This window comes from Pinus tabuliformis, chromosome 4_2 (genome assembly GCF_031772625.1).
Source record: "Pinus tabuliformis cultivar Carrire ecotype Pingquan chromosome 4_2, CPIR1, whole genome shotgun sequence".
In the NCBI taxonomy this organism is placed as follows: domain Eukaryota; kingdom Viridiplantae; phylum Streptophyta; class Pinopsida; order Pinales; family Pinaceae; genus Pinus; species Pinus tabuliformis.
This window is the reverse complement of record NC_142304.1, coordinates 1121701643-1121773731: the sequence shown is the minus strand read 5'-3', so window position 1 is coordinate 1121773731 and position 72089 is coordinate 1121701643. Positions and strand designations below refer to the sequence as shown.

Genomic DNA, 72089 nt, shown 5'->3' with positions numbered 1-72089 from the left:
CATCTGCGCTGAATGTCAATTGCTCCACTCTGTACCTGCGCTGAATGTCAAAAGCAATGAAGGCTACCTGCGCTGGGCGAGTTTGGCCAAGTGGCACAGTCATTCCTCAATGTGTCAAATGCCCAGGAAGCTTCCAAAATGACACTTGGATCAGGGAATTCGCCTTGTGATGAGTAAGAGGGTCTAGATCTCCAAGTGGAAGCAAGAACCTCCAAGTGGACTCAAGAACTGAAGAATAACTGAAGTGGGAGAGGATACTAGTCAGCTCCATGCCAAGCTCAAGCTGACTCATCCTTTCTCCAAAACTCCTATATATAGAGCTCTCTCATGAGGTCTAAGGGGGCTGGAATCTTGTGAATGTAAGGAAGTGCTGTTGGTTTGAGTATAGAACTATTGGTTGATTTGCTTGAAGGAGGTGAAGAGGAGATTTCTTTCTACTGGGAGGTGTTACTGGATTGGGCCTCTTATGGTTGTAACACTCTCAGAACTTTACTTCTTCCATTAATAAAGCATTTGAGGTTCTTCTATATGCATGTGTCTCGATGGCGTATTGATACTTGTATATTTGATTTATTCTAATCCTTGAATCAATTATGAATGTATGCTTCTTGTAGTTTCCCTCTCTTGTTATTTTGCAGGATCTTGGTGTAGCTGGGCCAGTGAAAGAGCAAGGAGTTGGGAGCAAGCAACAAAGAGGGAAGATTGGATCAATCATTAGCGGAAGATAACGGTTAGTGGATCTCTTTCTCCTCTCTCTTACATCCTATAAAGAAGTAATCTTGAATAGCTTTGCATTCGGTTGTTGCTGAGGTACTATCACCCTTAGAGTGGGATAGGGTCATTCCGTATTGGATACTTTTCCCAACAACAAATTGGCGACTCCACTGGGGATCGTATCTTTTTGGTTGTTTGTGTTTTTGCTATTCATTTCATAAACACAGGGAGTACCGAATCGAACTGCATTTGGATCTTTCAAATGCAAAGTAGAGGGTAGCTACTCTAGCTCAGTTTCTGGGCAAGTTTATGATTTGAAGAGCTGATCCACAAGGACTCTAATAAGCTCTTAGTGATAGATTTTCATCCTCCTTTTCATCCCTTAGTGTGTACTTGACTGGTAGCTTCTGATTTGGCCAAAAACTGTGAATTTTTGAGAAATCTGTGACCCGGAAACCAAGAGAAACGAAAGTTTCGTTCTTCAATGCAGGCTGTGTGAAGGTTGTCTGCATTTCAGCACAGTTCCCGAAGGGGCTACCTGCGCTGAAGGTCAAACGGACAGTGTACCACCTGCGCTGAACTAGTCTTGCCTTGTGCTACTGGGGTTTCCTGCTGTTTCTTGCCCTGTTTTCACTCTTGTTTTTGCAGCCTGTTACCAGTCAATGTACCTATCTGAAACCAACTTTCCTTGCCACTATTCCGCCTCGGTTGTATAAAGAAACTGTATTTGTTCTTTGTGTATTTCTTGTATCATTTGCAGTTTCCCATAACGAAAATGAACTAGTCTTGCTGTGGCCTCTTAGATCTAGACCTGTGATAAAGCGTCGTTTCGATCTTAAGAGTTAGTTTATTTGCTGTTCATAGCTGATTGAGCTTTTGCTTTCGTCATATGGTTTGAATTTACATATTTCTAGTGTCGAAACGAGTAAATCTTAAGGTGTCTTTTGATTTTGGACAAGCTTGTTTGCTTTCACTTGAAATTGAATTCAAAGTTATACAACAGCTTTCTTTTTTTGTCGCACAAACATTAAGAAAGAGAAAAGAAATACCTGCATTGTGCATGTGCATTATGACGGTTTGCATGTTGATTTAGGGGTAAGTGCATTAGTGTGTGCTCTATGATATGTGTGAAAAGATGTTGTCTTTCTTTTCCCTCAGTAGTTAAGATTTTCAAAGTTGAAAGATTGAAAAGCTTGCTTATCATCTTAGACTGCATTTAGGAGTGTTATCATACATCTCGTGGTGATCCATAAAGGCAAACTGCTAAACAAGATCAACCTTAAAATAAATTGAATTTACATAACAATGCATTGAAACATAACGCAAACACATAGAGGTCTAAGCTAGAGATGTGTTCCGGCGTCATTAAACGTGATATCTTAGCGTTGAGTGGTTGGGTGATTCCTCCACGGTGAAGCGATAAGTATCAATACGGACTTGTGCTCCCACGTACCGTCGCGTATATATTGGGAGATCCCTATAGGAACAAAGCCTTTATCCATAGGAAACCGTGTCGGCCGCCCTACTGATCGCAATGCAGTGAAGACAACATTCACGAAGATCGACCACTCGTACCGTAAAATGTATTCTGTGGTTTTGCGAAAAGTTTGGCACACCCTCTGCCTAGATCTCCAGAGCAGTTTCTTTTGGCCTTTTTCAAACTCTATAACTGAAAAAGTCCATCCGAGCATTTGTCACTTCGGGCTCGTTAAAACATCGAAGGAGACTAGAGTCATCTTTAGCTTTTTCTCGACTCTTAAAAAGTGAAAAAGCAAGTTGTGTCTAAAGCGTCGTTATAAAATTTATTTTAAACGGAACATAATCACCTCCTATTCCTGCGTTGATCTTTAGGTTGAGAACATGGAACGCCCCAACCAAGGAATTCCACATGATGGAAATCCTAGTCCTTTCTCCTCTTGGGGAGAAGTTGGTGCACCCCACATGGCCACATTGTCGCTTCCAGGACTGACAATTGGCCTGCCAATTTGGCTATTCTCAACCAATGTAGTTCAGAACACCATGGTTCCTGAACAGTCGAGTCAACAGTTAGATCAGTCTAGAGCTGCCCACCAACCTTCTACTTCCTATAACTCTTCCTCCAATCCTTCATCTTCGCAAGGTAGAGCCGGCAAAAGCCAAGCTCCCATGGAGAAGAAGGAGAAGAAGAAAAGAGAGAAGAAGAAGAAGGAGCCTAAGGCGACTGGAGGCAAGCAAAAGACATCTGACAAAAATCCACACACAGCACAGACCGGGCCTAAATCGCCATGTGTCATATGTAAAGGAGACCATTTCCATAGAGATTGTCCCTGTATTCCCCGGATACTAAGGGACTGGTCCCCTCGGTTGCACAATTCGGGAGCATCAACCTCTGATAGCCATGTTGAATGCTTACCGTCAACCAACGAAAGTGAAGGTTCAAGACAAAGAGGGGGAGCAAGATCCCCCTGCAAACTGTGTAAAGGCGATCACGCCATCCACCGTTGTCCCTTCATAGACGAAGTGAAGAGAGTTTTGGAAGATCGCCCGGTTTCACCGTTGAGACTTCCTCCTGGATACAAAAAACTCGTGCCAAGTCCTTCGTTGGTTGAAAATACAGCTGGCCCACTCAAGTGGTCAGCTGAAGCGTCTGTCATTGAAAATGAACCTACTGAATCTAGACTAGACGAAAGTCTAAAGGTCGATACGGCAGTTGACCCGGTTCTTCCTTCAGAGGTTTCATCCTCAAATGACACCGTCACTGAAGATTCATCTTCAAATGACACCCTCACTGAAGAGAATAAGGATGACACCATCCAGATTCTTTTCATCAACACCGACTCTGATGAGCATCAGGGAAATGTGCCCATTCCTTTATCGCAGGAAGGAACATCGTCAGGGTCATATCCGGCCGTATATTTGGTCCCACCACCAAGCAACCTGGTTGTATCCTTTGATTGGAACCAACTAGGCAGACCCCGGTTACCAGCCAGTATACCATTCAGAATCATAGTCCAAATCTACAGAATGGTAATGGCTGGAACTATCATTGATGAAGGGGCATCTGTGAGTATCCTTTCCTCTATTGCTTGGAAAGCACTGGGTTCCCCGGAGCTTTTGCCTGAGATAAGAAATCTCTCGGGTTTTGATAAAGGAACCAGTCGACCATTAGGGATCCTCCCCAATGTGCCTGTTACATTGAAAGGGAAGACCATTCAAATGAATGTGATGGTTGTTCAAGGACCCTTGGATTATAACCTACTCGTTGGACGAGACTATATATATTGCATGGGAGCTATAGTCTCCTCACTCTTTAGAGTAATGTGTTTTCCACACGAAGGAAGAATGGTCAAGCTCGTAGACCAACTTTCATTTCTGGGATCACGCATTGCAAATAGTCACATACCAACCCTCAATGGTCTATTCACCCAAGAAATGTCTCCACCCCCAGTCCTCCTTCTCGATGAGTGTGAGTGATTCGGAAAGATGGGACTGGAACCCAGGGGGCATGCATCCTGGTCTACTTCGGGCAGAGGAAACCTTGGGTATAAGGTAGAATTTCCGCGAAAGAATATGACTAGTCTGTACCCCGTCCGTGGATGGAAGAGGGGTTGTTCTAGAACAGGATTCTTTTGATAAGGTTACTTGTTTGACAAAGGTCATTCACCATTGTCTACTTCGGTAGACAGTGCCGAGGAAATGTTTTCGTTTGATGGTGTTAACAAAACAATCTTTGGGTAACCAGAAAGAGGCAAGCCTCCCTCAATAACACCAATGTTTTATCTTTGAGTAGTGTTCTTCTCTTGTCGCAAGTAGCCATTCTCTTGCGATCTTGCAAAAAGCTGTCAAAAGTTGGGCCGACGGGAAGACAAGTACCGCGTAAGACCCGTTAAGAATAATGAGAAGACAAGTATCGTTAACATTAGACTAGCAAGACGACAAGTAACTGTGAACACCCAAAGAAAAGCAGAAGTGGGGGAGAGGAGGGGCAGCCTTGAAATTGTATTTTATACCTGGGGGCATGCAAACCTTTTGGAGTGCAAGCTAGGAGCGGTTATTTATCTGTTTTTTGGATTAGCCGTTTCCGAACTTGCATAAAGAAAGGATGAGAGGGAGCATAGCTTATGTGAGGTGCGAGCTCTATAAAAAATGGAATCTTGCAGGAGACATTCTTATCTTATGACTGGTATATCGAGCAGTTTTACCGCGGAATTTATGCTCGTTAAAAAATAGAAAAGCGAGATCCGAGCAGTTTTAGCACATAGTTCATGCTCGTTAAAAAATAAACATAAGATCGAGCAGTTTTACCGTGGAATCTATGCTCGTTAAAAAATAGAAAAGCGTGAGCAAGAGTTTCCTCCAGAGTTTAAGCTCATTAAAAAATGAACCTATTCCGGTAAATAACCATTGTGATCGTAAATTTATTAGCCATAAAAAGCCTTGGTCGTGTTTGCACCTGCCACCTCCATTCCATTTGGCCGATCGTTCACCCCCATATGATTGTTTACCCATTTTGAGGAACAGCTGCGAAGAGTGATTTCACTTAGCCATCCTTGTGACACTGCCGTGATTGGAAAAATTCCAACCTATACCTGGAATCTGCTGCTATCCCTGTTTATCACTCGTTCCTCAAAAGACGAGTCTTCTTTGAGCTCTTTTCTCCTGACTCGTAAAATATGAAAAGTTTGCCGAGTTTTGGCCTTCCAGCTCGTTAAAGTGACTGGAAGAGCTATCGCTCCTCTAGATTTCAATCTTTTTGGACATGAGGGATTATTACACAAAAAGGTCGAGCGCTTGTTTTATTCGGCTCGTTAAAGTTATCGAAAACTCATCCCTTCTGTATTGTTTTATACTTTTTCGGACTTAAGGGATTAGATGACGAAAAAGGAATTTTGGAGTTAACTTTCTGTACCTTTTCAGACTCTCTAAAAATGAAAAGGAACGAGTTTTCCTTGTCGTTAGACTCGTTAAAATGATTAAATAGCGACAAACTTGTCTTTAGACGAGAACGAGTTTCCCTATCGCTAGGCTCGTTAAAACATAGCGATGGGCTTGCCCGAAGGGCAGGTTATAGAACAAGCATATGTTATCCTCCTCAAGCTTGACAAAAATAAAGAGGTACTGGTCAGAAATGACTGGGGAAAAATTGGGAGAACCTCAAAGCCTTAATGGTAGCAAGTCGCTCTTGAACATGACACTTTTCCTCCGTATCACATCGGGTTGGGTTGTTTCATTCACCGGTCTCATCACCATGGTCCTCGCCAAACCATCCACATTTGGGGTAATGCTACCGATCCATCGCATCAGTGTCATTATATGTTCAAGAGATGTTGTTTAGAAAGAGTCAACCGTGTCCCATCCACTACCATACATTATCCTTCATCCACCCATGATCGCCACCCTGAATCATATTTCACAGATTGTTTTCACCTCCACTAAAATCATTAGCTCCGTTCCGTGTCACTGATGTGGGATTCATTAAGGCCCTCCTTTGACGGATCGCTTCTTGTCGACTTCAGCTCATTATCCAAGAAGTTGATCTAGGAACACCCCCTTCAGTACTTTGAAGCTTGCATGCCTCAATGGCAAGTTTCTCACTTCCGGCGACAGGTATACATCAATGACCTTCGACCAGAAGATTTTGCGTGGTGTTCGACGCCAAGTCCTTTATTCACACCACGTGAATTGTACTGCAGTACCTTGGGGGTCATTATCATTATCGGTGATTCCTCTCGCGCTTGTTAACGGTTTACATTATTGACCGGTAATCAAGCGATGTCTTTCCATGTTCGACTTCAGCGCAATTCTCACATGGATCGACTTGTACTTAGAGTGAAGATCGAACGAGTTTGAAGACCCCGGATCTAGTTTCATCCATCCGGGCTGCGATATATATTTAGGAGACATAAAGACATTTGATATGTACATCATTACAGCAGATGATCATCCTACTCAAAGGATGATAATTTCAGCAGAGAATTATCAGTCTACCATCAGACGATCGTATGTTATATGTACCAAAATGAATTTATAAAGCTGAGCATGGGAATGACCGCCTCAGCTAGATCACGAAAGCAGAATGAAAAATAATGTTTTGTATTGTATTTTATTACAGATCACCTCTCAGCGATTGCATGAACTTCGGATCCTCCTGATAAATCATTTCACCCGATAAACGACATCATACTTTAGGGGGCAACTGTTATAGACATTTTTGTGCCTTACAGCATGAAGCATGAAATGTCAATAATCTGAGGGATCCAAAGTCCCTAAACATGTTGTTCCTGCCCCTAGAGGAACAAGGTCAGCAAATCACAGCACTAAATATCAGTTCTCCACCTGAAAACACTCAAAAACAAGCTAATTCTGGATCATGTCAACTGCTCCACTGAGCATCTGCGCTGAATGTCAACTGCTCCACTCTGTACCTACGCTGAATGTCAAAAGCAATGAAGGCTACCTGCGCTGGGCGAGTTTGGCCAAGTGGCACAGTCATTCCTCAATGTGTCAAATGCCCAGGAAGCTTCCAAAATGACACTTGGATCAGGGAATTCGCCTTGTGATGAGTAAGAGGGTCTAGATCTCCAAGTGGAAGCAAGAACCTCCAAGTGGACTCAAGAACTGAAGAATAACTGAAGTGGGAGAGGACACTAGTCAGCTCCATGCCAAGCTCAAGCTGACTCATCCTTTCTCCAAAACTCCTATATATAGAGCTCTCTCATGAGGTCTAAGGGGGCTGGAATCTTGTGAATGTAAGGAAGTGTTGTTGGTTTGAGTATAGAACTATTGGGTGATTTGCTTGAAGGAGGTGAAGAGGAGATTTCTTTCTGCTGGGAGGTGTTGCTGGATTGGGCCTCTTATGGTTGTAACACTCTCAGAACTTTACTTCTTCCATTAATAAAGCATTTGAGTTTCTTTTATATGCATGTGTCTCGATGGCGTATTGATACTTGTATATTTGATTTATTCTAATCCTTGAATCAATTATGAATGTATGCTTCTTGTAGTTTCCCTCTCTTGTTATTTTGCAGGATCTTGGTGTAGCTGGGCCAATGAAAGAGTAAGGAGTTGGGAGCAAGCAACAAAGAGGGAAGATTGGATGAATCATTAGCGGAAGATAACGGTTAGTGGATCTCTTTCTCCTCTCTCTTACATCCTATAAAGAAGTAATCTTGAATAGCTTTGCATTCGGTTGTTGCTGAGGTACTATCACCCTTAGAGTGGGATAGGGTCATTCTGTATTGGATACTTTTCCCAACAACACCTACATAAAATCGTATCGACACCACGACGATAAAGTGTATCACCAATGATTAGATAATCTTTGGCTTGGTATCGAGTATGTCGTTGTTCAGAGCGAGAGGTATTAGGCCGAAAATATATGGTCTAGAGATAGATCACTATATCTCCATACCATGGATCACTTGACGAGATAAGAAATAGAGACTCATCCAAGATTGATGCTTCTGATGTTAAATCATTGAAGGATGTGGGAAGATCGCATAGTAACTCGGCAAAGACAAGAGATTTCTTTGTTTTAGATTTGATGAATTCGAAATCAAACTCGTACAAGATAACTATCCATTTATAATATTTTCCCCTCATCAATTGACATGACAAAATGTATGTCATAGGGTTCCAATCCGATATAATGGTAGTTCTGTGGAGGAGGATGTAATGACGAAATTTCTGCACAGCTTGAACAGTTGCCAAGGCTAATTTTTTGACATATGAATACTTACTTTATGTACTGTTGAGATTGTTACTCAGATAATAAATAGGATGTTAAATTCCACTTTCTTCTTGGACTAAAACCATACCAATGGTTGTATTTGTAGTGGTGAGATATAGGTAAAATTCTTTTTGATAGTTTGGGGCATACATTAATGATGCTCTAATCAGGTAATATTTGAGAGAATCAAAAGAATCTTGTGCAACTTGTTCCCAATGGAAGGGTACCCCTTTCTTCAATAGATGCATAAAACCTTTATCCAATTCAGCATAGTTTGGAATGAAACTCCTCAAAAAAAAATTCTTCCCTTGAAGTCTCTATATCTGTAACAATTTTGAAGGTGGAGGCAAGTCAAGGATTGCCTGAACCTTAATGGGATCAAGTCGAATTATGTCTTTTGAAACTATGAATCCAAGCAATTGACCAGACCCAACACAAAAGACACATTTATGTGGATTGAGTCTTATCTTGTAGTGTTGACACCGTAAGAATATTTCTCTCAAATGTTGCGGGTGATCAGTCTGTTTTCATTAATGAGCAGGAAAATCATGAAGATGAGGTTGAACAATGTGCTTGATGTCATGGAAGGCATAATTCATCGCCCTCTAAAATGAAGCCCCTGCATTCTTCAAACCAAAGGTAAATTTCAATAGGAAAATGTGCCCCATGGACAAATAAAAGTAGTTTTCGATTAGTCCTGTGGGTGGATATTGATTTGATTGTAGCCAGAAAATCCATCCATGAATGAAAAGATTTCACATCCAGCACATTCGTCAATAATCTGGTTGATAAAAGGTGTAGGATAATTTTCTTTTGGACATGCTTGGTTTACATCCCTATAATCGATGCACACTCAAATTTTCCCTTGTTTTTTCATCACTAGAACAATATTAGATACCCAATAAGTAAGAGTATAGGGAAAATGAAGCCAGCACAAAAAAGTTTTTCAACATTTGCTTTAATGGCAACGGCTTTCATAGGATGAACAGGTTGAAGTCGTTGTCATACTAGTTTGACATCAAGGTACATTTTAATCTCATGTTCAACAATACTTGAGTCAATGCCTGACATCTCCTCATAAGACCATGAAAACATATCTCTAAATTCACAAAATAGAGCACAGTAATTATCAAGTTCCAATGGAGAACAAGATTTGCCGACATGCATGTTTTATGCTTGGTCAAAATGTTTATAGAAATTTTTTCTTCTATGTTTGACAAATTACGCTAAGAATCTACAATATTTACAGAATTTGACAAGAAATCAACGATCGATGGGTGATTTAGTTCATTTGAATAATCTTCAATGTCATCTGGAAGGTGGGAATGATGATGATAATTATCCCACAATGCCTCTCCTATCATCATTGATTTTACAATTCCTTCATCCATAGAATGTAAATGTGAAAAAGGATCCAAAGAGGTACCATCTTCTAATGATCTATCTACCCATACAATTGTTGAGTGTGGATTAGGGTTTGTCACACAAGCCCGAAAGATTGATTGCTATGATGATTCAATGGGGCTTAACGACAACACCTCACTATGACCATCAATTTCAAAGTGGTTGGAAATCCTCGTAAAATCAGATGATGTAGAAGAAATCATGTTGCAAGTCTCTACTCTTGCCACTTCCACCAAACCAGATGGTGACGGGAGGGTGAAAGTGCCCATTAGGGAAGGATCTTTAAGGAGACCTACTCCAACACTTTGAAGTGACAGTGGGGGTCCATGTATCAACGAAATGCTTCCTATAGCCTGTGAACTATTGGCAAAGAAGGCCAGCTGATCAATGACTGTGATTCCGCCCTTGAAAGGGAATGTAGTTGTACGAAAGTACGTGGAAACAAAAGTAGCCATAGCATATACCCAAGGCCTTCCTAGTAAAATTTTGTGATTGAGGAGTTTGTGTTGGGTGTGGAGCCTGATTATCTTCTATAGTACCGGCATTTTGGACCCCAGTTCAAAATGGGGCGGCAACGCCGCCCGTAAAATGATCGCTGCTGTGGGGGGTCCAGGGGGAGGCGGCAGCGACTTTATGGAGCCCCCCCCTGGCGGGGGATTTCAGGGGCAGCGCCCCCGAAGCTAAAAACAGCTGTAAAATTGCCTTGTAAAAGTATAGTAATTTCTAGTCAATCTGGGCCGTTCATTAGGCAGATGATCTAACGGTAGAACTTATGTTTAGTTTAGGGTTTTTTGCCCTAGAAGGCAACCCCTCTCTTTATATGAGGGCATTGTATTTGAGGCTGTGATATAGATGTGTATTCGGTGAGCGAGAAACATAGAGGTGAGACTGTGAGAGAAAACAGAGGATATTACAGCGGTTTTGCTGTAGGTTGTATCTCTTCATTTTGCTGGATAATAGAAAGGAAGTGTTGTAGGGAAAAGTATCCGACTCGGATGACCCTATCCCACTCTAAGGGTGACAGTTCCTTAGCAACAACTGTAAAACAAACTACTAAAGGTTTACTTCTTTATGAAAGCAAAAGAGAATGGAGAAATGCACTAACCATTGCCTTGCGCTTAATGTCGAATCCAAACTCTTCTCTTTGGCCGCTTGCTCCTAACTCCTTGTTCTTTTGCTTGCCCAGCTACAATGAGATCCTGCAAAATAACAAAGAAGGAAACTACAAGAGGCATGCAATCATAACTGGTTCATGGATTAGTGTAAACCAAACATGCAATCATCACAATATATTATTGAAACAAGAGCACATAGAAGAACCTCAATAGCTTTTATTAATGAAGGAGTAAAGGTTCTGAGAGTATTACAACCATTGAAGGCTCCAACCCAGCAACACCTCCCAGCAGAAAGAATTGCTCTTCTTCACCTCTCTCAAACAATCACCCAATAGCTCAATAGGGAAACCAACAGCATATCATTACTTTGCACAAAATTCCAGCCTCCTAAGCTCATAGGAGAGAGCTCAATATATAGATGAATTGAGAAAGGATGAGTCAGCTTGCAACTGATGTGTAGCTGCCTTGTGTCCTCTCTCTCTTCAGTTAATCTTTAGTTGATCTTCAGTTCTTGAGTCCACTTGGAGAACTTTGCTTCCACTTGGAGAAACAGAGCCTCTGACTCATCACAAGGCGAAATACCTGATCCAAGTGTCATTTTTGGAAGATTCCAAAGCAATGACTCATTGTGCCACTTGTCCCATCTCGCTCAGCGCAGGTGGCCTTTGTCCCACTTGCTTTGCAACGCAGGTACACCATGGAGCAACTGAGTTTCAGCGCAGAAACCTAGTGGAGCACCTGCTTTGATTTCAGGATTGCATGTTTTTGAGTGTTTTCAGGTGGAGAACTGATCTGAGAGCTATTGGTTTGCTGACCTTGTTCCTCTAGGGGTAGGAACATCATGTTTAGGGAACTTTGGATCCCTTGGATTATTGACAATTCATGCTTGTTGCTGTAAGGCACAAAATTGTCTATAACAGATGCCCCCTAAAGTATGAGGTCGTTTATCGGGTGAAATGCTTTATTGAGAGGATCCGAAGTTCATTCAATCTGCTGAGAAGTGTCCTGTCATAAGATACAATACAATACATTATTTTTCATACATTTTCATGATCTAGCTGAGGCGGGCATTCCCATGCTCAGCTTTATAAATACATTTCGGTACATAGAACAGACGATCGTCTGATTGTAGACTGATAATTCTCTGCTGAGATTATCATCCTTTGAGAAGGATGATCATCTGCTGTAATGATGTACATATCAAATGTCTTTATGTCCTGAATATATATCGCAGCCCGGATGGATGAAACTAGATCCGGGGTCTTCAATCTCTTCCGATCTTCACTCGATGTACAAGTCGATCCATGTGAGAATTTCTTGAAGTCAAACATGGAAAGACATCACTTGATTACCGGTCAATGATGTAAACCGTTAACAAGCGCGAGAGGAATCACCGATAAGGATGATGACCCTCAAGGTATGGCAGTACAATCCACATGGTGGGAATAAAGGACTTGACGTCGACCACCATGCGAAATCTTCTGGTCGAAGGTCATTGAGGTATACCTGTCGCCGGAAGTGAGAAACTTGCCATTGAGGCATGCAAGCTTCAAAGTACTGAGGGGGGTGTTCCTAGATCAACTCCTTGGATAGTGAGCTGATGTCGACAAGGAGCGATCCGTCAAAGGAGGGCCTTAATGAATCCCACATCAGTGACACGGAACGGAGCTAGTGATTGTGATGAGGTGAAAACAAATTGTGATGTATGATTCAGGGTGGCGGTCATGAAGTGGATGAAGGATAATGTATGGCAGTGGATGGAACACGGTTGACTCTTTACAGAACCACATCTCTTGAACATATAACGACACTGATGTGATGGATTGGTAGCATTACCCCAATTGTGGATGGTGTGGCGAGGACCATGGTTATGAGACCGGTGAATGAAACAACCCAACCCGATGTGGTACGGAGGACAAAGTGTCATGTTCAAGAGCAACTTGCTACCATTAATGCTGTGAGGTTCTCCCAATTTTTCCCCAGTCATTGCTGACCAGTACCTCTTTATTTTTGTCAAGCTTGAGGAGGATAACATATGCTTGTTCTATAACCTGCCCTTCGGGCAAGCCTATCGCTATGTTTTAACGAGCCTAGCGATAGGGAAACTCGTTCTCGTTTAAAGACAAGTTTGTCGCTATTTAATCATTTTAACGAGTCTAACGACAAAGAAAACTAGGTCCTTTTCATTTTTAGAGAGTCTGAAAAGGTACGAAAAGTTAACTCCAAAATTTCTTTTTCATCTTCTAATCCCTTAAGTCCGAAAAAGTATAAAACAATACAGAAGGGATGAATTTTCGATTTCTTTAATGAGCCGAACAAGACAAGCGCTCGATCTTTTTGTGCAATAATCCCTCAGGTCCAAAAAGATTAAAATCTAGAGGAGGGATAGCTCTTCTTGTCCTTTAACGAGCTGGAAGGCCAAAACTCGGCAAACTTTTCATATTTTACGAGTCAGTGAAAAGAGCTCAAAGAAGACTCGTCTTTTGAGGAACGAGTGATGAACAAGGATAGCAGCAGATTCCAGGTACAGGTTGGAATTCTCCAATCATGGCAGTGTCACAAGGATGGCTAAGTGAAATCACTCTTCGCAGCTGTTCCTCAAAATGGGTAAACACACATATGGAGGTGAACGATTGGCCAAATGAACGGATGGAGGTGAAAACACGACCAAGGGCTTTTAAAATGGCTTTCAAAGGTTACATTTCTCCAGGTTATTTACCGGTTCATTTTTTCTGGATGAGCTTGAACTGCTAGGGAAAGATTGCTCACAACTTGTGTTTATTTTTTAACGAGCATGAACTCTATACAAAACTGCTCGATTCCTGCGTTTATTTTTTAACGAGCATGAACATTGCTAAAACTGCTCGATTTATACCAGTCTTAATACAAGGAATGCTTTAGGTGAGGTAATCTTATTTAAGGAGCGATACCTCACTAATTACTCCAATTTGGCAGGTTTTAACTTTTGCCCTTCATCCTTTCTTTATGCAAGCTGGAAACGGCTAATCCTACGAGTTTAACGGGTTAGACCTACAGGTTTAAAGGGAGGACCTAAAAATTAAAAAAAAAAAATAGTCGTCCCGTGCTTGCACTCCAAAAGGTTTGCATGCCCCCAGGTATAAAGTATAATTTCGAGATTCTGTCCTCTTACTTATTATCCGAAAAATGGCTTTGTTTGCTGCCGCAAACTAGACTTTCTTTTCGGCGATGTCTATCATTAGGTTGCTAAGGATGGTGACTACTTGTTACAACAATTTCCTCTCTTTCTTTGAAGACTGCCCCTACTCTCTTTCAAAACATATTGTTTTAATGGGTGAGGCTTGACATTCAAAGATGGTGCCTTCTTGCTGCCACAAATAGATCCCCTCCTTAGGAGAGCCCACTTCTTTAGACAAAGGGAGCGATTCTTCCGCTTCAACATAACTTTGACAAAAGAATTTTATCCTAGAACAACCCTCTCTTCCTTTTTTGGACGGGGTACGGACTAGTCCATTCTTCTGCGGAAATTAACTTTATACCTAAGGTTTTCTCTGCCCGAGGCAGGCCAGGGTGCATGCCCCCTGGGTCCCAGTTCTTTTCTTCTCGAATTACTCGCATTCATCGGGAAGTAGAACCGGGGGCGGTGGCATTCCTTGAGTGAATAGACCGTTAAGGGATGGTATTTGACTATTTGCAATGCGTGATCCTGGAAATGAAAGTTGGTCTACGAGCTTGACCATTCTTCCTTCGTGCGGAAAACACATGACTCTAAAGAGCGAGGACACTATTGCCTCCATGCAATATATATAGTCTCGTCCAAGGAGTAAGTTATAAACTAAGGGTCCCTGGACGACCATGATGTTCATATGAACTGTTTTCCCTTTCAATGTAATTGGTACATTGGGGAGAATCCCTAACGGGTGACTGGTTCCTTTATCAAAACCTGATAGATTTCTCATCTCAGGTAAAAGCGCCGGGCAACCCAGTGCTTTCCAAGCAACAGAGGAAAGGATACTCACAGATGCCCCTTCATCAATGATAGTTCCAGCCATCACCATTCTGTAGATTTGGACTATGATTCTGAATGGGATACTGGCTGGTAACCGGGGTCTGCCTAGTTGATTCCAATCAAAGGATACAACTAGGTTGCTTGGTGGTGGGATCGAATATACGACCGGATACGACCCTGACGATGTTCCTTCCTGCGATAAAGGAATGGGTGCATTGCCCTGATGCTCATCAGAGTCTGTGTTGATGAAAAGAATATGGACGGTGTCATCCTTATCCTCTTCAGTGAGGGTGTCATTTGAAGATGGGTCTTCAATGACGGAGTCATTGGACGATGAAACCTCTGAAGGAAGAACCGGGTCAACTGTTGTTTCGACCTTTAGACTTTCGTCTGGTCTAGATTCAGTAGGTTCATTCTCAATGACCGACACTTCAGCCGACCACTTTAGCGGGTCAGCTGGATTTTCAACTACCGAGGGATTAGGCGCGAGTTTTTGGTATCCAGGAGGAAGTCGTAACGGTGAAACCGGACGATCTTCTAAAACTCTCTTTGCCTCATCTAAGAATGGACATCGGTGGATGGCATGCTCGCCTTCACACAACATACAGGGTGATCTTGGTCTCCCTCTTCGTCCTTCACTCTCGCTAGTTGACGGACTGCAATCAACATGACTACCAGAGGTTGATGCTACCGGATTGTGCAACCTTGGGGACCAGTCCCTTAGTATCCGGGGAATACAAGGACAATCACGATGGAAGTGGGCCCCTTTGCAAATGACACATGGCGATTTAGGCCCGGTCGGTGCAGTGTGTGGGTTTTTGTCAGCTGTCTTTTGCTTGCCCTCAGTCACCTTCGCCATAGGCCCCTTCTGCTTCTTTTCTCTCTTCTTCTTTTCCTTCTTCTCCATGGGAGGCTGACTTTTGCCGGCTCTACCTTGTGAAGATGAAGGATCAGAGGAAGAACTGTAAGAAGTGGAAGGCTGGTGGGTAGCTCTAGACTGTTCTGACTGTTGATTCGACTGCTCGGGATTAGTGGCGATCTGGACTACATTAGTTGAAAAGAGCCATACAGGTAGGCCAATTGTCAATCCTGGAAGTGACAATGTTGCCATATGAGGCGCACCAACATCTCCCCAAGAGGAGAAGGGATTTGGACTTCCACCAAGGTTATTTCCTTGGTTGGTGGGCTCCATACTTTTCAACTGAAAGATCAACGTGGGAATAACAGGTGATTATGTTCCTCTTAAAATAAATTTTATTAACGACGCTTTTAGACACAAACTTGCTTTTTCATGTTTTAAGAGTCGAGAAAAAGCTAAAGATGACTCTAGTCGCCTTCGATGTTTTAACGAGCCCGAAGTGACAAATGCTCGGATGGACTTTTTCAGTTATAGAGTTTGAAAAAGGCCAAAAGAAACTTCTCTGGAGTTCTAGGCAGAGGGTGTGCCAAACTTTTCGCGAAACCACAGAATACGTTTTACGGTACGGGTGGTCGATCTTCGTGAATGCTGTGTTCACTGCATCGCGATCAGTAGGGCGGTCGACACGGCTTCCTATGGATAAAGGATAATTGCCTATAGGGGTCTCCCAATATATACGCGACGGTACGTGGGAGCACAAGTCCGTATTAGTGCCACCGACTCTCAGGAGGAATCACCCACCTTCGTAGAGATCGACAGTCACTATGTTTAACAACGCCGGAACACGTCTCTACCTAGACCTCTATGTGTTTGCGTTATGTTACAAAGCGTTGTTATGTAAATTGGATTTATTTTAATGTTGATCTTGCTTAACAGTTTGCCTTTAAGGATCACCACGAGATGTATATAACAAATTCCTGAATGCAGTCTAAGATGAGAAGCAAACTTTTCAATCTTTCAACTTTGAAAACCTTAACTACTGAGGGAAAAGAAAGGCAAATCTTTTCACACAGATCATAGAGCACACACTAAAATGCAAATTTTTCCTAAATCGTCAAGCAAACAGTCAAATGCAAAATGCACAATGCATGTATTTTCTTTTCCCTTTCTTAATGTGGATGGATTACAAAAAGAAAGTCGTTATATAACTTTGATTTCGATTTAAAGCGAAAGTAAACAAGCTTGTCCAAAATCAAAAGACACCTTAAGATTTACTTGCTTAATCACTGGAAATGCATGAAATCAAACCATAATGACGAAAGTAAAATGACTAATCAGCTATGGACAGCAAACAAGCTAACTCTTTAGACCAGCAAAATGCCTAACACAGGTTCAGATCTAAGAGGCCAAAAGCAAGACTAGTTTACTCGTCGTTATGGGAAATTGTAAATGAGTAAGAAATACAAAGAACAAGTACAATTTCGTTATATAACAGAGGCAGAATGATGGCAAGTAATGTTGGTTTCAAAACAGGCACAAGACTGACACCTAGCAGCAAAACTAAGTGAAAACAGGCAAGAGAAAGGAGGAAACCCCAAATGCACTAGGCAAATTTGGGCCAACGCAGGTGCTACATAGCCAATCTGGCTCTCAGCGCAGGTAGCCCCTTCGGGACCTGCGTTGCAAAGCAGGTAGCCTGTGTACTACCTGCTTTGGAAAACGAGAATTGCGTTTTCACAGTTTCCGGGTCATAATTTTCTCAAAAATGCATGGTTTTTGCTCAAATCAGAAGCAATCAGTCAAGCGCACTCAAAGGGATGATTAGGAAGGTGCAAATCTATCACTAAGAGCTTACAAGGATCCTTGTAGATCAGCTCTTCAAATCATGAACTTGCTCAGAAATGAGCTAGAGTAGCTGCCCTCTACTTCGCTTTTGATATAGTCAAAAGCTTTTCGATTTGGTACTCTTTTGTTCAGGAAATGAATAGAAAAATACTACAAACACAATCAAACGGATACGATCCCCAGTGGAGTCGCCAGTTTGATGTAGGGAAAAGTATCCGACTCGGATGACCCTATCCCACTCTAAGGGTGACAGTTCCTTAGCAACAACTGTAAAACAAACTACTAAAGGTTTACTTCTTTATGAAAGAAAAAGAGAATGGAGAAATGCACTAACCGTTGCCTTGCGCTTAATGTCGAATCCAAACTCTTCTCTTTGGCCGCTTGCTCCTAACTCCTTGTTCTTTTTCTTGCCCAGCTACAATGAGATCCTGCAAAATAACAAAGAAGGAAACTACAAGAGGCATGCAATCATAACTGGTTCATGGATTAGTGTAAACCAAACATGCAATCATCACAATATATTATTGAAACAAGAGCACATAGAAGAACCTCAATAGCTTTTATTAATGAAGGAGTAAAGGTTCTGAGAGTATTACAACCATTGAAGGCTCCAACCCAGCAACACCTCCCAGCAGAAAGAATTGCTCTTCTTCACCTCTCTCAAACAATCACCCAATAGCTCAATAGGGAAACCAACAGCATATCATTACTTTGCACAAAATTCCAGCCTCCTGAGCTCATAGGAGAGAGCTCAATATATAGATGAATTGAGAAAGGATGAGTCAGCTTGCAACTGATGTGTAGCTGCCTTGTGTCCTCTCTCTCTTCAGTTAATCTTTAGTTGATCTTCAGTTCTTGAGTCCACTTGGAGAACTTTGCTTCCACTTGGAGAAACAGAGCCTCTGACTCATCACAAGGCGAAATACCTGATCCAAGTGTCATTTTTGGAAGATTCCAAAGCAATGACTCATTGTGCCACTTGTCCCATCTCGCTCAGCGCAGGTGGCCTTTGTCCCACTTGCTTTGCAACGCAGGTACACCATGGAGCAACTGAGTTTCAGTGCAGAAACCTAGTGGAGCACCTGCTTTGATTTCAGGATTGCTTGTTTTTGAGTGTTTTCAGGTGGAGAACTGATCTGAGAGCTGTTGGTTTGCTAACCTTGTTCCTCTAGGGGTAGGAACATCATGTTTAGGGAACTTTGGATCCCTTGGATTATTGACAATTCATGCTTGTTGCTGTAAGGCACAAAATTGTCTATAACAGGAAGGACTGGCTGTTCGGGGTGGACGTAGCCCAAACTTGGTGAACCACGTATATCTGTGTCTCTCTTGTTTTGTGCGTTTTCTGTGTTTATATTTCTGCAATATTTTATGTGTTCCATTGCTCCGTAATATATAATTCTCTAATAGTTTGTCAACTACCTCAACTTCAACACTAACTGTCTTTCCCACTAGTTCGATTTGCAGGTTACTCAAAATCCCATATGGAGTATATTCTCTTCCATCAAAGGCTTTCAATGTAGTTGGTGATCGTGAAAATGGCAGTGAACTAAGTGTTTTCCAGCAGCTCATGGACATAATGTATGTAGATGCCCCCTCATCAATAATAGTTCGGTGAACATTTTATTGAGAGATTTTATTTGGATTAGGAAAGCTAATTGCACCGGTAACTGTGGTGAATATCGTGCATGGTTAAAAACCACAATATTTGAATCCGTAGGATCTATTCCACCTATTGCTGACAATAAATCTTGTTTCTGGGAGGGACAGTTTTGCAACACCTAGAGTGTCAAAATAGCAGAATGTGATTGAGCCAGATCTTCCACTATATAATAGTTTTGAGCTGCTAGCGCAAGAGGGTTGAATGTTGATTTGTGCACCACTCCCTTTGGTGGTTTTATTGTCAATTTAGGTATAACTGGTGGAACATCTTCAGATGAAGTTGAGGTCAAGTACTAGGTTGATCAGTGGCTTGATTATTCGATGACGACAAATTTCCATAATCTTTGTTTCTTGTCGACACCAAAACATTGTTTTGTGGATTTGTGATGGATAACATGAGTACTTGGGATGTGGAAGCATGGTCAGTTGCAACCAAATGTGTCTTTAGGGTTGGAAACGGATCTGTCAACACTACTGATGTGGTTGAAGTCTTTAAAAATTTAGAGACCTTAGAGTGATGTGGACAATCTCTTTTATAATTCTCGTCATTACATACCAGACATGGAAAATGAGATTTCCTTGTTGCGGTGGAGGAACCAAATGATTTCTCTATAGAGGAATTGTCTTGTTCCTTTTTGTTATTCTTCCCCTTTTTCTTACTCCTGGTTGCTTTAGATTTTTTCCTTTGTCAGATGACACAACATTAATATTTGAGGCAGGAGTGTTTTCTGAGGCATTTGTATTTTGATTGGAAACAGCAAGAGTTTGACCAAATGGTCTTCCTGCTACTTGTGTTCTTGAAGAACCAATCACACCATCACCAGCATGAGAGTCCTTACTCGATTGTGGAGGTGGTGGAACAATGAAAGTTGGTCTAGGTGCATTGGGAATTTTATCATAGAGCATGCCAGATTATGTGTAAATAAAATACAAGTATTGGGAACGAGTAATAACTTGCTCTTCTGTGACAACTCCACCTTTTTCCAGATCTTTGGTGATTGTTGGCAATGAGGACTTTATGAACCACTCAGCTAAAAGCTAATCAGGAACATATGTCTTAACCATTCAACAATGACGCCGCCACACATGAATATGATTTGATATATGGGTAGCAGTAGTCTATTTAAAGTTGGTCAAAAGCTTTGTTCTAGTCTCATATCTGATAGGTAATTGGAAGTGGGTCAAAAAGGTAGTGGCTAAAGTGGTGAAGTTACCGAAAGAAGCTCTTGGTAATTCAATGTAAAATTTAGCAGCTGGACCAGTAAGTGTTCCTTGGAAAAGACGAAGTCTGATCGAATCATCATTCAAAGTGTTGGATGAACACCATAAATGAAAGGTCATAACATGATTCAATAGGTCTTCTCCAGGATTTCCGTTAAACTTCGGAATATCAGATGGTAACATATGTGGAATGACCGGCCACCAAGGTACATATGAGATTGGATCAATGGTGATCCGGTTTAAAACTGGTAATTCTAAATTTTCTACAAATGGTAACTGTCGATTCAAGTCAGGTTGAGCATACCTAGGATATGATGGAATTACCTGTGAAATAGGTCTTTGTAGACCAACATAGGGCATCTGCATTTGGTAACCTTGGTATGGTTATTGAATAGAACAAGTATAAGGTGGTTGTTGATAACCGGGTTGAATTTGTGGTTGTCCATAACCTGCAAAGCCTTGTTGCCCAAGACCTTGGTAAGCTTGAGATTGGCCAAAACTAGGTTGTGCTTGTGAACCAAGTCCAAACTGAGGTTGGAACTACTGAAACAGGGGTTGTCGCGGTAGCCATGGTTGTTGAACCAACTATTGTGGACTTAACTGTTGTTGCCCAGCAATGAAAGGTTGACCAGGTTGTGAATCAACTATACCAGTGTAAGCCTAGGTTAGTCCAAATAAATGTATACTAATCCAAGGTTGTTGCTGAACTCCAGAAACAAGTGGTTGTTGTATAACAACTTGAGAAACTTGAACCTCTTGACTTGAAACTTGTGGTTGCAAGGGAGAAGGATCAGTTTGTACTGGTTGAGATACAACAATTTGAGCTTGTGACTGTGGTAATAATAACTGTAGTAGGAATAGTTGACACGGTTTGCATTGGTTGTGTTGGATACACTAGCCTTGGTTGAGTTGCCATTGTTGGTTACCATTGACAAACTCTAATTCCAATTTGACTTGAATATTGTGGGAAATTACCATATGGTTGTCCTCCGAGATAAGGAGGATACAATGAATAAGCATATTGCTCTTCATATGGTGGCAATCCATCATTTAATGGATACGAGGTCTTTGTTGACTAGATTGACCATCCCGATACTGATGTGCAGGATCATACTGTTGATTTTCCATTAGAGAAGAACCAGGTAAAATTCCGCTTGAGGACATGGGTGATGACCATGGTGCATAAGAAACCCCTAAGTGGGTTCTTGACAATGATTGGTAAACAATTGGGACAGAAAATTCACCATATAGGTTTGACTCAGGTGTGGTAGAAAACATCAAAGGAGTTACAACAAAAGATTCTACTGCAACTGCATCAAATGATATAGTCTGGTATGTTAACGGTTGTTCAGTCATAGTTAACTCGCCCAACAATTGTCTTATAGATTCGATGGCTACCTGAAATGAAGCAGGATTAGATGAAACAAAATAATAAGGAGTAGTAGGGTAAAGATAAAGCCCAGTTCCAAAGTGAAACGGGGTTCCAGGTGTGGAACCTTATACTAATTCCTCCTCTATGGCAATCAAATCTGGTGGAAGAACTTGACCGTCAGGTCCGTAAATGATTTATGGTGTTGATTAAAGTCTAGTTTCAATAGTTACTAATGTCTGAGGGGTAACAGCTTCTGAATGTTGAAATTCGAAGTCTAGATGTTCAGGTAAATGAACAATAGTTTCAAAGGTAGGTTCCTAAACAAATTTAGGTTCATATGTAACTTCTATTTGAACTGGGATAGATTCTAGACTAACTTTTGGTTGAACTGATTCAAGTTTAGAAGCACTTCTTGTTACAATTTCAAGTTGAGTATCAAATTGTTGTTGGATAACCTCGCCTACTGTTTCACTGGGATCAGTGCTAATGTCCTTAGGTAATTGTGAAACGTCTTCTTTAGGAATGGTTGTACTAGAAATAGTTGGAGTAACTAGAGTTTTTGTATCTACCGAAATAGATGTTTCAGGTAACTTGGATGAAGAACTAGGAGTTCCTGATGTACAAGACTCAGTTAGACGAGATCACTTTGTCTAAATTGGTGTCACTTCGCGAGGCAAGGTCTGTTGGCTCACTATTCTCTGCGAATGATGGGATATGGGTTTATGTTCCTCAATGATTGTTGATTAATTTTATTATCAAAAAAAAGGGGGGGTAACTAGGCAATTGTGAACTGCATAATACCTCTTGGTAAACCAAGAAGTATGGGCAGATAATCTCCCCGAATGCTGTGTTCTGTGTATCAAATTTGCAAGGTGGCCGACTTGGTTACTTAATGATGGATATAAACCTAGTATTGTCCTCCCTTATATACTCGAAGGTACGTGGAGGCCCAGTTTGTATAAGCGTTTTCTAATTCAAAACCGCACAATGAGAGCATTCCCATATACTTTATGTACTATAACACTGCCCTATATACTCGAAGGCACATGGACGAGCTACGATATACTCACGTACATGGAATGAGGTATCACACTCGGGATTTATTGCAAACAAGTTAGTGACAACTGCTTTGTTTTACGATGCTGGAACATGTCTCTAGCCTAGAACCACTAAATGTTTTCGTTAATGACAATTATCCATTAAGTAAATTGATGTTTATTTTAAGTTGATATTTCTTAGGAATTTGTTTTTCAAGTTCACCATGTGATGTATTATGAAATCCTAGGAATGCAACTATCATGATAAGCATTCTTTTCATTTAGTTTTAACAATGAAAATCCTAGCTACTTAGGGATAGAGCAATCAGATTTCTTTTGATCAAAGAGCAAAGAGAACAATGTAAATAAAAATTCCCTACACTATTCCATTTAGGACACATAAACTCTTTTCAATGCAAGATGCATGTATTTATTTTCAATTTCCCTCAATGTGAATGATTCAAAAAGGAAAACAAATGCACAAACGATCAACAAACTCTTTTCATAAAAATTACGATTTTGTGAAAATTTCTTTTCAAGGAAAGGAAGACTCTACGACACTTTTGTTTTCAAAGAAATGAGGAATTATGAAACTTTCAATGAAAAGACTAATCATATGCACATATCAACCAATCTATCTTTCATGAATGACGATTTGATGACAATTAAACTTTCAAAGGAAAATATGATTTTACGACACTTTCTTTCACTAAAGATCAATCGATTAAAACTAACTTTCGACTATAGATTTAAAATGAAAAAGTAAATACATAAGAAACATTTATCAATCCTAGTCTAATTAGGGCCAAATTAAGGAGATGAAAAACTATTTTTAGAGACAAAACATCATTGGCATTCAACAACTCATTCAAACAAGAGAAAATTGGAAAAAAAAATTCACTTCGTAGATGGGAAACTGACTCTCAAGGGATCAGCGCAGGCAACAGTTAGAGATAGTGCGCAAAATCACATTGGATCTATGCAGGAAGTGGACTGCAGTGCACTGTGTCCTTCATTGGACTACACTAGTGACAGTAAGCCATTCTGAAGGCAATTTTGACACAGTTTCGACTTAATTTTCAATGAAAGAAGACTAAAATTCAATAAATGACCACAAGTACAGTATGTACAAATGTCTTAAGAGGTTGATAAGCTACTAAGATGGATGATCATTCCCCAGTGGAGTCACCCATTTGTTTTGGGAATTTTTAGTGTTCTTGGATAAATGCCTAATCCCTCTAGACTAGTAACTTAATCTAGAAACAATAATACAAAGCATTATCTACCTTTTCTATAAATAATAGATAAAATAAGAGAATAGAGAACCTACTTGACATGCGGAAAGAGTCGATATTGCGGACAAAACCGACCTCCCTATAAGCAAAGGCTTTCTAGTGACAAACAAGACAAATAAACACTACCTTTCTCTAAACATGCATTGAGAATACAAGTAATCAGGTGATTTTAACATACCTTTAGTCCAACGCTTTGTAGTAGTCCAGCCTCGCCGATCCGGATGAGCTCCTTCTTCTCTTTGAAACCTGCATTCACTAACAAGCCGACAGATTAAATAGCACGTGATAAACTTATAGAATAACACATATCCATCATACAGACCAAGGATTATATGAAATAAATCATGAATAACAATCTGTTGAGAAAAATGAGTTCATTTCTATTAAGTGGAAACAAAAGAAACCATTACAACCTGAGCCTTGGTGTTGTGCAGGTCCCTCCTAGGGTCCAACAAGAGTTTTCCTTTACTTTGATCAGCTCACCCACTCTCAAATAAGGCTAGGAAAGGATGGGAATCTCTCCTCTCAATCTTTATAAGGGAGTCCTAATTCCAGCAACATCTACCCTTAGGAATGTTTAGCTTTCAACCTCTCCTCCCTCTGGCCCAATGCCTATATTTATAGTGCTCTAGAGGAATTTATTCAGGTCCACCATCAATGGGATAAGCCCCTCTTTGGATGGGATAGCTCCCCTCTTGATGGGATAAGTTCCTCTTTGATAGGGATACATGAACCATCTGGAGGCGCTCCATACACGTCAAACAAGATTCTAGAATGCTCTAGAAATGACCACAAGTAACTTTTTAGAGTGAAACTTGCGCCTTTTGACCTTTATAGGAGTACGCAACCTCCCCTTTACAGACAGAGCGTACAAGTACGCAGGTATTGTGAACTTGGAGTTCGTACACGCAAGTAAGGCTAAGCGAAACTGCGTACCCAGAGATATATAGATTTTTAAAGACTTTCTCTCATTCTTGGAGTTTGACATGGAGAGCAGAGGTATAAGACTTGCCAAGGAGGATAGTATGACAGTTGATGGAGCCATACTAACTGCAAATAGTCAAGGTGACAAATTTTAGTGTAACAGATTGCCCCCTAAAGTGCGAAGCCTGTAGTAGATAAGGGTTTCATATCATCTAGGAAGGGTGAAGTACTTTATCATTTCAAGGATTATCTTGTGGAGAGCCCAGTCAGAACCTGCAAGTATTCAACACAAAATACATATATAAGATCATATCATCACTGAGGTAGGCATTCCCATACTCAGATTGAAAACTTTAACTAACAAACTATCTACTGCTTTGATACAGGAATGATTTTGCAGTACATCATAATCATAGACTTTGTAGACACAGTATGGGCACAGCCATCTGTTTATGATTAGTCTACTATATAATGAATACAAAACTCCTCGCAGCCTGAATGGTGGAAACTAGATCCAGGGTCTTCATTTCTACTTCCCGAACAGGTACGATTCTATCCATGCGAATAAATGAGTTGATGTCGAACATGGTAGAAACCACTTGATTACCAGTCAATGATGTAAACTGTTAACAAGCGTGAGAGAGACCACCTGTGATGTCAATGGTTCTCAAAGTACCCAGTACAATCCGTGAGATGTGAATGAATGAGTTGATGTCGAACATTTCACGGAATCCTTCGATCGAAAGTCAATGATGTAAACCGTCATCAAAGGCGAGAAACCTGCCATTGATGCATGCAGATTTCAAGGTACTGACGATTCCTAGGTCATCTCTCTAGATAATGTGTTGATGTCGATAGAAAGCGACCTGTTGCAGGCAAGCCCACAACACGAAATCATAGATCAAGTTGAAGAAATGTAGCTGTAAGGACTGACTCAGGGATGGTCGAGATGGATGACGGGTATTTTGCAGATGAATGGTTTATATGCAGAGACCTCTTTAACACATAACAACACAATAGATGGCTTGGTGACATTTGACCCAAAGTTAATACCCGGCTGAAGACTTTCAATGTGATTTGATCAACTGTGAGGCAAAGGATTTCCCAACCCAGGTGAATGCAAAGTGTCGTGTTCAAGAGTGGTAATAAGGCTTCTTCTGAGGCAAAGGATAACAAATAGGCTCATTTTTCTCTCTTTTCCCCCACCATTTCTGGAAAGTACCTCTTTATTTTTTACAAGCTTGAGGAGGATAACATATGCTTGATTATAAGCTCATCATTCGGATGAGTCCAACTTAGTTTTGATTCGAACCCTAAGAAGGAGTGGTCCGTTCCTGTTTGTAATCGAACAGGTCCTTTACTGTGAAATTTTAACGAGTCCAGTATAGGAGAAACTCGGCGTTTTTCATTTTTAGAGAGTCTGAAAAAACTTAAGAAGACTCCAGGTTGAACTTTTTCGTAAAGTTGTGTCTCCCAAGCCCAAAAAAGTATAAAATAATACTTGAGAGAACCGCTTGATCTTGCGACCAAGGAGTACTTTCATGATTAGTGCCTTTGACCTGAAAAGTAAAAAGCGATCAAGGACACGTCGTTTTATTTCCAATATCGAATTTGAAATGACAAAAATCCAGCAATCTTTTCTTGTTTTTACGGTCAGAAAAGGGCTATAAGGGGACCGTCTTTTAATTCCGTTTTAACGAGTGTAAAAGAAACACTCGGCAATCTTTTCATTTTTTAGGAGTCAGAAAAGGGCTTAAAAGATGACTCTGATGTTTTTGTATGTGAAAAATGACAATTCTCCCTGAAAATCCTTTTGTCCTGCACAAAAACCAACACATTACTCATACCTGTTTAATATAGATAAAAATACTTTGAAAAATACCTTTTCATGGTGGAAAATAAACAAATTTAACATTCATTTACTCAAAAAACCTATAAAAAGGGGTTTTACCATTTCATTTTTACCATTTCACTGTTGAGGAGAGAAAAAGGGCTTTTGGCAAGAAACTTCCCGTGGTCGTTGCGGAGAATCCGACCGTCGAAATCAAACCCGTCTCATCAAGTATTCTACAACATCCTCCCTTGCATTTCCATCTGTTTAGAATTTTTTTTTAGGCTTTAGATTTATTTTTTGGAGGCCTTGGGGGTTTCAGGGTCCGCTTTTCGGGGTACGCAGGTGCCCCATGGGTGACCTGCGTACCCTGACATTTTCTCCATTGGGAAAATGCCAGGCGTATGTAGCTTGCCTTAAGAGAAGGTGCGTACATACGCCCTGTCTCTAAAGGGCTGGCTGTGTACACCGCAGAGTGGATTTTTAAACTCCAAATTCTCCAAAATGAACCAAAAACTTTCAATTTTATGGACTCTAACAGATGTTTTATGGTGTGTAGATTGCCTACCATGCTTGATTGGCGCGAGAGGGAGCACGAAGATGTTGATTTGGCCGCGATTAATCATCAACCTTCCATTGATGCTTTGAAGGCATGCGGTCTTTACAAATACTGGGCCATGCCTGGCATGAGGGCCCAGGTGCGCTTTCTAGAGTGGCTGGTCGAAAGGTGGAACGTTCAGGATCAGTGTTTCTACATCGGATGGCACCAGCTCGAGATAGAGCCCTCTGATATTTATTTTCTCACTGGTTTGCCCAAGAGGGGCGAACAATTGACTCTGTCCGGGACTAGGCCTGGTGGCCAGTCCATTGCTAGCCTCTGGCTAGAGTGGTGTAACAACCAAAACCAGGATAAAGGGATAGAAATCAAAAAGATATCCCTACCTGAACTTATGGTAATTGCCTTTACAGTTACTAGACTTTGCGGCGTTGCCGCTTTGCACATTGTCACCGGGTCCCAAATGCGGATGGCGATTGACTGCTATCGAGGCACCATTTTCAACTGGTGCGATGCTGTGTTGGCCAATTTAAAGGGCCAACTGACTAGGGCAAAAAACGGGCAACTGAAGACTTTTAGTTATGGGCCCTTAGTTGTGAGTTTTTCCCTAGAGAGGGTTCCGATGTTGATCCCACAGCAGCTCACTGTTGAGGTTGGGCTTCCCCGAGAGCCTAAGTTGATGCGATGGGTTGCGGTGATGGCCCGTCATCCTGACGAGGGCACGGAGGTTGTTCGATTTAGACCGGCGTATTTTCACTGGTTAGAGAACCAGGTCTTCTCGATACAGGATTTTCCGTATGCCGGAGTTGATTTTCGCGGAGATCCAGACATGATTCTTCCAGCGGGAGAACAATGGGACGACATAGGTACTTCATTTTCCACAAGTTTTTTAAATTATTTACTTTTTTTTGTTTTTATATCGTCTCAAAACTGACAGTGACAATTTTCAAAATGTAGATGTAGGCCCACAGCGTCCGTCCAATCTCCGGCCTTTCAAGAGGAGAGTACCAGTTGCACCAGCACCAGCCCCACACGGCGCGGCCACAGAGACCCTAGCCGAGTTGGAACAGGACCTAGAGCATCTTACGACAGACATGCCAGAGACGACTATAGATGATATTCCTATCAGACTTCAGCGCTATGTGGTCGCAGTCCCAGGACCTTTTAGGAGGTTCTTGTGTAGGGTAGCGCGTGCAGTGGTGTCATATAGAGAGCACCACCAGTGATTGGCTAGTCACTTTTGTAGACACATGTGACATTTTGGTTTTTTGTACTTATCATTTTTGTCGATCATAAGGTGTTTTTCAACCTATGATCGAAGACGATGTATATTTTGACACACTCCTATCTATATATATCATTATTACCGGCTTATCTCGTTAAACATGTGTGATTAAATTTTTTTAAATTTACAAGTATGATTATCACAAATGTCTGTCTAACATTCGAGAAGCAATTGCATCTGCTAATGTATTTAATGACCTTGGAATATGCTGATATTCAATGTAATCAAATTCACGTTCCAAGAGGCGCACTCTCAAAAATAACCTTAATAACACTGGATTTCTAATGGCATAAACTCTATTAAGCTGTAATACAATGAGTTCAGAATCTAACCTCACTATCAAACTCCGAATCCCAAACGAAATAGATTCAGACAATAACTCAATCACTGCATTGTATTCTGCAATGTTGTTTGTTGTTTGACTGAGGCTCACCCCATGCATAGAAACTAACTCGTCAGAGGGTGAATAGATAACCCAAGCTGCGGAAGAGATATTCCGTGTACTACAACAAACACCATCAGCGAATCCAATGTACGTTTGGAGAGGCGTCGACATCTGCAATATCAAGAGTAAAACCAAGATAAGCCAGAATAACGACGAAAAACACACTCTCTAAGCTGAGCACACTATGTATACTAACAAACACACCAGCTAGAAAGAAAAACTAACTTAACTAAATCTCCATACCCATTATTTAAGCATAATACCTCTTTAGGTAAAGTCCATTTCTGGGCTTACCCAAAGAGTCCCCATCAAAATCTACCAGCTCATAGGACCCTTTTGCTAGCTTTCGCTTGACAATGTAGGGCCCATGCCACATAGGAACGAATTTTCCAGCACCTAATTTATCATTAGCTTGAACATATAATAGCACTAGGTCTCCTTCCGAAAAATTTCTAGGGGTCATGTTGCGATCATACTGAGCTTTCATCCGTTTTGTGTGAGTCTCGATTGCCAATGCAACGTCACGTCGAGTCTCATCTAATTGAGCTAAGTATAATAGACGCTTCTCCTCTTCAGAATTAGCTAGAAGTAATTCGACAGCCATTTGAAGTGATGGGATTTCGCATTCAATGGGTAGCACAGCTTCCAAACCATAAACTAGTTGGAAAGGTGTGAACCCTGTTGATGTTTTCACTGAAGTTCGGTACGCCCAAAGCGCGGAAAATAACATGTTGTGCCAATTCGACCGATGAATACCAATGATTCGTCGGATCATGATAACTAAAAATTTGTTGATAGACTCAACCAGGCCGTTGGCTTGTGGATAATAAGGAGTTGAGCTATCGTGATGCAAACCAAGCTGGCCTGTAAGTTCTGTCATCATAATGTTTCGAAAATGGCACCCATGGTCAGTGATTATCGCTTGTGGGACACCAAACCTAGCAATAATGTGATTGAATACGAAAATCGCAGCTGTCTTGCCGTCTGCCTCGAATGTAGGCATCGCCTCGGCCCACTTAGTAAAATAATCAACCGCAAGGATGATATATGCATGCCCCCCGACCGAGTGAGGGTTACATGTAATAAAATCGATACCCCATTTGGCAAAAGGACCAACGGCAATTATAGAGTGGAGAGGAGCAGGTGGTGCGCGCATCTTGCGATCAAACACTTGATAGTTGTGGCATTTCCGGACCGCAATAATACAATCTTTAAACAAAGACGGCCAGAAGTAGCCAGCGCGCAATATCTTTTGGGCTGTGGCATACCCAGACATATGACCGCCACACGCTCTAGAGTGACAGTCATTCAAAACCCTTTCAGCTTCCTCATGTGTTAAGCAACGACGAAAAACCAAGTCCGCCCCACGGCGATAAAGAGTATCTCCAATAATTTTGTACTGTTGGGACTGGAATCGAATTTTTCGACGTTTCGACTTTGAAATTTCGGGCCGAAAGGATTGGGTTTGGAGATAGACAATTATATCTCCATACCACGGATCTAAAGTGCTGATGAGAAACAAAGATTCATCCGCAATGGGTTCCTCTGCCACAGTTTCTGTGTCAGCACGCGGGAAATCACACATCAACTCGGCAAAAACTAAAGATTTCTTAGACTTAGACTTTTCAAACTCCAAGTCGAACTCTTGCAGGATAACGATCCATTTAGAGTACTTGCCCCCTAGCAATTGTTTAGTCAAAATATAGATCATAGGGTTGCAATCCGAAATGACTGTAGGTTTACGGAGAAGAATGTAGTGACGAAAACGTTGGACAGCTTGAACAGCTGCCAAGGCCAATTTCTCCACATGTGAATATTTGAGCTCAGTTGGATTTAACGTCCGACTAAGATAATAGATCACATGTTCCATTCCGAATTCATCTTCCTGGACTAAGACCATTCCAATGGTGGAATGAGCGGCGACGAGGTACAAAAAGTAATCCTGGTTGTAGTTGGGAGGATGCAGCAATTGTGCATGGGTCAACGCGTGCTTTAGCGCATCAAAAGATTTCTGAGCTATCTCATCCCACGAGAATTGAGCATTTTGTTTCAACAACCAGGTAAAACCCTTGGTAATCTCAGCGTAGTTAGGAATGAATCGGCGTAAAAAGTTTTCTTTCCCCTGCAAACTTTGGAGTTGGCGCAGACTCGAAGGAGGAGGCAATTTGATGATAGCTTCTACCTTCGAGGGATCAACGCGAATGCTGGCTTTTGAAACTACAAATCCCAGCAATCGTCCTACTTCAATACAAAAGACACATTTGTGTGGGTTCAACCGTATACGATAATGCCGACACCTCATAAAAATTGCTCGTAAATGGACAAGGTGATCAGCTCGATGTAAGGAGTGAGCGGGCAAATCATCGAGATACGGTTGCACAATGTGTTTGATGTCATGAAATGCGTAAGACATCGCCCTTTGAAAAGTGGCTCTGGCATTCTTAAGCCCAAAAGGTAATTTGCAATAAGAAAATGTCCCCCATGGACAAATGAAAGCTGTTTTTGGTTGATCGGCAGGTAGAATATTGATTTGGTTGTAACCGGAAAAACCGTCCATAAAGGAAAATATTTCACTGCCGGCACAATCATCAATTATGTGATTGATATAGGGTGTTGGATAGTTGTACTTGGGACAAGGACGATTGATATCCCTATAGTCAATACATATTCTTATTATTCCCTGTTTTTTGTTAACCGGAACAATATTCGATACCCAATCCGTTAACAAGATCGGATAAATGAAACCTGCTTTCAACAGTTTCTCAACTTCTACTTTAATCGCAGCCACTTTTGGTGGGTGAATCTGACGCAAACGTTTCCGGACGGGTTTAGCGTCCGGGTAAGTCTTGATTTCATGGACAACAATGGCGGGATCAATTCCTGGCATTTCCTCGTAAGACCAGGCAAACACGTCGTGGAATTCTTGAAATAGGGCCTTGTATGTTTGAATTTCGTCATTTGAACACGAGGTACCTATATGAATGTGCTCAACAATTCCGAGCTTCACTGAAATGTCAATGGGAATAGTGCGAGAAATGTTTCCCAAATTCAGCTCTGAATCAGGATGTTTCATTGGACTCTGAGCTTCTTTGACATATTCAGCTGTAAAGATTGATGAGAAATCGTTTTCAAAACGATCATCCTCAGGTAAAAACGAATATCTATGATGGAGATCTTCCCATGGTAAATCGTCTACGAACAAGACTTCACAAAGTTGTTCGTCAGATGACACAACTTCGGGAAATGTTATTAATTCCGAGGTTGACGCGAAAAGGGATTCCTCATGGACCACATTCATTTGGTCGATTTGGGTTGAACTCGTGTCGGTAAAAGACTGCACAGCTTCATAGACTATTTCATATGGACTCAAAGGCATTGCATCACCAAATGAGTCTATCTCAGATTCAAAAGGAATGATCCAAGGATCGTCATAAATAATAGTGTCTGAAGTAATCATATGAATAGATGCGAATGAAGACACGGCGTTGATTGGAGGAAAAGGAAAAGTTCCATGTAAACCGACATCTTTAACTAATCCTACGAAAACATCCTTTTAAGGGATAGTCGTTTTACCAACATGCTGGATACTCTCTGAAGAGGCTGGGTCGGATGAAAAATAAGCCAGCTGGTCTATGGTTACGATCTTGCCATTGTGTGGAAACTTTATTACTCTGAAGACCGATGAAACGACCACTGTCATAGCGTAAGACCAACTTCGACCCAAAAGAAGGTTGTAGTCTAGACGGGCATCAACCACCTCCACGTCCAGACTAACGGTTTGTCCTTCAACCCCTATAGGAAAATCCTGTAGAATGCCAAACGGATGGAACCCACGACCATCAAAGGCCTTAAGAATTGTCGGGGATTGATTTAGTGAAGGAGAACCAAGCGATCTCCAACACTGTATTGACATGATACACGTGGAAGCTCCCTCATCAATTATACTCTGATGAATAGGCTTGTTTTTTACTATCATTGGTGTTATAGACAATTTTGTGCCTCATTGAGCATGAAATGTCCATAATCTAAGGGATCCAAAGTCCCTAAACATGCTGTTCCTACCCCTAGAGGAACAAGGCTAACAAACCACAGCAATTCACAGAAGTTCTCCACCAAAAACTGCTCAAAACAAGTCAATTCAGGATCATTTCAGTGGCTACACTAGCTGTTTGCGCTGAATGTCAAAGCCAACACTGGCTACCTGCGTTGAACATCAACTCTGCGCTGAACGAGAGTGGACAAGTGGCAGGCTCATTTCTCAAGGTTTCAAGACCCAGGAAGCTTCCAAAATGACACTTGCCTCAGGGAATTCGACTGGTGATGAGTAAGAGGTTCCAAATCTCCAAGTGGAAGCAAGAACCTCCAAGTGGACTCAAGAACTGACAGAGGGAGAGGACACTAGTCAGATCTCAAGCTGACTCATCCTCTCTCCAAACATCTATAGATGGATCTCTCCTCCATGAGATCTAGAGGCTGGAATTTTGTTATTGCAAAGAATTGTTGTTGGTTTGAGACTGGAATCATTGGGTGTTTAATGCTTTGAAGGGGCTGAAGGTAGGAATTCCATTTGCTGGGAAGGAGATGCTGGATTGGAGCCCTCTGGGTTGTATCTCTTCCTGAACCTTGTTATTCATCAATAAAGCTATCTTGGTTTCTCCTATATGCTAATGTATTTTGATGTATGAATGTATTAGTATATTTGGTTTATTTCTAATGCTAAACTAGTTATGAATGTGAACATCTGTCTTTGTGTAGTGTTCTTCTCTTGTCTCAAGTAGTTGTTCTCTTGTCACAAGTAGCTGTTCTCTTGTGATCTTGCAGGAAGTTGTAGCTGGATAAGCAAGAAGGCAAGTAGCTGTGAACACCCAAAGAGAAGGGAGATTGGATCGAGGGACAAACGGAAGACACCGGTAAGTCTATAGATCTCTCTTCTTTCACATTTCATAAAGGAAGAAACCAGTATAGCTGTACTCGTTTGTTGCTAAGGCACTGTCACACCTTAGGTGGATAGGATCATCCTATATAGGCATTTTTCCCCACAACAAATTGGCGACTCCACTGGGGAGATCTGTTTAAGTCATTTTATTTGTGTTTCTATCATTTGTTTGTTTCATAGACTTGACAGCAACAATCGAACTGCATCTTTCCCAGATGCAAAGTAGAAAGTTGCTGCTTTGATCTAATTGCTGGACTTGTCTATGATCTGAGCAATGGATTCACAAATGATTTGATGATCCTTGTGATAGATCTTAGTAGCCTTCAAAGCATCCCTTTGATTACACCTTGCTTGTTGCTTTTATTTGGCCTAAAACAGTGAATTAAATAGCAATCTGTGACCCAGAACCTGAGGGAAACGAGAGTTTCTCCTTCAGTGCAGACCCAGTGAAGGGATTCTGCATTTCAACGCAGGTCCCATGAAGGTTACCTGTGCTGAATGTCAAAACCACTGTGTTGAGGTTGCATTGAACCAGTTTGTCCTTGTGCAGCTGGGGTTCTCTGCTCTGCTTTGCCTTGTTTTGATCTCTGATTTTTGTGGCCTGTAACCAGCATAGGTACCAGTCTAATAACCCCTTTTCTCTGCTTACATTCCGCCTCCTTTTGTACAAAAAGATTGTGAGTGTTTTTATGTGTTTCTGGCGTCATTTACAATCTTCCTTTGCATGAGTGAAATAGTCATCCTGTAGCCCTTGATTCAGATCTGTTGGTTGTGATCTTATAAGAGAGTTCATTGGCTATTTGCAGATTGATTATACATTTGCTTTTGCTTATTGGTTTGAGTTTGTCTCTTTTAAGTGTTAAAACAAGTATTTATTTCGAAAATCGTTAAGTGTTGTAATCTCTTCTATCTTCTCTGATTTCGAAAAAGTAAACTTGTTTGTATTGATCATTTAAAAGCAAATTCAAAGTTGTACAAAAAGCTTTCTTTGTAGGCATCAATACTAAGAAAGCGGAAAACAAACACCTGCATTGTGCATTTGCATCTTGATAGTTTGCATGTTGGATTTAGGAAAAGTGCATTAGAGTGTGCTGATTGCTCTTTGAGAAAAGATGGTGTCTTTCTTTTCCCTTAGTAGCTAGGATTTTCAAAGTTGAAAAGATATAAAGCTTGCTTATCATCTTTAGACTGCATTTAGGAATTTGTATCATACATCTCGTGGTGAACCTTGAAAGGCAAACTTTAAAAAGATCAACCTAAAATAAATTGAATGAACTTAACAAGGCTTTGTAACATAACGCACAACATAGAGGTCTAGGCTAGAGATGTGTTCCGGCGTCGTTAAGCCTGGTGACTGTCGATCTCGTGGATGGTGGGTGATTCCTCCTGAGGGACGATAGCGCCAGTACGGATTGTGCTCCCACGTACCGTTGCGTATATATTGGGAGACCCCTATAGGCATAAAACCTTTATCCTTAGGAAGCCGTGTCGGCCGCCCTACTGATCGCAATGCACTAAACACAACATTCAGGAAGATCGACCGCCCGTACCCTAAAAAGTATTCTGCGGTTTTGCGAAAAGTTTGGCACACCCTCTGCCTAGAACTCTAGAGCAGTTCCTTTTGGCCTTTTTCAGACTCTATAACAAAAAAAGTCCATCCGAGCATTTGTCACTTCGGGCTCGTTAAACATCGAAGGAGACTAGAGTCATCTTTAGCTTTTTCTCGACTCTTTAAAACTGAAAAAGCAAGTTGTCTCTAAAGCGTCGTTAAAATTTATTTTAAACGGAACAATCACCCTTTATTCCTGCGTTGATCTTTAGGTTGAAAAATGGAGCACACCAACCAATGAATTCCCCTTGGTGGAAATCCTAGTCCCTTCTCCTCTTGGGGAGATGTTAGTGCGCCCCACATGGCCACATTGTCGCTTCCAGGACTGACAATTGGCCTGCCAGTTTGGCTCTTTTCAACCAATGTCGTTCAGAACACCACCATTCCTGAACAGTCGAGTCAACAGTTAGACCAGACTAGAGTTTCCCACCAGCCTTCTACTTCATCTTCCTCTCCTCCTTCTTCTTCGCTTGACGAAACTGGTAAAACAAAAAACCAGGTTCCTAAGGAGAAGAAGGAAAAGAAGAAGAAAGAGAAAAAGAAGAAGGAGCCAAGGCCGACTGGGGGCAAACAAGTGACTTCTGACAAAAATCCACACACAGCACTGACAAGGCCTAAATCGCCATGTGTCATATGAAAGGGAGACCACTTCCATAGAGATTGTCCCTGTATCCCTCGAATACTAAGGGACTGGTCTCCTCGTTTGCACAATTCGGTAGCATCAACCTCTGATAGCCATGTTGACTGCTCACCGTCAACTAGTGAAAGTGAAGTCACAGGACAGAGAGGGAAATCTAGATTTCCCTGCAAACTGTGTGAAGGCGATCACGCCATCCACCGTTGTCCCTTCTTAGATGAGGCTAAAAGAGTTCTGGAAGATCGCCCGATTTTACAAGCGCAACTTCCTCCTAGATATCAAAAACTCCTGCCAAGTCCTTCACTAATTGAGAACCCGACTGACCCGCCCAGATGGTCAACCGAAGTGCCTATCATTGAAGATAAACCGTCTGGATCCATGCCTGACGAAATTCAACAGGTTGATACGGCAGTTGGCCCGATTTTTCCTTCAGAGGCTCTATCTTCGAATGATACCATCACAGAGGAGAATAAAGACGACACCGTCCAAATTCTCTTCATCAAGACTGACTCTGATGAACAAGGGGGCAATGCCCCCATTCCTTTATCACGGGAAGGAAGTTCGTCAGAGCGATATCCGGCCGTTTATTCGGTCCCCACCACCAAGCAACCTGGTTGTGTCCTTTCACTGGAACCAACTAGGCAGACCCCGGTTGCCAGCAAGCATACCATTCAGAATTATCGTTCAAATATACAGAATGGTAATGGCTAGCACTATCATTGATGAGGGGGCATCTGTGAGTATCCTTTCCTCTATTGCTTGGAAAGCGCTTGGTTCGCCAACGCTTTTACCTGAAATGAGAAATCTATCAGATTTTGATAAAGGAACCAGTCGACCTTTAGGGATCCTCCCCAATGTGCCTATAACATTGAAAGGGAAGACCATTCAAATGAACGTGACGGTCGTTCAAGGACCCTTGGATTATAACCTACTCCTTGGACGAGACTATATATATTGCATGGGAGCTATAGTCTCCTCACTCTTTAGAGTAATGTGTTTTCCGCATGAAGGAAGAGTGGTCAAGCTCGTGGACCAACTTTCATTTCCCGGATCACGCATCGCAAATAGTCATATACCATCCCAAAATGGTCTATTCATGCAAGAAGTGTCTCAACCCACGGTCCGTCCTCCTGATGAGCGCGAGTAATCCGGGAGGATATGACTGGAACCCAGGGGGCATGCGTCCTGGCCTGCTTCGGCAGGAAAACTTTGGGAATAGGGTAGGTTTCCGCGGGAGAATATGACTGGTCCGTACCCCGTCCGTGGTTGGAAGAGGGGTTGTTTTGGAATAAGATTCTCTTGTCAAAGTTACGTGAGAGGCGGGTCTCATCACTCACCTTTTTTTATCTCGGTAGACAGCGCCGAAGAAGTGTTTTGTTGAAAGAATAACAGAACAATCTTTGGGTAGCCTGAAAGAGGTAGGCCTCTCCCGGTAAAACAAATGTTTTATCTGCAAATTGAGGGGTAACCTTGAAATCATACTTTATACCTGGGGGCATGCAAACCTTTTGGAGTGCAAGCAAAGAGCGGTTATTTATCTGTTTTTTGGGTTAGCCGTTTCCTAACTTGCATAAAGAAAGGATGCGGAGCAAAGCTTAGTGAGATGAAGCTCCATAAAAAATAGAATCTTGATGAGACACTCTTATCATATGACTGGGTAATCAAGCAGTTTTAGCATAAAGTTCATGCTCGTTAAAAAATAAATGCAAGATCCGAGCAGTTTTAGCGCATAGTTCATGCTCGTTAAAAAATAAACATAAGATCAAGCAAGTGTTTCAATCCGCGTTTAAGCTCGTTAAAAAATGAACTATCCCGGTAAATAACCACTGTGAACGTAATATAATCAGCCATTAAAGCCTTGGTCGTGTTTGCACCGTCACCTCCATTTTTCATTTGGCCGATCATTCACCTCCATATGATTGTTTACCCATTTTGAGGAACAGCTGCGAAGAGTGATTACACCTAGCCATCCTTGTGACACTGCCGTGATTGGAAAATTCCAACCTATACCTGGAATCAGCTGCTATCCCTGTTTATCACTCGCTCCTCAAAAGACGAGTCTTCTTTAAGCTCTTTTCAACTGACTCGTAAAATATGAAAAGATTGCCGAGTTTTGGCCTTCCAGCTCGTTAAAGCGACCGGAATAGCTATCCATCCTCTAGATTTTAATATTTTTGGACCTGAGGGATTATTGCACAAAAAGATCGAGCGCTTATTTTGTTCGGCTCGTTAAAACTATCGAAAAATCATCCCTTCTGTATTGTTTTATACTTTTTTCAGACTTAAGGGATTAGATGACGAAAAAAGACTTTTGGAGTTAACTTTATGTACCTTTTTAGACTCTCTAAAAATGAAAAGGACCAAGTTATCCTTGTCGTTAGACTCGTTAAAATCATTAAATAGCGACAAACTTGTCTTTAGACGAGAACGAGTTTCACTATCGCTAGGCTCGTTAAAACATAGCGATGGGCTTGCCCAAAGGGCAGGTTATAGAACAAGCATATGTTATCCTCCTCAAGCTTGACAAAAATAAAGAGGTACTGGTCAGCAATGACTGGGGAAAAATTGGGAGAAACTAAAGAAAACTTTGATGGTAGCAAGTCGCTCTTGAACATGACACTTTTCCTCCATACCACAATCGGGTTGGGTTGTTTCATTCACCGGTCACATCCATGGTCTCGCCATACCATCCATATTTGGGGTAATGCTACCGATCCATCGTATCAGTGTCGCCATATGTTCAAGAGAAGTCGTTCAGAAAGAGTCAACCGTGTCCCATCCACTGCCATACATTATCCTTCATCCTTTCATGACCGCCACCCTGAATCATATGTCACAGATCGTTTTCACCTCCATTAAAGTCATTAGCTCCGTTCCGTGTCACTGATATGGGATTCATTAAGGCCCTCCTTTGACGGATCGCTTCTTGTCGACATCAGCTCATTATCCAAGAAGTTGATCTAGGAACAACCCCTTCAGTACTTTGAAGCTTGCATGCCACAATGGCAAGTTTCTCACTTCCGGCGACAGGTATACATCAATGACCTTCGACCGAAAGATTTTGCGTGGTGTTCGATGCCAAGTCCTTTATTCACACCACGTGAATTGTACTGCAGTACCTTGAGGGTCATTATCATTATCGGTGATTCCTCTCGCGCTTGTTAACGGTTTAAATCATTGACCGGTAATCAAGCGATGTCTTTCCATGTTCGACTTCAGAACAATTCTCACATGGATCAACTTGTACTTAGAGTGAAGATCAAACGAGTTTGAAGACCCCGGATATAGTTTCATCCATCCAGGCTGCGATATATATTCAGGAAAGATAAAGACATTGACATGTACATCATTGCAGCAGATAATCATCCTACTCAAAGGATGATAATTTCATCAAAATTATCAGTCTATCATCAGACGATTGTCTATTCTATGTAAAGAAAAATGAATTTATAAAGCTGAGCATGGGAATGCCCGCCTCAGCTAGATCATGAAAGCAGAATGAAAAATAATGTATTGTATTGTATTGTATTATAGGTCTCCTCCCAGCATTGGATGAACTTCGGATCTCCCTGATAAAGCATTTCGCCCGATAAACAGCCTCATACTTTAGGGGGCAACTGTTATAGACATTTTTGTGCCTCATTGAGCATGAAATGTCCATAATCTAAGGGATCCAAAGTCCCTAAACATGTTGTTCCTACCTGTTATCACTGAAAATTCTGTTGCCAAAATTGCTCAGACTAGCTCAAGGACAAAGCGCATAGATCCCTTTATCAGTTTCGCAGCGCAACATCTTTTAGGTGATTTCGTAGCGAAAAAACACCGACTTTGCACTAACTGCGCTACGAAATGGGGAATTCGTGCTGATCCATAGCACATCTCACACCAGCCGTCATATTTTCTGCAAGAATTTTACGGGAATAGCATGTGTAAGGTCTTACATGTCGGTCTTGACACGTGCAGGCTCTGTTGGCATCAAAGGGGCTACAGCTTATGAGATTTCTGATTATATTGTTGAGATTGATACTGAGGAGATCATGGGACCTGTATTATTCCTTTCGGACCTTGGCGATCTTTACACGATTAGTATTGCCTTGTTCCTTTATGTCCTTATCTAATCCAAATCAAATGAATCTTGGGCTAGAAGATTGAGAGAGGGGCATGGAATGGAATGGAAGATATTTCAAATTCCAAGAAAAGGTTGTGCCTGAGGGATGCATTAATATATATATATATATATGTGTGAAAAGGGGATAGCGGTAATATAAATTATTATGAAGTCGACTGGAAGTCAAGGTTGCCGTTGTCTGCATATGCTTTGACGGGGAACTTCCCAGTGGTAGTTTTACTTTGCGCTCACAGCTGTTGTGGCAGGCTCTCATGATCACCAACGGAGGTCCATCAAAACTCTGTTTCATACCCAAGTCTCAAAATCGTGGTCCTCTTTGAAACCAATGCTCGATCAGAATCGGTTCATGAGAAGGCTTCTTTCGTCGACTTATTCCAAGTTTTCATTGCCTTGTGATAGTTGAAGATTTTTACGAGTGGAAAAAGGATGGAGCGAAGAAGCAACCATTCTATATACATTTTCAAGATAAAAAAAACCCCTTGTCTTTGCAGCTCTTTATGACACATGGCAATATTCTGAAGGAGGAGTACTCTTTACATTTACTATTTTGACTACACGTTCCTCTAAGGCGTTGACGTGGCTTCATGATTGAATGCCTGTTATATTGAGGAAGAGAAGGAGCTACTGAATGCTTTGGAAGGCCTTAAATCAGCGTTATCATTGTCACCATTAGATACCAAAATTCAATCTCAGCTTACCAAGTTGCAACATCATGCAAAGCAGATTTCCACGACTGTAAAAGGTGTGGCTATGCGACGCCCAAAGGTGAAGGATATGAGCTCTGAAATAATGGACAGTAATTCATATAGTAGACTTATGGCATTGAAGCGAATGGGTATTGTGAACAACTATGAGCGGATTCGAGAATTCTTAGTTTCCACCATTGGTATTGGTGGCGTAGAAAGTGTTGCAGCTGAAATGCTTGCAAGATGTGGAATTGGGCGCCTTTTGCTGTATGACTATGACACAGTGGAATTGGCAAATATGAATCGTCTCTTCTTCCGGCTAGAACAGGTTGGCATGACTAAGACAGATGCTGCTGCTCAGACACTTGCTGAAATTAATCCAGATGTTTTGATTGAGAGCTACACATTGAATATTACAACAGTGAAGGGCTTTGAGAAATTCATGGAGACTCTGACCAACCAAGTTATTGGATCCACAAGAGGTCGACAAAGTGGAGTTGATTTAGTGTTAAGCTGTGTAGATAACTATGAAGCCCGCATGGTTGTGAATCAGGCTTGCAACGAGCTAAACCAAATATGGATGGAGTCAGGTGTGTCGGAGGATGCTGTATCTGGGCATATTCAATTGCTCATTCCGAGAGAAACAGCTTGTTTTGCATGTGCTCCACCACTGGTAGTTGCATCTGTAGTAGATGAGCGTACTCTCAAGCGTGATGGTGTTTGTGTAGCTTCATTACGCACCACAATGGGAGTTGTGGCTGGTCTTTTGGTTGAAAGTACTCTCAAGTACTTGCTTCAATTTGGTGAAGTTTCTAAATACTTGGGATACAATGCTCTCAAGGACTATTTCCCAACCATGGAAATGTTACCTAATCCTCAGTGTTCTAATTCTGCTTGTCAAGACCGTCAGTGAGAATATATCCAGTTGAAACCAGCAAAGGATGCTACAGCTAAGGCTAGGGTAGAAGCAGAAGAAGAAGCAGCCTGTGCATCTAATCTTCCAGTTCACGATGATAATGAGTGGAATATAAGTGTTGCCCAGTTTAGAGTATGACTTGACATATGACCCAATTTTCCACCCAGAATGTGAAGGAGAAAAATATGTCATGTAAAACTGTTCAAATTTAGAAAACATTTCTATAGAAGCATTGCAGTCTTCGAGCTATGATGTAGACCTTTCCATTGGCAGCGCTGTGAGATATACAAAGCCCGAAAAAGAGTCTGCAAAGTGAAAGATGGCACACTGAAAGATTTTTTATCAAGTCAGCAGCTTCTGTCACCATCTGATTGTCACACTCCAATGGGAAATGACAGATATTTAAAGCGGATTGATGGAGCATTTCAATACATTTCTCCAAATGATTCAATGGAAAAGCTAAATGCTGCAAGAGAATTTTCAGATAAAATACTAGTTTATGACCAGATGTTTTCTTTAGAGTACAATTTGCAGTCATTAAATGAGAAAGAAGCACAGGTGAAAGTATGCAACAAAGGAATGGAAACAAAGAATTGGATAAGACTGGATCATTTGGTAGCTTCGTTGAAATGGTTCCCAATGATACTGCGGTTAGTCTTTCTGTTGATGATCTTCATCTGAAGTTCCTAGAGTCGGTCCCTGGCCAAATGGGGATCCAAGGCCCACCCTTGGTTCAGTTTCTGGGTAGTGAATTTAACATCAAAGTGACACAAAGAATTCTAGGTGGGGCAATGGTAATATCATCTGTATTATGCTGGCGAAGTTTTCAAGTTGACTGTATTGAGACCGAATTGGAAACTTCATTGGAATATCTAGAGCCAAGTAGTGGTGTTAAGATTCACCCAGATTAGAAAGGTGCAGATAACCTGCCTCAGATGCGTGCAGTTTTGTGGATTGATGGTCGTAGAGATAACTTGATAGCATTAATTGTGCTTTTAGAGAGCCCTTAGCAGGAGTTTCTTGCCAATGGAATTTGGGTAGTTTGAAAGGGCTCAAATATGTGAACATCGAAAACAGAGTTTCCAAGGAGTTGGATGGAGGTATACCAAGATCATGGCGTGCAAACATTGATTTATATGCAGTGTGGCGAGATACCATAGAGAGAATCTTGTAATTATTTTATCAGCACTCAGTTACTGAAGAATGGCAACAGCAGCTACTCAATTTTGTGAGGAGCTTAGAGGAAGATCTTTGGATTCGAACACTTTGAAGCACATCAAGGACCGACAAACAGGGGCCTATGTTTCAGGGAAACAGAAAAGATGTGTCATTGAAGACAAACATGGAGCATTAATTTCTCATCTCACCCATCTCAGCTAAACGATAAGGAAACCAGGTGTCAAAGCTGCAAGGAGGAATCATCTACGAAGAAGATAGAGTTAGAGTTATAATTAAATTATAACTTTATAGAATTTCAGTTAGTGGTTATTGTATTAAATAGTTTGTTGCAAAGCAGATAGGTGTCATTAGTGACAGTCATCGAGCTCCCCTCATGTTGAAGGAGGAAGCTCTAAGTAGTTAGAAGTATGTGTCTATATATAGCTGAAACCTCTATGTATTGAGGGTTGGATTTTTGAGAAAACAGAGTTTATTTTGGCTTGTGTAAAAACTTATTTTCAGTAATACAAATGACTACTTTTCTTCTCAGGATTCACACAGTGTTTCAAATGCTCAAGATATATGTGGTTTTGTTTTATCCTTTATGTTTTACAACTGTATAGATACACAATCACTCAGAATTTACTTTGCTGCTCTGATTTCCTGTGTGTATTTGTAAGTTGAGGTTTCTATGAGAGGTATTTTGAGTGTTTAAACATTACATGCCCTGACTTCTATGAATGAGTGGTTTTATAGTTTGCTGAAATGATGATTAACTCCATGAGCCCAATGGAAGTCTTTGTAATGTCTGTCCAGCCAACATATGTGTTAAATTTACTTTGCAAGAGTTAGCCATCTCATCAATATTTAAAATCAATAACCCTTTGAGAGAGCCCTCTCAGGCTAAGGAGGCTAAGCCTTAGTCAAAAGTCTGGTTTGAAATAGTTACACAGAGTCTAACTGATCAGCAGCCTTTCAGTGCTTGATTTTGTGATAACATTTTGGTGCGTCTGCCGGGAGCCTGAAGATTATTCTTTCCCGAAATTATGAAGTTTAACTTCTGAAGGTAGCAGGAGCTCAGAAGGTTTTTGAGGCTGCAAAACTACCTTGGCGACTCCATTGTTGAAGAATTCAAAATTCATACATTCATGGTGATTCCACTGGAGTTATGAAGGAACTAGATGCTACCATTCTTATTTCAAGGTATGCATGCATAGATTTTTCAGGAATTCATGGTTTCCCAAATCATTTTCGCAAGGATGCATATTTTCTAAGGAATGGTCCCAAATTCAATGGAGAAGATTTGAGTTTAACTCTGAAGCATATAACAGATTTCTGTCATTTTACTGAGCTTCTTAGAGTTAAACATGAGGATGTTTGCATTATGTTATTCTATGATTCACTTCAAGGGAAATGTAAACAATGGATTGAAAGCTTTCATATCAAATCCATTAAGTCATTTCAAGACTTATGGCTTATGTTTTTGGAGGAATGGATAGATAGGTCAGATGTGGTGGCAAACTCTCCTTCAGTTCAAGGTTTCAAACAATGGAATAATGATCATAGTAATGGAGAAACAAATGAAAATTTTTCTTTGTCCTTGTCCTCGTATCTAAAATCCTTTGACTGCAAGGCAGAGGATAAGATGAGATTTTTGGATGAAGTTGCTGAGGACATTGAGAAAGACATTGAAGGTTTAGAAGGTCAAATTCAGGCATAGAGTTTTCATAATCATGATCATTATTTTCAACAGCTTTCTATGGCAGAACACAAGGAGAGAGTATTGCTTCCTTTCTCTTTCACGATTGAGGAAGAGTACACTGTTGTTGAAGATTAGTTTGCACAACCAGAAAGTTACAAGAATAATCAAGCTGATCATGTATTCTGGGAACCTATAGTGGACTACATGGAAGAGTTTTACTCTCCAGTGTTTCAGTTTTCCTATAAAGATCAGAGAAAATTTCAGTGGCAGCGGTCATCATACTATCATATTGGCTCTGAACTCCGATGCAGTCAAAGAAATCAAATATCAGATAAGACAAATGATTGGCTACATTGGAAATTTCACATTGATTGAGCTGAAAGAAGTTTGAAATTGATAGGGTAGGTAGGTAGGAAATTGAAAATAAGCTCAATGTTGACTGAGCATTTTTTTTCAGTAGATGTAGTTTTCTTTCTCCTACAGTGATCATCCAGCTAGAGCTCGAGGTGAAGGCCCAAGGAACTTAAAGAAGATGTTTGTCAAATAAATTTTATAAGGCACTGGAACTGCAGGTTCTTAGTGTACCACAAGGGCACACTATCCCAAGTGGAGCCACTGTTATCACTGAAAATTCTGTTGCCAAAATTGCTCAGACTAGCTCAAGGACAAAGCGCATAGATCCCTTTATCAGTTTCGCAGCGCAACATCTTTTAGGTGATTTCGTAGCGAAAAAACACCGACTTTGCACTAACTGCGCTACGAAATGGGGAATTCGTGCTGATCCATAGCACATCTCACACCAGCTGTCATATTTTCTGCAAGAATTTTACGGGAATAGCATGTGTAAGGTCTTACATGTCGGTCTTGACACGTGCAGGCTCTGTTGGCATCAAAGGGGCTACAGCTTATGAGATTTTTGATTATATTGTTGAGATTGATACTAAGGATATCATGGGACCTGTATTATTCCTTGCGGACCTTGGCGGTCTTTACGCGATTAGTATTGCCTTGTTCCTTTATGTCCTTATCTGATCCAAATCAAATGAATCTCGGGCTAGCAGATTGAGACAGGGACATGGAATGGAATGGAAGATATTTCAAATTCCAAGAAAAGGTTGTGCCTCAGGGATGCATTAATAAATATATATATGTGTGAAAAGGGGATAGCGGTAATATAAATTATTATGAAGTCGAATGGAAGTCAAGGTTGTCGTTGTCTACATATTCTTTGACGGGGAACTTCCCAGTGGTAGTTTTACTTTGCGCTCACAGCTGTTGTGGCAGGCTCTCATGATCACCAACGGAGGTCCATCAAAACTCTATTTCATACCCAAGTCTCAAAATCTTGGTCCTCTTTGAAACCAATGCTCGAACAGAATCGGTTCATGAGAAGGCTTCTTTCGTCGACTTATTCCAAGTTGTCATTGCCTTGTGACAGTTGAAGGCTTTTACGAGTGGAAAAAGGATGGAGCGAAGAAGCAACCATTCTATATACATTTTCAAGATAAAAAAAACCCCTTGTCTTTGCAGCTCTTTATGACACATGGAAAGATTCTGAAGGAGGAGTACTCTTTACATTTACTATTTTGACTACACGTTCCTCTAAGGCGTTGGCGTGGCTTCATGATTGAATGCTTGTTATATTGAGGAAGAGAAGGAGCTACTGGATGCTTTGGAAGGCCTTAAATCAGCGTTATCATTGTCACCATTAGATACCAAAATTCAATCTCAGCTTACCAAGTTGCAACATCATGCAGTGCAGATTTCCACGACTGTAAAAGGTGTGGCTATGCGACACCCAAAGGTGAAGGATATGAGCTCTGAAATAATGGACAGTAATTCATATAGTAGACTTATGGCATTGAAGCGAATGGGTATTGTGAACAACTATGAGCGGATTCGAGAATTCTCAGTTTCCACGGTTGGTATTGGTGGCGTAGGAAGTGTTGCAGCTGAAATGCTTGCAAGATGTGGAATTGGGCGCCTTTTGCTGTATGACTATGACACAGTGGAATTGGAAAATATGAATCGTCTCTTCTTCCGGCCAGAACAGGTTGGCATGACTAAGACAGATGCTGCTGCTCAGACACTTGCTGAAATTAATCCAGATGTTTTGATTGAGAGCTACACATTGAATATTACAACAGTGAAGGGTTTTGAGAAATTCATGGAGACTCTAACCAACCAAGTTATTGTATCCACAAGAGGTCGACAAAGTGGAGTTGATTTAGTGTTAAGTTGTGTAGATAACTATGAAGCCCGCATGGTTGTGAATCAGGCTTGCAACGAGCTAAACCAAATATGGATGGAGTCAAGTGTGTCAGAGGATGTTGTATCTGGGCATATTCAATTGCTCATTCAGAGAGAAACAACTTGTTTTGCATGTGCTCCACCACTGGTAGTTGCATCTGTAGTAGATGAGCGTACTCTCAAGCGTGATGGTGTTTGTGCAGCTTCATTACGCACCACAATGGGAGTTGTGGCTGGTCTTTTGGTTCAAAGTACTCTCAAGTACTTGCTTCAATTTGGTGAAGTTTCTAAATACTTGGGATACAATGCTCTCAAGGACTATTTCCCAACCATGGAAATGTTACCTAATCCTCAGTGTTCTAATTCTGCTTGTCAAGACCGTCAGCGAGAATATATCCAGTTGAAACCAGCAAAGGATGCTACAGCTAAGGCTAGGGTAGAAGCAGAAGCAGAAGCAGCCTGTGCATCTAATCTTCCAGTTCACGATGATAATGAGTGGAATATAAGTGTTGCCCAGTTTAGAGTATGACTCGACATATGACCCAATTTTCCACCCAGAATGTGAAGGAGAAAAATATGTCATGCAAAACTGTTCAAATTTAGAAAACATTTCTATAGAAGCATTGCAGTCTTCGAGCTATGATGTAGACCTTTCCATTGGCAGCGCTGTGAGATATACAAAGCCCGAAAAAGAGTCTGCAAAGTGAAAGATGGCACACTGAAAGATTTTTTATCAAGTCAGTAGCTTCTGTCACCATCTGATTGTCACACTCCAATGGGAAATGACAGATATTTAAAGCGGATTGATGGAGCATTTCAATACGTTTCTCCAAATGATTCAATGGAAAAGCTAAATGTTGCAAGAGAATTTTCAGATAAAATACTAGTTTATGACCAGATGTTTTCTTTAGAGTACAATTTGCAGTCATTAAATGAGAAAGAAGCACAGGTGAAAGTATGCAACAAAGGAATGGAAACAAAGAATTGGATAAGACTGGATCATTTGGTAGCTTCGTTGAAATGGTTCCCAATGATACTGCTGTTAGTCTTTCTGTTGATGATCTTCATCTGAAGTTCCTAGAGTCGGTCCCTGGCCAAATGGGGATCCAAGGCCCACCCTTGGTTCAATTTCTGGGTAGTGAATTTAACATCAAAGTGACACATAGAATTCTATGTGGGGCAATGGTAATATCATCTGTATTATGCTGGCGAAGTTTTCAAGTTGACTGTATTGAGACCGAATTGGAAACTTCATTGGAATATCTAGAGCCAAGTAGTGGTGTTAAGATTCACCCAGATCAGAAAGGTGCAGATAACCTACCTCAGATGCGTGCAGTTTTGTGGATTGATGGTCGTAGAGATCACTTGATATCAAATGGACATTCACATCAAAATGTACGCATTAATTGTGCTTTTAGAGAGCCCTTAGCAGGAGTTTCTGGCCAATGGAATTTGGGTAGTTTGAAAGGGATCAAATATGTGAACATCGAAAACAGAGTTTCCAAGGAGTTGGATGGAGGTATACCAAGATCATGGCATGCAAACATTGATTTATATGCAGTGCGGCCAGATACCATAGAGAGAATCTTGTAATTATTTTATCAGCACCCAGTTACTGAAGAATGGCAACAACAGCTACTCAATTTTGTGAGGAGCTTGGAGGAAGATCTATTCAACGAAAGTTGCTTCACAGGAAGATCTTTGGATTCGAACATTTTGAAGCACATCAAGGACCGAAAAATAGGGGCCTATGTTTCAGGGAAACAGAAAAGATGTGTCATTGAAGACAAACATGGAGCATTAATTTCTCATCTCAGCCATCTCAGCTAAATGATAAGGAAACCAGGTGTCAAAGCTGAAAGGAGGAATCATTCTACGAAGAAGATAGAGTTAGAGTTATAATTAAATTAGAACTTTTTAGAATTTCAGTTAGTGGTTATTGTATTAAATAGTTTGTTGCAAAGCAGATAGGTGTCATTAGTGACAGTCATCGAGCTCCCCTCATGCTGGAGGAGGAAGCTCTAAGTAGTTAGAAGTATGTGTCTATATATAGCTGAAACCTCTATGTAATGAGGGTTGGATGTTTGAGAAAACAGAGTTTATTTTGGCTTGTGTAAAAAACTTATTTTCAGTAATACAAATGACTGCTTTTCTTCTCAGGATTCACACAGTGTTTCAAATGCTCAAGATATATGTGGTTTTGTTTTATCCTTTATGTTTTACAACTGTATAGATACACAATCACTCAGAATTCACTTTGCTGCTCTGATTTCCTGTGTGCATTTGTAAGTTGAGGTTTCTATGAGAGGTATTTTGAGTGTTTAAACATTACATGCCCTGACTTCTATGAATGAGTGGTTTTATAGTTTGCTGAAATGATGATTAACTCCATGAGCCCAATGGAAGTCTTTGTAATGTCTGTCCAGCCAACATATGTGTTAAATTTACTTTGCAAGAGTTAGCCATCTCATCAATATTTAAAATCAATAACCCTTTGAGAGAGCCCTCTCAGGCTAAGGAGGCTAAGCCTTAGTCAAAAGTCTGGTTTGAAATAGTTACACAGAGTCTAACTGATCAGCAGCCTTTCAGTGCTTGATTTTGTGATAACATTTTGGTGCATCTGTCGGGAGCCTGAAGATTATTCTTTTCCGAAATTATGAAGTTGAACTTCTGAAGGTAGCAGGAGCTCAGAAGGTTTTTGAGGTTGCAAAACTACCTTGGTGACTCCATTGTTGAAGAATTCAAAATTCATACATTCATGGTGATTCCACTGGAGTTATGAAGGACCCAGATGCTACCATTCTTATTTCAAGGTATGCATGCATAGATTTTTCAGGAATTCATGGTTTCCCAAATCATTTTCGCAAGGATGCATATTTTCTAAGGAATGGTCCCAAATTCAATGGAGAAGATTTGAGTTTAACTCTGAAGCATATAACAGATTTCTGTCATTTTACTGAGCTTCTTAGAGTTAAACATGAGGATGTTTGCATTATGTTATTCTATGATTCACTTCAAGGGAAATGTAAACAATGGATTGAAAACTTTCCTATCAAATACATTAAGTCATTTCAAGACTTATGGCTTATGTTTTTGGAGGAATGGATAGATAGGTCAGATGTGGTGGCAAACTCTCCTTCAGTTCAAGGTTTCAAACAATGGAATAATGCTCATAGTAATGGAGAAACAAATGAAAATTTTTCTTTGTCCTTGTCCTCGTATCTAAAATCCTTTGACTGCAAGGCAGAGGATAAGATGAGATTTTTGGATGAAGTTGCTGAGGACATTGAGAAAGACATTGAAGGTTTAGAAGGTCAAATTCAGGCATATAGTTTTCATAATCATGATCATTATTTTCAGCAGCTTTCTATGGCAGAACACAAGGAGAGAGTATTGCTTCCTTTCTCTTTCACGATTGAGGAAGAGTACACTGTTGTTGAAGATCAGTTTGCACAACCAGAAAGTTACAAGAAAAATCAAGCTGGTCATGAATTCTGGGATCCTATAGTTGACTACATGGAAGAGTTTTACTCTCCAGTGTTTCAGTTTTCCTATAAAGATCAGAGACAATTTCAGTGGCAGTGGTCATCATACTATCATTTTGGCTCTGAACTCCGATGCAGTCAAAGAAATCAAATATCAGATAAGACAAATGATTGGCTACATTGGAAATTTCACATTGATTGAGCTGAAAGAAGTTTGAAATTGATAGGGTAGGTAGGTAGGAAATTGCAAATAAGCTCAATGTTGACTGAGCATTTTTTTTCAGTAGATGTAGTTTTCTTTCTCCTACAGTGATCATCCACCTAAAGCTCGAGGTGAAGGCCCAAGGAACTTAAAGAAGATGTTTGTCAAATAAATTTTATAAGGCACTGGAACTGCAGGTTCTTAGTGTACCACAAGGGCACACTATCCCAAGTGGAGCCACTGTTATCACTGAAAATTCTGTTGCCAAAATTGCTCAGACTAGCTCAAGGACAAAGCGCATAGATCCCTTTATCAGTTTCGCAGCGCAACATCTTTTAGGTGATTTCGTAGCGAAAAAACACTGACTTTGCACTAACTGCGCTACGAAATGGGGAATTCGTGCTGATCCATAGCACATCTCACACCAGCTGTCATATTTTCTGCAAGAATTTTACGGGAATAGCATGTGTAAGGTCTTACATGTCAGTCTTGACACATGCAGGCTCTGTTGGCATCAAAGGGGCTACACCTTATGAGATTTTTGATTATATTGTTGAGATTGATACTGAGGATATCATGGGACCTGTATTATTCCTTGCGGACCTTGGCGGTCTTTACGCGATTAGTATTGCCTTGTTCCTTTATGTCCTTATCTGATCCAAATCAAATGAATCTCGGGCTAGCAGATTGAGACAGGGGCATGGAATGGAATGGAAGATATTTCAAATTCCAAGAAAAGGTTGTGCCTCAGGGATGCATTAATAAATATATATATGTGTGAAAAGGGGATAGCGGTAATATAAATTATTATGAAGTCGAATGGAAGTCAAGGTTGCCGTTGTCTGCATATGCTTTGACGGGGAACTTCCCAGTGGTAGTTTTACTTTGTGCTCACAGCTGTTGTGGCAGGCTCTCATGATCACCAACGGAGGTCCATCAAAACTCTGTTTCATACCCAAGTCTCAAAATCGTGGTCCTCTTTGAAACCAATGCTCGATCAGAATCGGTTCATGAGAAGGCTTCTTTCGTCGACTTATTCCAAGTTGTCGTTTCCTTGTGACAGTTGAAGGTTTTTACGAGTGGAAAAAGGATGGAGCGAAGAAGCAACCATTCTATATACATTTTCAAGATAAAAAAAACCCCTTGTCTTTGCAGCTCTTTATGACACATGGCAAGATTCTGAAGGAGGAGTACTCTTTACATTTACTATTTTGACTACACGTTCCTCTAAGGCGTTGGCGTGGCTTCATGATTGAATGCCTGTTATATTGAGGAAGAGAAGGAGCTACTGGATGCTTTGGAAGGCCTTAAATCAGCGTTATCATTGTCACCATTAGATACAAAAATTCAATCTCAGCGTACCAAGTTGCAACATCATGCAGTGCAGATTTCCACGACTGTAAAAGGTGTGGCTATGCGACACCCAAAGGTGAAGGATATGAGCTCTGAAATAATGGACAGTAATTCATATAGTAGACTTATGGCATTGAAGCGAATGGGTATTGTGAACAACTATGAGAAGATTCGAGAATTCTCAGTTTCCACGGTTGGTATTGGTGGCGTAGGAAGTGTTACAGCTGAAATGCTTGAAAGATGTGGAATTGGGTGCCTTTTGCTATATGACTATGACACAGTGGAATTGGCAAATATGAATCGTCTCTTCTTCCGGCCAGAACAGGTTGGCATGACTAAGATAGATGCTACTGCTCAGACACTTGCTGAAATTAATCCAGATATTTTGATTGAGAGCTACACATTGAATATTACAACGGTGAAGGGTTTTGAGAAATTCATGGAGACTCTGACCAACCAAGTTATTGGATCCACAAGAGGTCGACAAAGTGGAGTTGATTTAGTGTTAAGTTGTGTAGATAACTATGAAGCCCGCATGGTTGTGAATCAGGCTTGCAACGAGCTAAACCAAATATGGATGGAGTCAAGTGTGTTAGAGGATGCTGTATCTGGGCATATTCAATTGCTCATTCAGAGAGAAACAGCTTGTTTTGCATGTGCTCCACCACTGGTAGTTGCATCTGTAGTAGATGAGCGTACTCTCAAGCGTGATGGTGTTTGTGTAGCTTCATTATGCACCACAATGGGAGTTGTGGCTGGTCTTTTGGTTCAAAGTACTCTCAAGTACTTGCTTCAATTTGGTGAAGTTTCTAAATACTTGGGATACAATGCTCTCAAGGACTATTTCCCAACCATGGAAATGTTACCTAATCCTCAGTGCTCTAATTCTGCTTTTCAAGACCGTCAGCGAGAATATATCCAGTTGAAACCAGCAAAGGATGCTACAGCTAAGGCTAGGGTAGAAGCAGAAGCAGAAGCAGCCTGTGCATCTAATCTTCCAGTTCACGATGATAATGAGTGGAATATAAGTATTGCCCAGTTTAGAGTATGACTTGACATATGACCCAATTTTCCACCCAGAATGTGAAGGAGAAAAATATGTCATGCAAAACTGTTCAAATTTAGAAAACATTTCTATAGAAGCATTGCAGTCTTCGAGCTATGATGTAGACCTTTCCATTGGCAGCGCTGTGAGATATACAAAGCCCGAAAAAGAGTCTGCAAAGTGAAAGATGGCACACTGAAAGATTTTTTATCAAGTCAGCAGCTTCTGTCACCATCTGATTGTCACACTCCAATGGGAAATGACAGATATTTAAAGCGGATTGATGGAGCATTTCAATACGTTTCTCCAAATGATTCAATGGAAAAGCTAAATGTTGCAAGAGAATTTTCAGATAAAATACTAGTTTATGACCAGATGTTTTCTTTAGAGTACAATTTGCAGTCATTAAATGAGAAAGAAGCACAGGTGAAAGTATTCAACAAAGGAATGGAAACAAAGTATTGGATAAGACTGGATCATTTGGTAGCTTCGTTGAAATGGTTCCCAATGATACTGCTGTTAGTCTTTCTGTTGATGATCTTCATCTGAAGTTCCTAGAGTCGGTCCCTGGCCAAATGGGGATCCAAGGCCCACCCTTGGTTCAGTTTCTGGGTAGTGAATTTAACATCAAAGTGACACATAGAATTCTAGGTGGGGCAATGGTAATATCATCTGTATTATGCTGGCGAAGTTTTCAAGTTGACTGTATTGAGACCGAATTGGAAACTTCATTGGAATATCTAGAGCCAAGTAGTGGTGTTAAGATTCACCCAGATCAGAATGGTGCAGATAACCTGCCTCAAATGTGTGCAGTTTTGTGGATTGATGGTCGTAGAGATAACTTGATATCAAATGGACATTCACATCAAAATGTACGCATTAATTGTGCTTTTAGAGAGCACTTAGCAGGAGTTTCTGGCCAATGGAATTTGGGTAGTTTGAAAGGGCTCAAATATGTGAACATCAAAAACAGAGTTTCCAAGGAGTTGGATGGAGGTCTACCAAGATCATGGCGTGCAAACATTGATTTATATGCAGTGCGGCCAGATACCATAGAGAGAATCTTGTAATTAGTTTATCAGCACCCAGTTACTGAAGAATGGCAACATCAGCTACTCAATTTTGTGAGGAGCTTGGAGGAAGATCTATTCAACGAAAGCTGCTTCACAGGAAGATCTTTGGATTCGAACATTTTGATGCACATCAAGGATCGACAAACAGGGGCCTATGTTTCAGGGAAACATAAAAGATGTGTCATTGAAGACAAACATGGAGCATTAATTGCTCATCTCAGCTAAATGATAAGGAAACCAGGTGTCAAAGCTGCAAGGAGGAATCATTCTACGAAGAAGATAGAGTTAGAGTTATAATTAAATTAGAACTTTTTAGAATTTCAGTTAGTGGTTATTGTATTAAATAGTTTGTTGCAAAGCAGATAGGTGTCATTAGTGACAGTCATGGAGCTCCCCTCATGCTGGAGGAGGAAGCTCTAAGTAGTTAGAAGTATGTGTCTATATATAGCTGAAACCTCTATGTAATGAGGGTTGGATTTTTGAGAAACCAGATTTTATTTTGGCTTGTGTAAAAACTTATTTTCAGTAATACAAATGACTGCTTTTCTTCTCAGGATTCACACAGTGTTTCAAATGCTCAAGATATATGTGGTTTTGTTTTATCCTTTATGTTTTACAACTGTATAGATACACAATCACTCAGAATTCACTTTGCTGCTCTGATTTCCTGTGTGTATTTGTAAGTTGAGGTTTCTATGAGAGGTATTTTGAGTGTTTAAACATTACATGCCCTGACTTCTATGAATGAGTGGTTTTATAGTTTGCTGAAATGATGATTAACTCCATGAGCCCAATGGAAGTCTTTGTAATGTCTGTCCAACCAACATATGTGTTAAATTTACTTTGCAAGAGTTAGCCATCTCATCAATATTTAAAATCAATAACCCTTTGAGAGAGCCCTCTCAGGCTAAGGAGGCTAACCCTTAGTCAAAAGTCTGGTTTGAAATAGTTACATGGAGACTAACTGATCAGCAGCCTTTCAGTGCTTGATTTTGTGATAACATTTTGGTGCGTCTGCCGGGAGCCTGAAGATTATTCTTTCCCGAAATTATGAAGTTGAACTTCTGAAGGTAGTAGGAGCTCAGAAGGTTTTTGAGGCTGCAAAACTACCTTTGCGACTCCATTGTTGAAGAATTCAAAATTCATACATTCATGGTGATTCCACTGGAGTTATGAAGGACCCAGATGCTACCATTCTTATTTCAAGGTATGCATGCATAGATTTTTCAGGAATTCATGGTTTCCCAAATCATTTTCCCAAGGATGCATATTTTCTAAGGAATGGTCCCAAATTCAATGGAGAATATTTGAGTTTAACTCTGAAGCATATAACAGATTTCTGTCATTTTACTGAGTGTTGTGGGGGAAAGTATCCAACTCAGAATGACCCTAACCCACTCTAAGGGTGACAGTTCCTTAGCAACAGCTGAAAGCAAAGCTATCTAAAGTTTCTTCTTTATGACATGCAAGAGATAAAAAGGATAGATCCACTTACCGATGTCTTGCGCAAATGGTCGATCCTATCTCCTTTGTTTGCCGCTTGCTCCCAGCTCCAAGTCTTTTCACGGGCCCAGCTACACGAGATCCTGCAAATAAGACAAGAAAAGGAAACTACAAGAGGCATGCATGCATAAATGATTCAAGGATTAGCATAAATCAAAGACGCAAGTAAGACAATTCATCATTGAAACACATGCGAATAGAAGAACCTCAAATGCTTTATTAATATATGGAAGTAAGGTTCAGGCGGTGATACAACCATGCGAGGTCCAATCCAGCATCACCTTCCCGACGGAGAGAAATCTCTTCTTCACCTCCCTCAAGCAATCACCCAATACTCTCAACTGCAAACCAAAAGCGATTCTTTGCACTGAATTCCACCCTCTAGATCCCATGGGATGAGATCATTATATAGAGTTTTGGAGTGAAGATAAGCCAGCTTGATGTGTGACTTGTTGTCCTCTTCAACTCCAGTTGTTCTTCAGTCCTTCACTCAGAGTTTTTGTCTTCCACTTGGAGTTTTAAAAGCTCTTAACTCATCATTAGGCGAATCTTATGATCAAGTGTCTTTTTGGAAGCTTCCTGGACACTGGCACTTTGAGAAAAAGATTCCTCCACATGTCCAAGTACGCCCAACGCAGGTAGCCTTTGTTCTACCTGCTATGCAACGCAGGTAGCCTTTGTTGTACCTGCTATGCAGCGCAGATGCCTAGTGGAGCAGCTGCAATGATCCAAAACTGACCTGTTTTTGAGTGTTTTTCAGTGGAGAACTGAACTTTAGTGCTGTGGTTTGCTGACCTTGTTCCTCTAAGGGTAAGAACAACTTGTTTAGGGACTTTGGATCCCTTAGATTATTGACATTTCATGCTCTATGCTGTAAGGCACAAAAATGTCTATAACAGTTGCCCCCTAAAGTATGAGGTCGTTTATCGGGTGAAATGCTTTATTAGGAGGATCCGAAGTTCATTCAATCGTCGGGAGGTGGCCTGTAACAAAATACAATACAATACATTATCTTTTCATACTTTCTTTTCATGATCTAGCTGAGGCGGGCATTTCCCATGCTCAGCTTTATAAATACATTTGTTGTACATAAACAGACGATCGTCTGATAATAGATGGATAATTCTCTGCTTTTAATTATCATCCTTTTAGTAGGATAATCATCTGCTGCACATGTCTATGTCTTTATCTCCTGAATATGTATCGCAGCCCGGATGGATGAAACTAGATCCGGGGTCTTCAAACTTGTCCGATCTTCACATTAGTACAAGTCGATCCATGTGAGAATTTCTTGAAGTCGAACATGGAAAGACATCGCTTGACTACCAGTCAATAATGTAAACTGTTAACAAGCGCGAGAGGAATCACCGATAATGATGATGACCCTCAAGGTACTGCAGCACAATTCACGTGGTGTGAATATAGGATCTGACGTCGAACACCATGCAAAGTCTCCTGGTCGAAGGTCATTAATGTATACCTATCGCCGGGAGTGAGAAACTTGCCATTGAGGCATGCAAGCTTCAAAGTACTGAGGGGGTGTTCCTAGATCAACTTCGTGGATAATGAGCTGATGTCGACAAGAAGTGATCCGTCAAAGGAGGGCCTTAATGAATCCCACATCAGTGACACGGAACGAAGCTAGTGATGATTGGTGAAAACGATCTGTGAAATATGATTCAGGGTGGCGGTCATGGAAGGATGAAAGATGATGTACGGTAGTGGATGGGACCCGGTTGACACTTTCTGAATGACATCTCTTGAACATATAACGACACTGATGAGATGGATCGGTAGCATTACCCCGTGTATGGATGGTATGGCGAGACCATGGTGAAGGGACCGGTGAATGATAATAACCCAACCCGATATTTACGGAGGCAAAAGTGTCATGTTCAAGAGCGACTTGCTACCATTAAGCTTTGAGGTTCTTCCCAATTTTTCCCCAGTCATTTCTGACCAGTACCTCTTTATTTTTTGACAAGATTGAGGAGGATAACATATTCTTGATCTATAACCTTCCCTTCGGGCAAGCCCATCGCTATGTTTTTAATGAGCCTAGCGATAGGGAAACTCGTTCTTGTCTAAAGACAAGTTCGTCGCTATCTAATATTTTTAACGAGCCCAGCGACAAAGACAACTCGGTTCTTTTCATTTTTAGAGAGTCTGAAAAGTGTACATAAAGTAGACTCCAGGGGTCCTTTTTCGTCATCTAATCCCTTAAGTCCGAAAAAGTATAAAACAATACAGAAGGGATGAATGTTCGATATCTTTATCGAGCCGAACTAGACAAGCGCTCGATCTTTTTGTGCAATAATCCCTCAGGTCCAAAAAGATTAAAATCTAGAGGAGGGATAGCTCTTCCGGTCCTTTTAACGAGCTGGAAGGCCAAAACTCGGCAAAATTTTCATATTTTACGAGTCAGTGAAAAGAGCTCAAAGAAGACTCATCTTTTGAGGAACGAGTGATAAACAGGGATAGCAGCAGATTCCAGGTACAGGTTGGAATTTTCCAATCACGGCAGTGTCACAAGGATGGCTAGGTGAAATCACTCTTCGCAGCTGTTCCTCAAAATGGGTAAACAATCAAGTGGATGTGAATGATCGGCCAAATGACAAGTGGAGGTGACGGTGCACAAACACGACCAAGGCTTTTATGGCTGATGAATTTACGGTCTCAAATGGTTATTTACCGGTTCATTTTTTCTGAATGAGCTTGAACACTGGGGGAAGCCTGCTCACAAGCTTATGTTTATTTTTTAACGAGCATGAATTTCCGCATTAAAACTGCTCGGATCTTGCGTTTATTTTTTAACGAGCATGAACTTTGCCAAAACTGCTCGTTTTTACCAGTCATAAAGTAGTAAGGTCTCATGGAAGATTCTTATTTTTTTTGGAGCTTCATCTCCCTATGCTTTGCTCCATATCCTCTCTTTATGCAAGCTGGGTATCGGCCCATCCTACGGGTTAGAGGGGTTAGTCCTACCTAAAACTAAAAAGCCGCCCGAGCTTGCATTCCAAGAGGTTTGCATGCCCCCAGGTGTAAGTCTAATTTCAAGGCTGCCCCTACTTTTCTGTCAAAAACCCCTGTTTTCAACAGGTGAGGCTTACCTCTTTCAGGTTACCCAAAGATTGTCCTGCTAATTCTTTCAAACAGAGACTTTCTTCGGCGATGTCTATCATTAGGTTACACAAAGATGGTTACAATCTGTTGCAGCAAATAGCATCTCTTTCTTTGGGGGCTGCCCCTACTTATCCTTTAAAACATTTGTTTTAATGGGTGAGGCTGGCCTTTTACCCAAAGACGGTACCTACTTGCTGCCGCAAACGGATCCCCTTCTTTGGTAGAGCCTACATATTTAGACAAAGGTGAATGACGATGCTCCGCCACACACTTAACTTTAACAAAAGAATCTTTTTCTAGAACAACCCCACTCCTAACAGCCCCTTCTTCCGCATGAGAGCTCTTCCCGGCTCTTCTGTCTTACGAAGAAGAAGGGGGGGACGGGGTACAGACTAGTCATATTCTCCCGCGGAAATTCTACTTTACACCCAAGGTTTTTTCTGCCTCCAGAGCAGACCAGGATGCATGCCCCCTGGGTTCCGGCCTTCCTTTCCCGAATCACTCGCCCTCATCAGGAAGAAGAACCGGAGGTAGAGACCTTTCTTGATCAAATAGATCAAATAGACCATTCAGGGTAGGTATGTGACTATTTGCGATGCGTGATCCCAGAAATGAAAGTTGGTCTACGAGCTTGACCATTCTTCCTTCGTATGGAAAACACATTATTCGAAAGAGTGAGGAGACTATTGCTTCCATGCAATATATGTAGTCTCATCCAAGGAGTAGGTTATAATCCAAGGGTCCTTGGACGACCATCAAGCCTATCTTGACAGCCTTCCCTTTCAAGGTAATAGGCACATTAGGTAGAATCCCTAATGGTCGACTCGTTCCTCTGTCAAAACCCGAGATATTTCTTGTCTCAGGTAAAAGCGCTGGGCAACCCAGTGCTTTCCAAGCAATAGAGGACAGAATACTCACAGATGCCCCTTCATCAATGATAGTTCCAGCCATCACCATTTGGTATATTTGGACTATAATTCTAAATGGTATACTAGCTGGTAACCGGGGTCTGCCTAGTTGGTTCCAATCAAAGGACACAACTAGGTTGCTTGGTGGTGGGACCGAATATACGGCTGGATATGATCCTGACGATGCTCCTTCCTGCGATAAAGGAGTGGGCACATCGCCCTGATGTTCATCAGAATCGGTGTTGACGAAAAGAATATGGACGGTGTCATCCTTACTCTCTTCGGTGAGGGCGTCAACTGAAGATGAATCCTCAGTGACTGTGGTGTGTGAAGGTGAAACTTCTGAAGGGAGAACCGGGTCAACTGCCGTTTCGACCTTTGGACTTTCGTCCGGTCCAGATTCCGTAGGTTCACTTTCAGCGACTGACACTTCAGCTGGCCCTATGAGCGGGGCAGCTGTATTTTCGACCAACGAAGGACTTGGCGCGAGTTTTTGATATCCAGGAGGAAGTAGCACCGGTGCCACCGGTTGATCTTCCAAAACTCTCTTGGCTTCGTCTAAAAAGGGACAACGGCGAAGGGTGTGATTGCCTTCACACAGTTCGCAGGGGGATCTCATTCCCCTCCGTCGTCTAGAACCTTCACTTCTGCTAGTCGATGGTAAGCATTCAACCTGGTTGTCAGAGGTTGACGCTTCCGAACTGTGCAAACGAGGGGACCAGTCCCTTAGTATCCGGGGAATACTGGGACAATCACTATGGAAGTGGTCCCCTCTACATATGACACATGGCGATTTGGGCCCGGTCCATGCTGTGTGTGGGTTTTCGTTAGATACCTTCTGCTTGCCCCCAGGCGCCTTTGGTTCCTTCTGCTTCTTTTCTTTCTTCTTCTTTTCCTTCTTCTTTTCTATGGGAGCTGCACTTTTGGCGGCTTGACCTCTCGAAGAAGAAGGATCGGAGGAAGGCTCATAAGAAGTGGAAGGCTGGAGGGTAGCTCTAGACGGGTCTAACTGTTGACTCGACTGTTCAGGAACTGTGGTGGTCTGAACTACAGCGGTTGAGAATAGCCAAACTGGCAGGCCAATTGTTAGTCCTGGAAGCGACAATGTGGCCATGTGGGGCGCACCAACTTCTCCCCAAGAGGAGAAAGGGCTAGGGGTCCCATCATGTGGAACCCCTTTGCTGGTGTGTTCCATGTTCCCAACTTTAAGATCAATCGTAGGAATCAGGGGTAATTTTGTTCCGTTTAAGATGAATTTTATATGACGACGCTTTAGACACAACTTGCTTTTTCACTTTTTAAGAGTCGAGAAAAAGCTAAAGATGACTCTAGTCTCCTTCGATGTATTAACGAGCCCGAAGTGACAAATGCTCGGATGGACTTTTTCAGTTATAGAGTTTGAAAAAGGCCAAAAGAAACTACTCTGGAGTTCTAGGAAAGGGTGTGCCAAACCTTTCGCGAAACCACAGAATACGTTTTACAGTACGAGTGGTCGATCTTCGTGAATGTTGTGTTCACTGCATCACGATCAGTAGGGCGGCCGACACGGCTTCCTATGGATAAAGGCTTTGTTCCTATAGGGGTCCCCCAATATACGCGACGGTACGCAGGGGCACAAGTCCGTATTAGTGCTATCGTCCCTCAGGAGGAATCACCCACCTTCGTAGAGATCGACAGTCACTATGTTTAACGATGCCGGTTCACGTCTCTACCTAGACCTCTATTGTGTTTCGTTATGTTTCAAAGTGTTGTTAGGTAGATTCAGTTCTTTTTAGGTTGATCTTGCTTAGCAGCTTGCCTTTATGGATCACCACGTGATGTATGAGACAACTCCTAAATGCAGTCTAAGAATGATAAGCAAGCTTTTTCAATTCTTTCAACTTATGAAAACCTTAACTACTGAAGGAAAAGAAAGACATCATCTTTTCAAACAGATCATAGAGCACACACTGATGCACTTTTCCTAAATCGACATGCAAGCTGTCAAAATTCACATGCACAATGCAAGTATTTCTTTTCTTCTTCCTTAATGTTGATGATTACAAAAAGAAAGTTGTTGTATAATTTCGAATTCGATTTCAAGCGTAAGCAAACAAGTTTTGTCCAATAATCAAAAGAACACCTTAAGATTCACTCGTTTCAACACAAGAAATAATGAAATTCGAACCATATAACGAAAGCAAATGCTCAAGCAGCTATGAACAGCAACAAACTAGCTCTTAAAATCACAACGACACTTTCTCACAAGTCTAGATCCAAGAGGTCATAGCAAGACTAGTTCGCTTTCGCTATGGGAAACAGTGAATGACAGCAAGAAATACAATAAGAACAATCACGGTTTCTTCATACAACTGAGGGGGAATGAAGGCAAAGAGAAGTGGTTTCAGTTGGGTATACAGGTTGACAACAGGCTGCAAAAACAATACTGAAAACTGGGCAACAGACAGTGGGTAACCCCAGCTACACAAGGCAAAACTGGATCAGTGCAGGTGCTGCACTGTCAACCCGCGATGCAGCGCAGGTAGCCCCTTCGGGACCTGCGATGTCAGTGCAGGTAGCCTTTGTTGCAGCTGCACTGATGAGACAACTCTCGTCTCTCTCAGATTCCGGCTCACAGTTTGCTCAAAAATGAGCGGTTTTTGGCCAAATCAGTTGCTATCAGTCAAGTATACTCTAGAGGATGATTAAAGGAAGATGAACACTATCACAAAGAGCTAAAAAGAGTCCTTGTGGATCAGCTCTTCAAATCATAAACATGCCCAGCACTGGGCTAGAGTAGCTGCCCTCTACTTTGCATTCGAAGGACTCGCATGCAGTTCGATTCGGTACTCTTTTGTTTAAGAAATGAATAGCAAGAAACACAAGCTACCAACAAGACACGATCCCCAGCGGAGTCGCCAGTCTGTTGTGGGGGAAAGTATCCAACTCGGAATGACCCTAACCCACTCTAAGGGTGACAGTTCCTTAGCAACAGCTGAAACCAAAGCTATCTAAAGTTTCTTCTTTATGACATGCAAGAGATAAAAAGGATAGATCCACTTACCGATGTCTTGCGCAAATGGTTGATCCTATCTCCTTTGTTTGCCGCTTGCTCCCAGCTCCAAGTCTTTTCACGGGCCCAGCTACACGAGATCCTGCAAATAAGACAAGAAAAGGAAACTACAAGAGGCATGCATGCATAAATGATTCAAGGATTAGCATAAATCAAAGACGCAAGTAAGACAATTCATCATTGAAACACATGTGAATAGAAGAACCTCAAATGCTTTATTAATATATGGAAGTAAGGTTCAGGCGGTGATACAACCATGCGAGGTCCAATCCAGCATCACCTTCCCGACGGAGAGAAATCTCTTCTTCACCTCCCTCAAGCAATCACCCAATACTCTCAACTGCAAACCAACAGCGATTCTTTGCACTGAATTCCGCCCTCTAGATCCCATGGGATGAGATCATTATATAGAGTTTTGGAGTGAAGATAAGCCAGCTTGATGTGTGACTTGTTGTCCTCTTCAACTCCAGTTGTTCTTCAATCCTTCACTCAGAATTTCTGCCTTCCACTTGGAGTTTTAGAAGCTCTTAACTCATCATTAGGCGAATCTTATGATCAAGTGTCTTTTTGGAAGCTTCCTGGACACTGGCACTTTGAGAAAAAGATTCCTCCACATGTCCAAGTACGCCCAACGCAGGTAGCCTTTGTTCTACCTGCTATGCAACGCAGGTAGCCTTTGTTGTACCTGCTATGCAGCGCAAATGCCTAGTGGAGCAGCTGCAATGATCCAAAACTGACCTATTTTTGAGTGTTTTTCAGTGGAGAACTGAACTGTAGTGCTGTGGTTTGCTGACCTTGTTCCTCTAAGGGTAAGAACAACTTGTTTAGGGACTTTGGATCCCTTAGATTATTGACATTTCATGCTCTATGCTGTAAGGCACAAAAATGTCTATAACACTGAGCTTCTTAGAGTTAAACATGAGGATGTTTGCATTATGTTATTCTATGATTCACTTCAAGGGAAATGTAAACAATGGATTGAAAGCTTTCCTATCAAATCCATTAAGTCATTTCAAGACTTATGGCTTATGTTTTTGGAGGAATGGATAGATAGGTCAGACGTGGTGGCAAACTCTCCTTCAGTTCAAGGTTTCAAACAATGGAATAATAATCATAGTAATGGAGAAACAAATGAAAATTTTTCTTTGTCCTTGTCCTCGTATCTAAAATCCTTTGACTGCAAGGCAGAGGATAAGATGAGATTTTTGGATGAAGTTGCTGAGGACATTGAGAAAGACATTGAAGGTTTAGAAGGTCAAATTCAGGCATATAGTTTTCATAATCATGATCATTATTTTTAGCAGCTTTCTATGGCAGAACACAAGGAGAGAGTATTGCTTCCTTTCTCTTTCACGATTGAGGAAGAGTACAATGTTGTTGAAGATCAGTTTGCACAAACAGAAAGTTACAAGAAAAATCAAGCTGATCATGTATTCTGGGATCCTATAGTTGACTACATGGAAGAGTTTTACTCTCCAGTGTTTCAGTTTTCCTATAAAGATCAGAGACAATTTCAGTGGCAGCAGTCATCATACTATCATATTGGCTCTAAACTCCGATGCAGTCAAAGAAATCAAATATCAGATAAGACAAATGATTGGCTACATTGGAAATTTCACATTGATTGAGCTGAAAGAAGTTTGAAATTGATAGGGTAGGTAGGTAGGAAATTGCAAATAAGCTCAATGTTGACTGAGCATTTTTTTCAGTAGATGTAGTTTTCTTTCTCCTACAGTGATCATCCAGCTAAAGCCCGAGGTGAAGGCCCAAGGAACTTAAAGAAGATGTTTGTCAAATAAATTTTATAAGGCACTGGAACTGCAGGTTCTTAGTGTACCACAAGGGCACACTATCCCAAGTGGAGCCACTGTTATCACTGAAAATTCTGTTGCCAAAATTGCTCATACTAGCTCAAGGACAAAGCACATAGATCCCTTTATCAGTTTCGCAGCGCAACATCTTTTAGGTGATTTCATAGCGAAAAAACACCGACTTTGCACTAACTGCGCTACGGAATGGGGAATTCGTGCTGATCCATAGCACATCTCACAACAGCTGTCATATTTTCTGCAAGAATTTTACGAGAATAGCATGTGTAAGGTCTTACATGTCGGTCTTGACACGTGCAGGCTCTGTTGGCATCAAAGGGGCTACAGCTTATGAGATTTCTGATTATATTGTTGAGATTGATACTGAGGAGATCATGGGACCTGTATTATTCCTTGCGGACCTTGGCGGTCTTTACGCGATTAGTATTGCCTTGTTCCTTTATGTCCTTATCTGATCCAAATCAAATGAATCTCGGGCTAGCAGATTGAGACAGGGGCATGGAATGGAATGGAAGATATTTCAAATTCCAAGAAAAGGTTGTGCCTGAGGGATGCATTAATAAATATATATATGTGTGAAAAGGGGATAGCGGTAATATAAATTATTATGAAGTCGAATGGAAGTCAAGGTTGCCGTTGTCTGCATATGCTTTGACGGGGAACTTCCCAGTGGTAGTTTTACTTTGCGCTCACAGCTGTTGTGGCAGGCTCTCATGATCACCAACGGAGGTCCATCAAAACTCTGTTTCATACCCAAGTCTCAAAATCGTGGTCCTCTTTGAAACCAATGCTCGATCAGAATCGGTTCATGAGAAGGCTTCTTTCGTCAACTTATTCCAAGTTGTCGTTTCCTTGTGACAGTTGAAGGTTTTTACGAGTGGAAAAAGGATGGAGCGAAGAAGCAACCATTCTATATACATTTTCAAGATAAAAAAAACCCCTTGTCTTTGCAGCTCTTTATGACACATGGCAAGATTCTGAAGGAGGAGTACTCTTTACATTTACTATTTTGACTACACGTTCCTCTAAGGCATTGGCGTGGCTTCATGATTGAATGCCTGTTATATTGAGGAAGAGAAGGAGCTACTGGATGCTTTGGAAGGCCTTAAATCAGCGTTATCATTGTCACCATTAGATACCAAAATTCAATCTCAGCTTACCAAGTTGCAACATCATGCAATGCAGATTTCCACGACTGTAAAAGGTGTGGCTATGCGACGCCCAAAGGTGAAGGATATGAGCTCTGAAATAATGGACAGTAATTCATATAGTAGACTTATGGCATTGAAGTGAATGGGTATTGTGAACAACTATGAGCGGATTCGAGAATTCTCAGTTTCCACGGTTGGTATTGGTGGCGTAGGAAGTGTTGCAGCTGAAATGCTTGCAAGATGTGGAATTGGGCGCCTTTTGCTGTATGACTATGACACAGTGGAATTGGCAAATATGAATCGTCTCTTCTTCCGGCCAGAACAGGTTGGCATGACTAAGACAGATGCTGCTGCTCAGACACTTGCTGAAATTAATCCAGATGTTTTGATTGAGAGCTACACATTGAATATTACAACAGTGAAGGGTTTTGAGAAATTCATGGAGACTCTGACCAACCAAGTTATTGGATCCACAAGAGGTCGAAAAAGTGGAGTTGATTTAGTGTTAAGTTGTGTAGATAACTATGAAGCCCGCATGGTTGTGAATCAGGCTTGCAACGAGCTAAACCAAATATGGATGGAGTCAAGTGTGTCGGAGGATGTTGTATCTGGGCATATTCAATTGCTCATTCAGAGAGAAACAGCTTGTTTTGCATGTGCTCCACCACTGGTAGTTGCATCTGTAGTAGATGAACGTACTCTCAAGCGTGATGGTGTTTGTGTAGCTTCATTACGCACCACAATGGGAGTTGTGGATGGTCTTTTGGTTCAAAGTACTCTCAAGTACTTGCTTCAATTTGGTGAAGTTTCTAAATACTTGGGATACAATGCTCTCAAGGACTATTTCCCAACCATGGAAATGTTACCTAATCCTCAGTGTTCTAATTCTGCTTGTCAAGACCGTCAGCGAGAATATATCCAGTTGAAACCAGCAAAGGATGCTACAGCTAAGGCTAGGGTAGAAGCAGAAGCAGAAGCAGCCTGTGCATCTAATCTTCCAGTTCACGATAATAATGAGTGGAATATAAGTGTTGCCCAGTTTAGAGTATGACTTGACATATGACCCAATTTTCCACCCAGAATGTGAAGGAGAAAAATATGTCATGCAAAACTGTTCAAATTTAGAAAACATTTCTATAGAAGCATTGCAGTCTTCGAGCTATGATGTAGACCTTTCCATTGGTAGCGCTGTGAGATATACAAAGGCCGAAAAAGAGTCTGCAAAGTGAAAGATGGCACACTGAAAGATTTTTTATCAAGTCAGCAGCTTCTGACGCCATCTGATTGTCACACTCCAATGGGAAATGACATATATTTAAGCGGATTGATGGAGCATTTCAATACGTTTCTCCAAATGATTCAATGGAAAAGCTAAATGTTGCAAGAGAATTTTCAGATAAAATACTAGTTTATGACCAGATGTTTTCTTTAGAGTACAATTTGCAGTCATTAAATGAGAAAGAAGCACAGGTGAAAGTATGCAACAAAGGAATAGAAACAAAGAATTGGATAAGACTGGATCATTTGGTAGCTTCGTTGAAATGGTTCCCAATAATACTGTTGTTAGTCTTTCTGTTGATGATCTTCATCTGAAGTTCCTAGAGTCGGTCCCTGGCCAAATGGGGATCCAAGGCCCACCCTTGGTTCAGTTTCTGGGTAGTGAATTTAACATCAAAGTAACACATAGAATTCTAGGTGGGGCAATGGTAATATCATCTGTATTATGTTGGCGAAGTTTTCAAGTTGACTGTATTGAGACTGAATTGGAAACTTCATTGGAATATTTAGAGCCAAGTAGTGGTGTTAAGATTCACCCAGATCAGAAAGGTGCAGATAACCTGCCTCAGATGCGTGCAGTTTTGTGGATTGATGGTCGTAGAGATAACTTGATATCAAATGGACATTCACATCAAAATGTACGCATTAATTGTGCTTTTAGAGAGCCCTTAGCAGGAGTTTCTGGCCAATGGAATTTGGGTAGTTTGAAAGGGATCAAATATGTGAACATCGAAAACAGAGTTTCCAAGGAGTTGGATGGAGGTATACCAAGATCATGGCGTGCAAACGTTGATTTATATGCAGTGCGGCCAGATACCATAGAGAGAATCTTGTAATTATTTTATCAGCACCCAGTTACTGAAGAATGGCAACAGCAGCTACTCAATTTTGTGAGGAGCTTAGAGGAAGATCTTTGGATTCGAACATTTTGAAGCACATCAAGGACCGACAAACAGGGGCCTATGTTTCAGGGAAACAGAAATGATGTGTCATTGAAGACAAACATGGAGCATTAATTGCTCATCTCAGCCATCTCAGCTAAACGATAAGGAAACCAGGTGTCAAAGCTGCAAGGAGGAATCATTCTACGAAGAAGATAGAGTCAGAGTTATAATTAAATTAGAACTTTTTAGAATTTCAGTTAGTGGTTATTGTATTAAATAGTTTGTTGCAAAGCAGATAGGTGTCATTAGTGACAGTCATCGAGCTCCCCTCATGCTAGAGGAGGAAGCTCTAAGTAGTTAGAAGTATGTGTCTATATATAGCTGAAACCTCTATGTAATGAGGGTTGGATTTTTGAGAAAACAGAGTTTATTTTGGCTTGTGTAAAAACTTATTTTCAGTAATACAAATGACTGCTTTTCTTCTCAGGATTCACACAGTGTTTCAAATGCTCAAGATATATGTGGTTTTGTTTTATCCTTTATGTTTTACAACTGTATAGATACACAATCACTCAGAATTCACTTTGCTGCTCTGATTTCCTGTGTGTATTTGTAAGTTGAGGTTTCTATGAGAGGTATTTTGAGTGTTTAAACATTACATGCCTTGACTTCTATGAATGAGTGGTTTTATAGTTTGCTGAAATGATGATTAACTCCATGAGCCCAATGGAAGTCTTTGTAATGTCTGTCCAGCCAACATATGTGTTAAATTTACTTTGCAAGAGTTAGCCATCTCATCAATATTTAAAATCAATAACCCTTTGAGAGAGCCCTCTCAGGCTAAGGAGGCTAAGCCTTAGTCAAAAGTCTGGTTTGAAATAGTTACACAGAGTCTAACTAATCAGCAGCCTTTCAGTGCTTGATTTTGTGATAACACTACCCCTAGAGGAACAAGGCTAACAAACCACAGCAATTCACAGAAGTTCTCCACCAGAAACTGCTCAAAACAAGTCAATTCAGGATCATTTCAGTGGCTACACTAGCTGTTTGCGCTGAATGTCAAAGCCAACACTGGCTACCTGCGTTGAATGTCAACTGGAACAAAGGCTACCTGCGCTGAACGAGAGTGGACAAGTGGTAGGCTCATTTCTCAAGGTGTCAAGACCCAGGAAGCTTCCAAAATGACACTTGCCTCAGGGAATTTGATTGGTGATGAGTAAGAGGTTCCAAATCTCCAAGTGGAAGCAAGAACCTCCAAGTGGACTCAAGAACTGACAGAGGGAGAGGACACTAGTCAGATCTCAAGCTTACTCATCCTCTCTCCAAACATCTATATATGGATCTCTCCTCCATGAGATCTAGAGGCTGGAATTTTGTTATTGCAAAGAATTGCTATTGGTTTGAGACTGGAATCATTGGGTGCTTAATGCTTTGAAGGGGCTGAAGATAGGAATTCCATTTGTTGGGAAGGAGATGCTGGATTGGAGACCTCTGGGTTGTATCTCTTCCTAAACCTTGTTATTCATCAATAAAGCTATCTTGGTTTCTCATATATGCTGATGTATTTTGATGTATGAATGTATTAGTATATTTGGTTTATTTCTAATCCTAAACTAGATATGAATGTGAACATCTGTCTTTGTGTAGTGTTCTTCTCTTGTCTCAAGTAGTTGTTCTCTTGTCGCAAGTAGCTATTCTCTTATGATCTTGCAGGAAGTTGTAGCTGGATAAGCAAGAAGGCAAGTAGCTGTGAACACCCAAAGAGAAGGGAGATTGGATCGAGGGACAAATGGAAGACACCGGTAAGTCTATTGATATCTCTTCTTTCACATTTCATAAAGGAAGAAACCAGTATAGCTGTACTCGTTTGTTGCTAAGGCACTGCCACACCTTGGGTGGATAGGATTGTCCTGTATAGGCATTTTTCCCCACAACAACTGGGATCTGGAAAGCCATCTGATGAGACAAACGCGGTGTACTATTTTCTAGATCAAAGATTATTAGGTTCGGGTCCTGAACATCAACCGCTCCTATAGCCGACAAAAGTAATTTTCGCTGTGTTGGGCATGATTGCAGCACTTCTAAAGCCGACATTGCTGAGGGTGAAACAGCTAAATCCTCAACAATGTTGTAATTCTGGGCCGCTCTCACATGTGGATTGAAAGCAGACCTTCGAAGTACACCCTTGGCGGGCGGTTTGATTACTAAGTCAGGGTTAGGTTTCTCGATCTATAGTGGATCGGAACCAGGAGTTGAGGTTGATGGATTTGAATGAGAAGATTCTGCTTCTTTCGATCCATCAACAAGACTCTTACTACCATAATCTTGCGATCGAGTCGCAATCCTTACAGAGACATCATCAATATGGGTCCTTCACTGGCACCCGAGGAAGAACCTATCATCTTACTCTCCTGCTTTGGAAATGGATCTTTCAAAACATTAGGAGTTTGGGAACCTTTGACGATTTTCACAACCTCGACCCGATGAGGGCAATCTCTTGTAAAATGATCCTCTTCACAAATAAGACAAGGATATCGAGGTTTGCGCTTTTCGTCATTGGTTTCCAACTTTTCTGTTTTCTCCTTTGGAGTCTTGTCTGCTGCACCCTTCTTCTTACCTTTCTTCTTCCCACCGTTTTTTGATTTAGCCATAGATGACTCTACAGCGTGGATATCAGTGGAAATTTCAGGAGAAGACTCTCCTGTCGGGGAATCTGGTAAGGTTATAATGGGCGAAGAATTCTTTGAAGACTTCTTCTTGCTTTAGTATTGACCGTACCAATCATGCCATCAGCAGCATGAGATCCCGAAAGAGCAGCAGCGATTTGATTTGACTTTGGAAGATCTGGGATCTTTTCGTGTAACGTACCTGACTGAGTGTAAACTAAGTCAAGGTACTGTGCTTGAGCAATTACTTGCTCCTGAGTAACTACTCTGGCCTTAGCTACGTCTTCAGTAATCTTCGGTAATAATGATTTAACAAACAATTCAGCTAAGATTTGGTCCGGGATAAAAACTTTCACTAATCACCTTCGACGTCTCCATTCATGTATATGATCGGAAATATAAGTGGAATTCGACTGTTTTAATGAATTTAGTAGCTCCATGCCATTATCATATCTGACCGGCAACTAAAAATGAGTTAGGAACGAGGTAGCTAACTGACTAAAATTGTAAAAGGAGGCCCGTGGTGACTCAATGTACCACTTGGCCGCGAGACCAATGAGCGTACGCTGGAAAAGACGTAAGCGGATCAAATCGTCCGAGATGGAATTTGAAGCACACCAGAGGTGGTAAGTCATCACATGATTGGACGGATCCTCTCCAGACTTACCTTCGAACTTGGGAATGTCACTGGGCAACTTATTTGCCATTGGCGGCCAGAACGGAAGATAATTTATTGGATCGTTCGTTAGGCGTGACAAGTCTGGTAAATCCAAAGTTGCGATAAACGGTAACTGCTGATGGGAGGTCACCCATTTGTTTTGGGAGTTTTTAGTGTTCTTCGATAAATGCCTAATCCCTCTAGACTAGTAACTTAATCTAGAAACAACAATACAAAGCATTCTCTACCTTTTCTATAAATAATAGATAAAATAAGAGAATAGAGAACCTACTTGTAGCTTCTGCTTGTCCCTTATCTCCCTTGACCGATTATGTTGCTCCTTCCCATACTTAAGCCACTTGAGAAGTACCTGCACATAGACAGAAACAAGAACCCATCAAAGCATATGATAATGATCTATTGATTAAACATAGCATGGAATCAATTACATGATAAGCATATGAAAGCATCAAAAGACAATACAAGCATATGGAAAAAGCTTTGAACACTTTATTAGTGAAAGGAAGAGTTACAAACCAATTTTCCTAGTTCATCATCACTCCTCCAGTTCAATCCCATCCTCTCCTCACAATAG

General features: G+C 41.2%; 3 pseudogenes; all 3 read left to right on the top strand.

Annotated features, from left to right (window-relative positions):
* The first annotated feature begins 40384 nt into the window (after window positions 1–40384).
* Window positions 40385–42855, top strand: LOC149173603 (ubiquitin-like modifier-activating enzyme 5 pseudogene; annotated as a pseudogene).
* Window positions 42856–46228: 3373 nt separating this feature from the next.
* Window positions 46229–47813, top strand: LOC149173602 (ubiquitin-like modifier-activating enzyme 5 pseudogene; annotated as a pseudogene).
* A 12920-nt stretch (window positions 47814–60733) lies between these two features.
* LOC149173601 (ubiquitin-like modifier-activating enzyme 5 pseudogene) lies at window positions 60734–67059 on the top strand (annotated as a pseudogene).
* Window positions 67060–72089: the final 5030 nt, after the last annotated feature.